Here is a 72,089-nt window from a genome sequence, read left to right as displayed (position 1 = left end):
TCCACTGGTGAGATTTTCTACAGAGTTTTTTATTTCATTAACTGTGTTCTTCTTTGGTAGTAATTCTGACTGATTTTTCTTTATTATTTCTATTTCCTTATTTATGTCTAGTATTGACCTCTTTATTTCATTAAATTGTTGTCCTATGTCTTATTTGATTCCTTTGATTTTTCTCTTTGATAAGTACACTTCCACCCCAATGGGCACTCTCAAACTTAAACTCTCTTGTGTTCCTACTCTTCCCCTGATCCCCAAATATCTCTACCTCCTCTTGCCCTAAGTTCTCTATCTCTTGCCTCTGAATGCTCATCATCCCTGGCATTTTAATACTATAGCGGTTGACAAGAATAACAAGCTCCTTTAATCTCCCTTCTGTCTTCTCATGGGGTAGACATAGCCCATCTCCCTCACTTTCTCTATTAAAGGTGTCTGCCAGTGACTGCCCTGAAGCCAGCTCAATACAGGGATGGTTTAAGAGAAGTCTGTTTCATTCAGGACCAAGTCATAACAACATGCTACACTGGTACTGTTGATCTCACCACTCTGCCAACCCTAGCAACCATGAAACTGACTCCTCATCACCTGCCCTGAAGACAGACCCATCGATTACATTACCTAGCCTCTTCCATAAGAACTAATTGCTCTTATGGTCAACATAAAAAAAAAAATAACCCTTATCTCTTATCATTAACAAAAGGCCAGAATGCTAGGTCAGGAAAAAATGGAGTCACCTAGGACAGCAGAAGGGTGACAGATACATAAGGAAGTGGGTCATACACAGTCTAGAAGGAACCACCCAGACATTATGTCTTTCTTGCTAAACAATGACCCAGGTCTAGGTTCCCTGCCCCCTTATCAATCAGGTCACCTGGTTACTGTTCTGGCGTCACACCCAAGCTACCTTGGATCTCCCCAAAACAAATGTGTTTTTATTTTTTAACTCCCCTCCTTCCTCACCTTCCCCCAACTGAAGAGCTTTATGTAGCCCACTCTCTGTAATCTCAAGTTGACTACTGTGCTTTTGAAAGTCAGTCCTGACAGCTCATGTTTTTCCTGAATAAAAACTTCCATCTTTGCCTCAGAGTGGTCTCCATGGTCTTGGTCACTCCTGAATATTACACACTCCAGCATTCCAAGTTCTCTGAGCCTTTTAATCCCTTCATCAACATTAAGCCAAGGGATATCAGGCAGCTCAAATTCATTCACTGTAGGCTATCTTTGGATCCATAGACTTAAAACTAACCCACCACAGCTCAGGGAATTGTGTGAAAGAGGGAGTGAAAAGAATTTAAGAGACACAGGTTGAGACATTATACCCAGAAGAATTCCCTCCCCCCCCCAAAAAAAATGACTGCTGCTGCCATAATGCATTAACCACAACCCAATAGGAAATACATGCAACCCTACTGAGGAGGTTCCCAATGGAATGGGGGTAGGGTCAAGGGAAAAGAGGGTACCAACACATGATGTATCCATATGAATTGTGTTGTCAATGATAATAAGTTAAAAAAGACAAAAAGGCATTCAGCCACCTGTCACTGTCTGTCATCCAGGTGGAAAATAACATGCATGTGGAGAGTGGGGGGCTGCATCATGGTGCTGGGTCCATGCCTGCTGTAGCTGTCCACAAGCACCTAGCTGGAAGGCTGGCTGGGACTCAGTATACATGAGGAGTTCTGAGGACAGGATAATTTATGGTATGTGCTTTGAGACTCTCTTAAATAGAAAAGACCAGCCAGTCCACTGTTGTCAGAAGTCTACTATCTTCTGTATTTCTTTCACAATACTTGGGCAACACAAAACTTCAAAAAACAGCTGGAAGAGATTTGGGCTCATATAATGCCCAGATCTTAGAGTCCTTTGTATGGTTGTCCACAGTACAGGATGACAGCCAAGCTTAAGTGAGATCAGGAGGCCAAATCATCTCCCTCCATGAGATGGTTAAGTTCTGCTCATATTAGGAATCATATTAGGAATATTAGGAATCAAGTAAAAGACATGCCTCCTCGGTGTTTGAGGGGCTTTTCCAGGAAGATTAATTAGGGGCAGTAGGCCTTTCCCCAGAGTGGGTGGCCCTTCCAGTGATGAGCTATAAATAAAGAAGTTCCAAGAGGACACAAATTCTGTTGCCTAGCTGGCTGTGCTACTAACTGATGTGTCATCTAGTCTGTTGCTGCTGTCCTTCGAGGACACTGGAACCCAGATGCATCAGCTTTCTGATGTGGACTGAAGACCCAGTAGCTCTCCAGGAATCTTCTAGTCCTTTAGTGCTAGATTGGGACTGCAGAGGTATGCAGCTTTGTGGACTGAGAAGCTACCAGTTTCTCAGATTCTCCGGCCTAAACAAGATATGATGGCTCTTGCTTCTAATCTCTGCAGTTGGGAAGCTGAAGAAGGAGGTAGGAGTGTTGCCATGAGTTTAAGTCCAGCCTGGGCTACAGAGTAAGTTCCAGGCCTGGTGGGTCACAATCAGACCCTGCCTCAAAAGCAAAAAAAAAAAAAAAGGAAAGAAGAGCAGCAGAGGAAGAACAAAGTACTAATTTTCTCAAGGTGGGCTTGGTCAAAATACTTCCAGAAGGCTGGGAGATGGCCCAGTCAGTAAAGTGATTGTTGCATAAGCATGAGGGTCAGAGGCCAAATCTCTAGTATTCATGTTAAAATCAAGCATAGTGGTCCATGCTAGTAAACTCCACAGTGGGGAAAGGGTATGAAGTCAGCTGTATCTCCAGGGCTTTTTGAAAATTGGTGTGCTCCAGATTCAGTGAGAGACTGTATATCAAAATACAAAATGAAATGGTAAAAAGCAACAAGGAAAACACTTGACATTGACCTCTACACATTTGCAGGAATGCTCAGAGCAGATATATACCATGTGCTTGACATGCTTTGTAGTGGGTACAGCAGTACCCACTGCATGAGTTAGGTGGACTCAGCTTACTCCAGGCATAGGGAGCAACAGCCCAGTGTTGCCTCAAGGCAAATGGCCAGGTAGGGAGTAGGGGCTACAACAGGTTGGAGTGGAGCACTTTTTGCATGAGTGATGGGAGGAGAAGATGCATTCTATACAAGGGCGTGACCCCCAGAGAGATGCAATAAATGGCCTATGTGGCTGGAATCAGAGATCAATATTCCTAGCATATATAGTAGAAGGAAATCAAGGATTGGGTGCACAGGAAGCCAGGTGGATGAGATTAAATTAGACATATTGGCAGCAACAACAAACAATTGTTCCACAATATCTGGACCAGACAATGGTGTTGGTGGTTTGAGGTAAATATAGGGAGTGTCCCTTGCAACCAGTGGGTAAGGCTGTAAGTGATATCAACCTCACATTTGCCACACAGTGCTGAAGAAACAATCTTGAGAGTAGTTGTGATCATCAAACTTGGAGTGTTTTAACTTTTTTTTTATTGTTGCTAGTATTGTTTGTTTTTTAGTGGTTGTCTGATAGTTTTAAATATTACAAACTCTTGGGAACGGACATGTTAATAGTTTCAGGATGTTCATTTAAGGTAGCCAGCAGAAGGGGTACTTAGCTATCTGAACTCCATGCTGGGGCAGAGACACCAGGATGAGGATGAGAGGAAGGCTTTTTAGGAAGTTGCAAATGTATATACAGAGGAATATTAACCAGGAAGAGAGAAAGTATGCTAAAATGATGCAAGTCCATCCAGTGGAGCTGTTTCCTAAGCAGCCAATGACATGGTCCAGAGCATGAGTGATGGCTAAGAATGGCCATGCTGAACTTTTGAACTCTCATAGCTATCCTTCACCTAAGCCAGAATTGGTAAAACTAGAACTGTTTTATAACTTAACTTGGGATGATTAAAACAAAACAAAGCCCCTCCTTTTCATTTTTGGTTTTTGCATTTGTTATTTAAAATTGTCATTGGGGTTGAAGAAAGTTGGTCAGAGCAATTGCCTCACCAGGGCCTGAGTGAGCCTCAGGCTGTATGAGCTCCATTCCCCAGGACCCAAGGAAACAGCTGGGTGTGGCTGTGCAGCTTGTCATCCGGTTTTGTGGAGATCAATGGAGCTCACATAAAACATAGCTTCATTACACATCTTATAGAACCTCCTGCTTAGAAGAGTGGGTATAAACATCAATAATTCTCTCAAATACCCGTGCTATATCCTTTTATCCAAGCTGCTCTCACTTTTGGTTGGCGAATCTATTTTCATCTTACATGTGGTAGAGGAAACTGGGGAGACCCAGGATACATCAATACAAAAAGAAAAGAGAGCCAACCAACTACATGCCATGAGATGGGTCACCTCCACCACATCTGCCCATACCCAGAAATTAGTACAGAGGAAGAAGATACATGAATATTGCTCTAACTGCTGGCTTGAAAACCAGTCCCAGGGGAATGTGGCGGATACTGTGCTCACTCGATCTCATCACAACAGAGGTTACAGAGAATTCAACACTAAATCTAACACTCCTCCCAAGGCTCAGGGAACATTGCAAAAGAAGTGCCAGAAAGATTTTTGAACCTCAGTGTGGATGGGATTCACCTGAAGCACCATTTCTCCCCTTCTCCACCCACAGAGACTGACTGTGTTTTTCAGGACCCCCCAACGAATATCAATAACTCCACCGAGGAGATTCCTCAGTATAATGGGTGTGGGGGAAAAGTGGATATAAGAATACAACCTTGTTATAAAAAAATGTAATTAAAAAAACACAACTCCAGGTTCAGAAAGATACCATGCCTCCCCTAAACCATACCATACCACACCACATTAAACATGCTACACCTACCAAACAAAGAAACAAAAAACAAAGAAAATCTTGTACAAATGCACTGTCTGATATCTCTAGGAACTGTTAATAAGAATGAGAAGGGTCAAAGAAGAAAGAGTGGAATTGCTTTGGAAAAAATGGAGACATGTATTTCTTACAAACAAACATGAGGGCTGGAGAGATGGCTTAGTGGTTAAGCGCTTGCCTGTGAAGCCTAAGGACCCCGTCCAAGGCTTAAGTCTCCAGGACCCACGTTAGCCAGATGCACAAGGGGGCGCACGCGTAAGGAGTTCGTTTGCAGTGGCTAGAAGCCCTGGCGTGCCCACTCTCTTCTCTCTCTCTCTGCCTCTTTCTCTCTCTGTCTGTCGCTCTCAAATAAATAAAAATAAACAAAAAATTTTTAAAAAAATGACATTTTTCATTATCATTAGAATAGGAATCTGAGCTGAAATTCATGCATTTTCCAAGTGTATGTGCTTTTCTCAAATTAACTCATCAAATGAAAAAATCCTTAGGCTCATAGATTTCCAAAGCACTCACTTAGGAGGAGGTTAGGGGATAAAGAGACACAGAGACAATGGCTGGTTCTGAGCACCCAATATGACCATATGGTAAACAAAGGAACAGTTTTCTTCATGACAAACACTGGACCTTAGCTAGTTTTTTTTATTTCTACTGTTTATTCAATGTGACTCTTACTGTGTGTTCCTCACAGCTCCTCAAGGTCCACATGGATCAGATCAATGATTGGATTGGCCCAGGATTCTGCATTTCTAAAAGGCTCTCATGCTGCTGACTGAGCTGGTCCCACACTGAATAGCAGGTTCTTATTTAATCCTCTCAGATTATTATCATCCTTACTATAGAGGGGGTGAGAGAAATTGAGGGACAAGCAGGCCAAGTGACTTGCCTAAGATTACACTGCAAGTAAGTGACAGCAGAGATTTGAACCAGGCAGTCTGCCTGCAAGTTCCACCTCCTGCTCACCATCTGGATTGTCTGTTCATCACACCTAAACAACTATGTATCCTCTCTCTCTCTCTTTCTCTCTCTCTGTCTTTCTAGTTCAGCCTAGTTTGCCTCCCCCACCCCTCAGTGCTCTTACCTGATAAACCGGCTAAGGAACTACCTATCTCCTAGAGTCACTGTGAGGACCAAACAGGACAATCTATGAAACCTCCTCTTACCTCCTACTCTTACCTTTTCATTCCCTTTTTCTTCTTTATTATATCTTTATGTGTGTCTTATATACATATGAATGTTGTACACATGTGTGTATTTGTGTGCTCACAAATGTGCACTTAAATGGGTGGAGGCCAACAGACAGCATTTGGTGTTTTTCCTCAGGTACACCATGCACCTCTTTTTTGAGACTGAGTTCTCATTGGTTTTGAAACTGTCAAGTAGACTAGACTGGTTAACCAGTGAGTCCAAGGGTTAGTTCTGTCTCTGCCTTCTCAGCACTCAGAGTAAAAGCACATGCCATCCTACCTGAGTTTGTACAAGAATTCTGTGCAAGGCAAGCACTTTAGCAAGTGAGCTATCTCTTGAGACTCTCATTATTCTCTCTCTCTGTCTCTCTTTGTGTGTGTGTGTGTGTGCATGCTTGTGAAAGACCGATCTCTCAGTGAACCTGAAGTTCAGTGATTCAGCTAGACTATCTGGCCACAAAACCTTGGAAATTCTTTTGTCTCTGCCTCCCGAGTGCTGGGATTACAGGCACATGCTGCTATACCAGCTTTTGATATGGGTCCCGGGGATACAAATCCAGGTCCTCATGCTTGTATGGCAAGTACTTTACTAAGTGACCATCTCATTATTTCTTTAATGTTACTGGTGATGACGTGGAGTTCCGATCCCTGCACAGTGCTTGAGCTGCCTCTGGTGTTCCTTAGCTCTGTGATATTTGGACTTTTCCTGTGAGTTGTTTCATCATCTCTACTATTAAACCAGGGATACTAAAACTTTCTTCTCCATAGAGTTATCTGATGAAGGATAAAATAAACAATTGCATGAAAAGCTCTTAATTTAAACCAAACACACAAGAGTTTCAAATCTTTCTCATTGTCCAATTACTATTTTCATTCAATTAAAAGACTGCACCCACCATTCAATTAATTCTCCACGCACTTCCACACAATTCTATTCCATCATTATAAGCCTGCTGTGAAAAAGTTACTATTCTTACTTAGAGGCCAGATGAAAGAATAAAGTCACAGCACTGGTGTGACTTGTCAGTGTGGTACAGCTGGTTACTGGTGGAGCAGACCTGAAATCCACCTGTGTGCTCTGCTCCTCAATCCACAGTGCAAAAGCCAGCATGACCTTCACCTGAAACCATTTGCCAAGTGCAGAGAGGGAAGATGACATCTGGGTGTGAACTCCATAGAGATTCCCACAACTTACCTCTGAATGTCTTTGTGGTTTCTTTCTAAGTCCCTTCACCTTTCTTGTTTGCTTTTCACACTCCAGTGTCTTCATTTGCTCTCCATTGGTGTCCTTTGCATGTGATGATATGGGCTGAGCAGGTCATGACTAACATTGGTTACTAATCTCTTCTCAGCCTGTAGTTTTGTCCCTATTAGCCAAGTCCCCAGAGGCAAGATGTTAGGGTCAGAGCAGGGGTGGATTGGCCACCAAATCTCTCCCTCATCATCTGTGGAAACACAGGTAGGAATAGTAGACATAACATTGAAAATGAGTACCAGTTTCCTTTGGGCCTCACATCATCTTCTTTGTGGTGCTATGAAGTGTGGCCACTATTTATGACAGTGATGCTTTCCTTCAGGTTTTCAAACCAGAGCCTTCCTGAGGAGAGCACTCCCTACTCAGATAGCTCTTCATTATATAGATAGTACATGAGCTCTTCCCAGACATTATGGGGCCTGTAGAGACATTGTGCATGAAATTTAAGTGAGTTTAAATTAAATTACTTTTACTTCAAGGATTACTATACATATTCACACAGTCATTCACTCGTATACATATATATATCACTATGGCCCCTGAACTCAAAATGTATTGCTTCTGTCTTGAAGACCTTACAATACAAATATTTAGAAAATATTCCATGACATTTTATAATTATGACCCCAAATGAGAGCCTAGAGAGACAGTTCAATTGGCAAAGTGCTTTCATTGCAAGCACAAGGACCTGAGATTATTCCCCCCAAAATATTTCCAAAGCCTGTAAACACAGTTCTGGGAAGATGAAGTTCAAGGTAGATCCCTTGAACTTGGTGGCTAGCCAGCTTGGCCTATTTGGCAAGTTCTAGGCCGATGCAAGACCCTGTCTTACAAAGAACGGTTGAGTGGGCTGGAGAGATGGCTTAGCAGTTAAAGCATTTGCCTTCAAAGCCAAAGGACCCTAGTTTGATTCCCCAGGACCCACTTTAGCCAGATGCACAAGGGGGCACATATGTCTGGAGTTTGTTTGCAATGGCTGGAGGCCCATGCATGCCCATTGTCTCTCTCTCCTCTCTTTCTCTGTCAAATAAATAAATAAAAATATTTTTAAAAAATAAAGTTGATTTTGCTTGAGGACCTGAGGTTGTCCTTCAGCCTTCACATGTGCACATGTGTGCATGCACTCCCCTCATGCATATATATGCTCACATAAAAGCCAAATAAATGCATAATCAAGAGTCTCATGTTTTATTATCAGACAACAGGAGGGACAGTGCTGTCTGTGAATATTTTGGATCCTTGCTTCAGCCCTTCTGACTGAAAGAGACCAAATCTTCACAGGATTGGAGTGAAACTGGGACAGAAATATGGAGTTGCTATTGGAGAGACAACACTGGCCTTGAAGACCAAAGAGTTGAATTAAGCTTTGGGGGTATGTTTCTTCATGATTGGATCTTAAGCAAATTAACCTCTCTGAACAAAATTTTCTCACCCATGAGATAGAGTTAGTAATATTCACTCGAATGTAAGTAATGCAATGAGAATATGAACAGATTGTAGAGCACACTATCTTCACCAAAGTGCTGTGAGTAGAGCAACATTTAACAACTGGACAACACTGAAGGTCTGAGTGTTCAGGGTACTATGGAGCAAGGGGAGATTGGAAATCGTTTGCCTAGCTTTTCTGAGACTGTCCCTGTGGGATGGACCAGGCCTGTCCTGGATGGACACTCAGTGAAGCCAACATGTGTAAGGAAGGTCTGATTTGAGATGACACTGAGGTGAATGGTTCCTTGAGGCCAAAAGGTTTATTAATGAGGATTGCTAATATCAACACCATCACAGCATGTCAGGGTTGTATAGACAGCATACTGAACAAAGTGGAGCTCTACTTCTTAAAGGGGTCTGAGGGGATGGGGAAGGGTAGAAATCTCACAAGAAGGTAGGCTTTAATTAATATGTAGCCCATAGTAAATGCTTGTAGCTAGGCTGCTCTGGTTCAAGTAGCAGGAGGAATAAGGCTAGGGGTGCTTTCACATTCTATTATAGTCACAGAAGGTTCTTATTGTCTCTGAATAGAGAGATGGGTGCTACAGGTGGACATGGCCTGAAACCTTAACAACTAGGAGGTGCTGGACCTAGAATGGTGTAGTTGAGCTGCCTGCTTGATTTGTGAGTGGTCAGATCTGAAGGATGCTTATGTGAGAAGCTTGCACATGTCTCAGGCAGGAACTAAGGTCCATCCATTTGTGTTTGAGAAGCTGAGAGAATCAATGTTAGACCTGAAATTTCAAATTGTAACCTGATGTTGTTGAGCCTCCTAATTCCTGAGGACAAGTAAAGTCTCCTCACCCAGATATACCCACTTCTGTTCTGCCTTATTGCCTTGAGACATACTTGGAACTTGTGCCATTATTTGGTTAGACTGGCTGATCAGTGAGCTCCAGTGATCCTACTGACTCTGGCACTACTCAGTACTGTGATTATAGGCATATACATGGCCATGCCTTGCTTTACATGGATGCTAAGGATGGACCTCAGGTCCTCATGCTTGCATAGCAGTGCTCTTACCTACTGAGCCATTTCCCTTGCTACTGCAGTAAGATGTCTTTATATGGCATGCACATGTTTATTGTTAATGCAAAGTATGTGTGGTCTGGTGTGTGTGTGTGTGTGTGTGTGTGTGTGTGAAGATGTGCATGCCCCATATATGCACATGTATGGAGTCCAGAAGGGAACATCAGGTATTCTCTATCACTCTGCATGGTTTCCTTGAGACAGAGACGTTTATGTAACCTGAAGCTGCTATTTTATGTCAGGTAGGCTGACCAGTGAGGCCCAGGAGTTTTCTGGTAACCCTCCCCACAGGACTAAGGTATAGGTGTATGTAGCAAGACCTTTATTTTCACTTGGATGTTGGGGAATTGATCAGGCCCTCTTGCTTGCAAATGCTCTTACCTGTTGAACCATCTCTCCAATCATGGTCACACATGTTTGAAAGATTTTGAAAAGGTTTGTACCTTCAAAAATCAGGACATTTCATATAAACATCTTTGTTTTGGCTTCTCATATCTGGAGGTAGTGGGAAACTGTGGCGGAGTAACAAGGCCTTTTCCATGGGAAGGCAGTATTCCCTTTGCCATGCTCCCATTCATCACCTTGAAGTCTGTACATGCCCATGTGGTTTGGGCCCCCAGCAGGAAACTTACTTTTCTTTTGTTTGTGATGTCTAGATCCTGTACCAGGTCCTCTGCAGGTCTTTGTGCATCTCTAAGATGGAAACATAATTTAAAGAAGAGCTTGTCTGCTGGTTGTCTCATGCTGCATCTATCCAATAGGTCAGACCTCCCCTAGGTCCACCCTACACTACACTACAGTGTACTGTATTATTGGCTCATGTTAAAAAAATATGTTTTATTTATTTATTTGCAAGTAGAGAAAGATAGAAGAAAATAAGATAGAGAGAACAGGCCCTCCAGGGCCTTCAGACAGTGCAAACTTACTCCAGATGCACGTATCATTTTGTGTATCTGGCTTTCATGTGGTTACTGGGGATTTGAACTCAGGTTGTTAGGTTTTGCAGTCAACCTCCCCAACTACTGAGTCATCTCTCCAGCCCATGGCTCTTTTTGTAAAGTATTTTTTAGTATTTTTATTAAATATTTTTATTAAAGGATTGCATGCCTGACCTCATTTTTATAATTGTGTTAAAAAAAAATTCACAAACCAGAGCCAGGTGTAGTGGCATACACCTCTAATCCCAGCACTGGGGAGGCATAGGTAGGAGGATTGCCATGAGTTTGAGGCCCCCCTGAGAATACATAATGAATTCCAGGTCAGCCTAAGCTAGAGTGAGACCCTACCTTGAAAAACAAAACAAATCACAAACCAGAGCTAGGGGATGGTTCAGTGCCTACAACACTCAATGGTCCCACAAAAATGAGTACCTGAGTTTGGGTCCACAGAACCCACCTAAAAACCAGACCAGGTGGTTGGCAATGGTAATCTCAGTGTACCATGAAGAGGGAGACAGAGACAGCTAGCACGCAATCACAGTGGTAAACAGCAATGAGTGATCTTGCCTCAAACAAGATGGAAGATGATAGTTGTCCTCCGAAGCCTACAAGTGGGCACACACACACACACACACACACACACACACACACACACACACCTACACAATAAGATAAGAAATTATAAGCCATAAATGTACCATGCTAGCCATTTTAAAACATGTCTGTGTTTAAAACAGGTCTGTGGTACATCTACCATAACCACAATGTTCTACAATTTTCACCTGATCATCTCATCCCACGCACAGGGATTGCAGCAGGAATACTCACTTGGACTGTGGTCAGACTATTCCATGGGCTAAAATCTTAGATGAATCAAAAGGATAAAGCCAGCTGAACATTAACATTGATCTCTCTCTGCTTCCTGACCATGGAAATGATGTGACCAGTTTGTTCCATGCTCCTACTCCTTTCTCTCACCACCATGATGAATTATATCCCCTTGAACAATAAGCAGAAGCAAATCCTTCCTCCTTTAACTTGGTTCTCTTAAGCATTTTGAACCATAAGCAGAAACAAATTCTTCTTCCCTTAACTTGCTTCTCTTAAGCAATTTGTTCTAGCAATATATAAAGTAACTAGTACATTTTTTTTCTTTTTTTCTTTTAGAGAGAGAGAGGGGGGGGGGAATTGGTGCACCAGGGCCTCAGCCACTGCAATCAAACTCCAGATGTTTGCACCATGCACCACATAGTGGGCATGTGTGACCTTGGCTTGCCTCATCTTTTATGCATCTGGCTTATGTGGGATCTGGAGAGTTGAACATGGATCCTTAGACATTTCAGGCAAGCACCTGAACTACTAAGCCATCTTTCCAGCCACCTCTAGTACAATTTTCAAGGTAACCTGCTTTATAGTGAGAGTTATAACTGTATTTATTCTCATGCAGGAATATTTAAACATGATGTACCATCTTTAGTCATCATATACATGTTTTGAAGGAGAAATAGGAGAACACTAGCTTCTTTTAGGCAGTTTCAATTAGAACCAGAAGATGCCACTCCACATTCCAATCCTTCTTGGCATGAAGGGAGCTCTTGGCAAGAATGGAACTTGTGTCTAATCAAGACTCATCCATAAGACTCACCTACAACCAGCTGCGGTGCTCCCTGCTGCCCCCAGTCTAGCATACTACCTATGGGCTAGATCTGGAGTCCATCCTCCAAATCTGTGAACCAACCAAGTCTTCACCTTACATACCTGAATCTGAGGAAAAAAACCTATTTTTTAATACTATAAAGGCTGTGACTTTCTTCCTGTCATTCTCTCTGCCTGCCTGTCCTGGATCTGGCCACAGGGATACATGTAAGTCAGACCTCTCCTCCTTCCAGTTTGGCTTGATGAAAGGAAGAACATATTACTGTTTCTTGGTCTGGGGTAACTTCTCTGCTTGCCTCTGCTTTATGGTTTGGAGTAACATCTCACTTTAAATAAGTGTATGATTTTCCTGTGGTCTCTACATCTACCACTTGTGCAATTTCCCTTAAATACTGGAACTGCCATGTGGATGTTTTCACTAACTCTAGGCCTAGTTACCTGTGTAACTTCTCTAAACTCAGGATAGTCATGAGTACAACTCTCTTTATTCCTCACTTCTCATCTGAATTTCTTGTTCTCTGTTTTGATATTTTCCCTCTGTTATTCTTCCTTAAGATCCCACTGTTTTCTCTCTTACCTTCCTTCCATAGGGAAGCACAAGGCAGTTGCTACGTGTGTTTCTTCTAATCTCCCTACTCTAGTCTTTCTTTGAAATCCTCAATTTCTCTTAAATGAGCTTCATGAAACATCCTGCATGTTTTTGTGACTCTACTGCAGTGTTTACTTAAAAACCTCCATTTCTCTTAAATAATAATCCTTATGAAATTTGTGGTGTTTCCCAACTGAGTGTGTGTTTCCCACTTCCCATGGGCTCACAGCTCTGCTCTAGTCTTCTTCCTAGATCCCAATTTCCCTTAAATAAACCCTATGATATGTGTTCTTTCCCTAAATAAACTTAATAATTCATAATTTATCTTTATTGGGCTTATTTTGAATCAATTCTTTGTTAAAAACAGAACAGGACCCAAACTGTGGTTCATAAACTTTGGGGGGCCCTCCTAAACCCCAAAAACCTGCATCATTCTTTAGTCACCTATATTCATATCAATGGGTTCTGGGTTCTCTCCATGTTTTAGCTGCTGTAAATGGGGCTACTGTGAACATGGTACATAGGCTGGCCTTAATCCTGTCTCCTGTTGCTTCCTATGACTTCATTTTCCATGGGTAAAATATTTTAGAAAATGAACCTGGTCATCTCACAGTCTTACTTGAACTCACTGCAGTGCCTGGTAGGGAAATATCAAAACCCCTTACCATGATGTATCAGGTCCATATGTTTTTGCTTTGTAAACTCAATCATCCAGTTTCATGTCCTATCTCTGCAATATAGCATGTTTCCATAAAAATTTTGAACTATTCCTCAGCTTTTTCAACTCAGCCTAGAAAGCTCTTCTGGATTCTTCTTTACCAAGGTCCCTAGTAATTGTGCTTCATATTTTAAGTATGGTTTTATTATCTTAGAAAGCTTTGATTGTTTTCCTAGATTAAGTCAGCACTATGTCCTGTGCTTTCTTTTCCCTGCCCATTTCTATAGCAATGTCACCAATATAATTAGAGTGACCTGCTGTGCATTCCTGAAGAAACTAAGACCCTTGAGAACCAACATGGTGTTGGGTGGAGTTGGGTTTCTTCGTATTTACAATTTACAATTTACTTTTCTGGATATACATATAATTCCTTCTCCAGCAACCCTGACACATCCTTGTTGCATTCTCTGTTTGGAATGTGAGGTTTGGGGCAGCACCAGGAGGCCGTTTGTGCTATGAAGAATTTGAGGAATGTGCGTCATTTCCTATGTGAACCATGCAGGTGACAAGGTTCTTGAGTTCTCTGATAGCTGCAAGTTGAGAGGCACAATCTTGTATTCAGAGGCTGGAAAATAAAATGAAGGTGCCTTGTGGTAAAATGTTTTCATCTGGTCTAAGACTGTTTTGTGTTAAGCAGAAGAACTATGACCCAAGCACAAGAGGAGAATGTGTATGATGTCTGAAATGCATTAAGCGCTGGACCAATGCTCATACATTTGAGATGATGTCAGAGCCCCGTGGACAGAGCTACTTAATCTCCTACCGAGGTCTGCGTCAAGCTGGTACCCTGGGCAAGATCATTTACATCATTTTCCCCCTGGGACAAATGGGGGTCAATTATCCTGTTGTCTCTATTGCAACCACGGTGATAGTAATCAGGCACGACAGGACCCTATATATGGCATAGCTGTGACTCCAAGTGGGGCCATACTTTCCTGCTGGAGGAATGAACCTCCTCAGATGAATGGTCACAGTCTAGAAAAGCTGGGGACACTTTGCCTTAGGGTGGTGGCATGTGTCTGGGATATCACCAAGCTATCAGTGGGATAAGCCAGACAAATATAGCTGGATAGATATAGCTAGGACAACTTTTAGATGATTTGGACTCTTGATGTCTCCTCTTAATGAGGAAACTTCTGTGTTTTTGTTTCTTTTTCCAGTTAGGTGTGTTGATATGAAAGATTAATAGAAAGTTGCATATGATCTAAGAAAATCATAGGCATGCATGAAAATGTCACAATGGGACATCATGAGGAGAAGGCTTAGAGGATAAAGTGCCTTAGTTCAGATTTCCAGCAGTCATATAAAAGTCAGGTATGGTAAATATAATCCCCTTGTGGGGAATGTGGAAACAGGAGAATCCCCAGGGCTTCTTGGTTAGCTCCTCTGGCTTAATCAGAGAGCTCTAGGTTCAGGGACAGAACTCTTTTCAAAAAAAAAATAAAGTGGAGAGTGACTGAAGAAGACATCTAACATCAACCTCTGGCCTCCACATGCAGACACATATGCAACCCACACACATAAATTTGTACACACATGCACATAACACACATACACATGCAAAGAAAAACATAAATGCTATAATAAAACTATTTTATGTAGTTAATATACACTCAAAAAATTACAATTAAAATGGTTTTGGAGAGGAAATATTGAAGAAAATACTTAATTATCTGTCAAAAAAAAATGACAAATGACCATCAAGCACAATCCTGTGGCAGGTTTGCTTCTTTCTTCTAGGTCACCTTGGTGTCCCTCCTCGGAAAGTGGCTTGTTAGGCCTATTGCATAGATGAAACTGAAACTTAGAAACATTAAATGACTTCTTCAAGATATGTACCTAACAAGTAACAAAGGTCAGATCTGGACCCAATTTTCTTAGCCACATAGCAAATTCAATATTCTTTTGGAGGTATAAGGAAAGAGCAGGAGCCTCTTAGCATCCAGTCATTGGCAGCAGGAAGCAGGTGTGGACATCAAAATACAAAGACCTATCACTGCATCTTCAAAGAATCAGAAGTGAATCAGAAGCAAATTCCTCAACAAATATATACATAAACACACACACACACACACACACACACACACACACACACACACACACACAGATGCCTCTAGCAGTAGTGCCTTGTTCAACATGTAGATCCCAGAGAACTGGATAGTGTTGATGTTCTGGTTGGTAACATGTGACCAAATTAACTACTTGGCTCTGTTTCCTGAAATGGAATTTCTGGCTCAATGCTGCATCCGTCTTGTAACTTTCATTTGGCAATATCAGAAAGACACAGTTCATTTTCAACTGTTCTTCATTACACAGCCTTTTGGCAAAATCTTGAAAAGCAAGCTGTAATTCATGGAAAGGTGGTATAGCTTGAAGTTTAAGGGCACAAACTCTCTAAGGAAAACTCCCCCTTTCAAATCCAACTAGTATTACCTATTACCTTGGGACTTGAGAACCATTTTTAAGTAATAATCTCTATCTTGCTCTCCTGAAGGTAGAGAAGGAATTTTCCTGTAATGGACAATTTAATGCATCAACTTTGCTACGTGGTGGAGCCTAGTGAGGAGATTGCTAAGGTGCTTTGAGATGAGATAACATTTACATCAGTGGACTTTGACTAAATTAGATGACCTTCAACAGGATGGTTGAGACTCATCCAATTAGTGAAGAGAAAAAGACAGTTTCCCAAGAAAGAAGGGATTCTACCTCCAGATGTCTTCAGACTCAAGCTGTTACTTCAACTTTTCACTAGGTCCCCAGTGTGTGGGCCTGCGCTGTAGACCACAGATTTACAACACCCACAGTGACATGAGCCAATTCCTTAAAGTAAGTTTCCTTCTTCCTCTTTCATTTCTTTTCCTTCTCCCAATACTCTGTTGTGGAGAAGTCTGGTTGTATAATTTACTTCCCCATTATGTCATTTGAGGATGAAATAACCTATGGAATCCCTCAAGTATGTTCAACAAGTCAGGAATAACCTTAAATTTTACAGTTGCTGTGTATATATGACATTTGCAGTCATAAGGGCTTCAGAAGGGAAACAGTTAAGGAAAGCATACCTATTTCCCTTAGGGAGAGGGTAGTCCCATGGCAAGGGTAGGCATCCAGGAGAGATGGAGAAGAGGCAGAGTTCTACCAGGGCCTTGGATTTCCCATGCATCTCACATACATCTGTCACACACTGACATGCTGCTTATGGCCAGTGCTGCTCTCAGATCACAAGGGGTGGATTTAAGGTGATGGCAGTGTCCCAAACATGACAGTGGCATTGACACAGATTATTTTCCATCCAGTGATGGGACTACACAAGGCCAAGCAAGTAATGAATTGGTAACACTTTGCCTCTGGGCACGTGAAGAGCAGAAACTTTCCCAGCAGGTGTTCTTGCCTCAAGCCCTAGGCAGGGGCAGGTGTGGGCTTATTAAGAGAGCAGCATTGATCTGGAAAAACTCAGAGCCCAGCAAATAAAATTTATAGCAGAAGGACCACTGTAATGGAATGGCTTACTGGAAAGGACATCCAGGCCAGGCTATGTACACAAAGGAGGAAATACTCAGCAATATTGGAAGTCAGGGAGGGCAGTCCTGATTCTGTCAACAATGATCTGGGACTCAGCAGATGAATGGTAGCTCTTGGGATAAGGGGAGGAAAAGAAACTCTGAGGCTGTAGTCATAGCCCTTTGTTGGAATGACAGGGCAGGGTTCCCATAGCAAACATGTAGCTTCTTCAATGTGGGCTGGGTATATGGTGCCAAGGCTACACCAAAAGAACCCAGACCACTCATAGTAGGACATATGGCAGCAGATATCCATGCCTGGCCACAGTGATTCTCATAGGAACACATAGTTTATTACAACCAAGTTTCCAAAAGAAACTTGACAAAATTAGATTTAAAGAAATCTAAAAATTACAGAATATAAATAATAAGTACCTCTACTAAAATTGAAGCCCTTTGCAGATTGGGCCCAGCCCAGAGACACTTTGCATCAGCTGAAATACTCCACCCAGATTCTGCATACCATAATGTACACTAAGGCTCTGTGCAATGAATCAAATAAAAGCTTGAGAACGGTTTAAAAAAAAAGACTTACAGTACATTAATTTAATATATTTATGCATGGTCATGGATAAGTAAGAAACTGATTAAATTTACAGATTTAGGAAATTATCACTCTTAAGTCTTTTCAATTCAGGTACATTGTCTTCATAACAAAGTCAATACTTTTGGGCCTGTTTTATATAAATTGGTGCTCACAGACATTAAGTGACTATTCTGTGTGATTGCTACAAATGAATGAATGAGATGGCTAGGGTGACCTGAGAAATATGTGATAAGAGAAACAAAATTTGAATTTAATAATTCTGAAGTACTTGGTTTAAGATAAATTCTGCTTTAAGAATAGGAGTACATTTCTGACAAGACCCATTCAAATTTGTCTCTCTGGGTGCTGAACATCATCTTGAAAGACATAGGAAGCAGATTTATTCATATTTCATTTATTTTCAGTCTATAGGCCATGTCTTGCTCCTGAGTACCTATCACAGAGACCCATGCTAGTATGTGTATTTTAGTAAAGTAAGTCTAAACTCCCCTTCTGTCCTCCATACTTCTCCCTAACTTTGAACTTGCCGCTCTAACCTGACTGGATTTTGTATGTGCAATCCCTGTTCTCTCTCATTATATTCAAAGATGGGTTCTGTGCCATCTTCAACTTCCTGCCCAAATTTTGTGTTCAATGGTGTCCAATATATAACATTATTTATTATAGAGTAACTATGACTAACATATCAAATAATATAAATAGGATAAGACTACCTAATTGTCACATGTATGATAAATTCCCATTAAATATCTTCTCATGGTGATAACAAATATCACCAGGACTTCTTAGGTTATTGTCATATTTTCAAACAAAAGATCATATAATTGTGAAGGAAGAGATATGCTTTCCTTGTATCATCAAATATCTCAGACCCTAGTGTGACTCAATCCTAGCGTAAAGAAATGACAATCTGAATAATGTTCCAGGTTCCGGCCAAGATGGCGACAGCCTAGCTGCACTCCAGATACCAGGGGGAAAAAAAAGGCAAGTATTCAAGGGCTATTAGGATCGTTTTGCAAGTGGGAGGGCAATGATTAGGGAAAAACAGGGAAGCACACACCCCCGGCGGCCCCGCGCGCCCCGAGCCCCGCACTCCAGGTGCCCTGTGCCCCCCATGCACACCATGCCCACCACCCGCGCACCCCGCACCCCCACCTCATGCCCCCCACCACGCACCCTGCGCCATCCACACGCCCCCCGCCCCCTGCGCTCCCCGCATCCCCCCCACAACCCCGCGCACCCCCCATGTGCCCCTTTGCCCCGTGCCCCCCCCCGCATGCCCCGCGCTCCCCCGCATGCCCCACGCCCCGCGAGGCTGTGCTCTGATCGGGCACCCACCAGCCACACCTGCCAGCCTGCTGCACTGAAGCTGCGAACTCCACCCTTGTTCTCTGATCCTGTGAGTTGACCAGCCATGTGGTGCTCGGTTCACAGGCCCATGGGGGCCACCTCTGCCATGAGTAGGTGGCTGCCAGATCCCCTGCTGCTGTGCTCCCATCACTTGCTGGCCAGTCAGCCTCTGCTGTGTCCTAACCCTGTACCAGCATCAGCTGCCTCTGCACTACAATTGCACATGCATCAGGCCCAGTCCCACAGCAAGGGCCACACAAGTCCACACTGAGTCACTAGCACCAGCACAGGTGCCATCCCCTACCTGTACATTGCCACCCATACCCCACTCCCCTGAGGCAGGAGAGCGCAGACTGTTTGCATGTCCCAGTGTTCCCAGCCAGAGTTTGGGCAGCTTCAGGGCTTGCTACCTCAGTCCCCTTTCAAGCTTGAAGGAAGGCAGTATAGATGCATTACTGGGTGAGAATTCAGGCAACTTTGGCACCCCTATCAGGCTATAGAGAGGCAGCTTTGGCAAGAGAGAGCAAAAACCCAGGCTGCTTGCAACTGCCTCAGGCTGCCTAGGATTCTCATTAAGCTATATCCCAGGCTGCTCCACCTACCTACCTGCCCATACACTGACATGGATAGACCACAGCGCAAAAGAAATAACATGAAAAATAAAATGCAAGAAAATCCAGACAGATCACCCAGTCCAACAAGGATTACATCTAACCAAAACATAGAAAAGTGTTTAGGATCAGAACGTCAAATGGAAGCAATGAACAATGCAACCCTGACCAACCTACTGCTAGAACTGGCAGGAAAGCTACAAAAGACAGATAATCATGCGGATGCTACCATCACTAAGCTAGAGCAATATAAGACACTGGAAGGAATTCAAAGAGAGCTAAGAGAGTTGAGGGAGAGTGAAAAAAAAGAAGACCTTAAAAATCAGCTGGCCACACTCAATTAAAACAAAGAAATGCAAGGATGATTTCCAATATTCATGAAGAAAATCAGAAAATGAGACAAAAAGGGAGCTGGACAAAGCGATGGAAGTGATACATAGGAAAGTAGTAGAAAATGCAAACTTAATTGAACAAGTCCAAAACTCACTAGAGGCTCTCAAGAATAGAGTCAGTGAAGTGGAAGATAGAAACTCTGATATGGAAGACAGGATGGAAGAAACAGTTCGAGAGTCCAAAAATTTCAGTAAGTTCAAAAGTTCCTGTAAACAGAACATGAGAGAATTGTGGATACACTTAAACGTCCTAATATCAGAATCATTGGAATACCCGAAGGAGAAGAATTTTAGTCCAAAGGCATGGAGAATTTATTTAACACAATAATTGAGGAAAACTTCCCCGTCTCTTAAAAGAAAGGCCCATCAAGATATAAGAAGCAAACAGAACTCCTAACCGACTAGACCAAAGGAGAAACTCCCCAAGACATATTATCATTAAGACTCTAAACATTGACACCAAAGAAAAAATCCTAAAAGCAGCTAGGGAAAAACAGCACACGACTTTCAAAGGAAACCCCATCAAAATTACTTAAGACATCTCAATGGAAACCCTGAAAGCTAGAAGGGCCTGGAATGAAACTCTCAAAATTCTAAGAAACTATGGCTTCCAACCCAAACTACTCTACCCGGCAAAAGTCTCCCTTATAATAGATGGTGAAAGGAAAACTTTCCATGACAAAACTCAGCTTTACATCTATATTAACACAAAACCAAACCTACAGACAGTACTACAGGAAATTCTCCACAGAGAAGAAACAAATAACCAAACACAAATGCCTACAAGAAGCAGATCACAGCAACCAAACCCAGAGTAGAAAGAAAAAAAAATTTAAATTCCATGGGAATGCCAACACACCTCTACCACCACAACATGACAGGGATCAAATCAAATCTCACAGTCATCACCCTAAATATTAATGGCCTTAATTCACACATCAAGAGACACAAGCTCACAGGGTGGATCAAAAAATTAGACCTCTCAATCTGCTGCCTTCAAGAAACCCACCTTACCACTAAAGACAGAAACCTCCTCAGGGTGAAAACAATATTCCAAGTAAATGGGAATAAGAAACAAGCAGGTGTTGCTATATTAATATCAGATAAAATTGACTTCAAACCAAAAACAATCAAAAAAGACAAAGAAGGCTACTTCCTACTTATAAAGGGAACAATCCATCAAGAGGATATTACAATCATAAATCTGTATGCACAAAACACAGGGGCACCACAGTTCATAAAACAAAACCTACTTGACAATAAAACAGAAATAACTACCAACACCATCATAGCTGGGGACTTTAACACACCATTATCAGTAATAGACAGATCATCCAAAGAAAAACTCAACAGGGAAGTAAGAGAGCTCCACAAAACCATAGAGCACTTAGACCTAAGAGACATCTACAGAACTTTCCATCCCAAATCCACAGACTACACATTCTTCTCAGTAGCCCATGGAACATTCTCTAAGATAGACCATAGACTGGGTCAAAAAGACAGCCTCCACATATTTAGGAACATCGACATAATTCCCTGCATGATATCAGATCATAATGCTATATTCCTAGAAATCAACAACAAAAAAGCCAACAAGAACCCCAACGGCAACTGGAAACTGAATAGCACACTCTTAAACAATAAATGGATAGTGGGTGAAAAAAAAAATGAAATTGCAAAATTCCTGGAAATGAATGACAATGAGAACACATCATACCAAAACTTATGGGACACAATGAAGGTAGTCTTCAAGGGAAAATTCATAGCATTCAATGCCTTCATAAAAAAGACACAAAGATTCCAAATCAATAGCCTAACCATCCACCTAAAGGCATTGGAAAAACAAGAAAAATCCAACCCAAAGAGCTCCAGAAGGAAAGAAATAATTAAAATCAGAGCAGAAATTAATGAATTGGAAACCAAGGAAACAATTAAGGCAATTGACAAAACAAAGAGCTGGTTCTTTTAAAAAATAAACCAGATTGACAAACCTCTGGCCAATTTGATCAAGCAAAAAAAGGAGAGACTCCAAATTAACAAAATTCAAAATGAAAAAAGAGAGATCACTACAGACATAAGTGAAATTGGCAGAATCATCAGGACTTATTTCAAAAAGCTCTACTCCACAAAACTGGAAAGTGTGGAGGAGATGGATAAATTCCTGGATGCATATCTTCTACCAAAGCTAAACTCAGAGCAGATTAATCACCTCAATGAACCCATCACACTCACGGAGATTGAAAAAGTAATAAAAAAGCTCCCAAAAAAGAAGAGTCCATGACCAGATGGATTCCCAGCCGAATTTTATTAAACCTTCATGGAAGAACTCAAACCAATCTGTCTAAAACTGTGCCACACAATTGAAGAACAGGGAAAGCTACCGAACTCCTTCTATGAAGCTGGTATCACCCTAATCCCAAAACCAGGCAGAGATGCCACAGCAAAAGAAAACTACTGGCCTATTTCCCTAATGAACATAGATGCAAAGATCCTCAACAAAATACTCACAAATGGAATTCAGCAACACATCAAAAGCATTATCCACCTTGACCAAGTGGGATTTATCCCAGGAACACAAGGGTGTTTCAACATACGAAAATCTGACAATGTTATACACCACGTAAACAAGCTTAAACATAAAAAAACACGTGATCATTTCGATAGATGCAGAAAAGCCTTTGACAAGATACAACATCACTTCATGATCAAAACATTGGAGAGAATCGGCATGGCCGGTTCACATCTTAACATAATAAAGGCAATATACAAAGCTCCAAAGGCCCAAATAATACTTAATGGAGAGAGACTCGAGGAATTCCCATTGAGATCAGGAACAAGACAGGGATGTCCTCTCTCACCTCTGCTTTTCAGTATATTTCTGGAAGTCCTAGCCCAAGCAATAAGGCAGGAGAAGGAAATAAAAGGGATACAATTTGGAAAGGAAGAAGTTAAGTTAGCTCTATTTGCTGATGACATGATTGTATATGTAAGAGACCCAAGAGACTCCATCCCAAAACTCCTGAAGGTGATTAACTCCTATAGCAAAGTAGCAGGATACAAAATCAATGCACAAAAATCGGTAGCATTTCTGTATGCAAATGACAAAGACACGAAAAAGAAATAAAGTACATAGTCCCATTTTCAATAGCAACAACAACAACAAAAAATAAAATACCTTGGAATAACATTAATCAAGGAAGTAAAAGATCTATACAACGAAAGTATAAAAACTCTCAAAAAAGAAATTGAGGAGGACTTGAAAAGATGGAAAGACCTCCCATGCTTCTGGATAGGCAGAATTAACATTGTGAAGTTGACAATCCTACCAAAGGCAATATATAGATTTAACACAATTCCAATTAAAATCCCTACAGTGTTCTTCACAGAGATAGAAAAAATGATCTCAAATTTCATATGGAAAGGCAGAAGGCCTCGTATATCCAAACATATCCTCAGCAAAAGAAATACCTCTGGTGGCATCAACATACCTGATCTCAAGCTATATTACAAAGCCATTGTGATAAAAACAGCATGGTACTGGCATAAAAACAGGAGTATAAACCAATGGAATAGACTTGAGGACCTGGATTTTGGGTCAAGCAACTATAGCTACTTGATATTCGACAAAGGCCCAAACAATATAGACTGGAAAAAAGATAGCATCTTCAACAAATTGTGCTGGACAAACTGGATAACCACATGCAGGAAACTAAGACTTGATGCCCACATTTCACCATGCACTACACTCAAATCCAAATGGATCAAAGACCTCAACATACGACCAGAAAATTGAATACTACTGGAAGAAAATTTAGGAAGTACTTTCCATGATATAGGAATGGAAAAAGATTTCCTGAACAAAACCCCAGTGGCTCAAGTTCTTAAACAGTCACTCAAACATTGGGATCATATGAAGCTGAAGAGTTTCTTTACAGACAAGCATATAAAAACAAAGCCAATAGAATACCCACCGAATGGAAGAAAATATTTGCAGGTTATCCTCCTGATAGAGGCCTTATCTCTAGAATTTACAAAGAACTCAAAAGTCTAAACAATAAGAAGACAAATACCCCACTCACAAAATGGGGCACAGAGTTGAACAGGCAATTTACAGAGGAAGAGATACAAATGGCAAACACACACTTAAGAAAATGTTCATCATTCCTAATCATCAGAGAAATGCAAATTAAAACAACTATGAGATTCCACCTTACCCCAATAAGGATAGCCAACATCAAAAAGTCAAATGAAAATAAATGCTGGCAAGGATGTGGAGAAGCAGAGACTCTCATTCACTGTTGGTGGGAATGCAGGATGGTACAACCACTTTGGAAAGCAATATGGAGACTCCTGAAAAAGCTGACTATAGAGATACCAACAGACCCAGTTATACCATTACTGGGCATCTACCCTAAAACCTTCAAACCAAAGGCCAGAGAGATTTGCTCAACCATATTTGTAGTGGCTCAACTCATAATAGCTAAAAGCTGTAATCAACCCAGATGTCCATCATTAGAAGAATGGATAACAAAGATGTGGTATATCTACACAATGGAATTCTATACAGCAGTTAAGAAAAAAACGACATAAAGAAATTTGAGGAAAAATGGTTGAACCTGGAACAGATCATTCTCAGCGAACTTACCCAATCACAGAAAAAAAATTGGCACATAGTCTCACTCATCTACAACACCTAACCTGAATCTACCCAGGATACCTTACATACCCATCAAGCACCTCATGGACTAGACAATAGGATGGATGGGGATGGCGGGGAGGCCATCGAAGGGTGGAAAACAGTAATCTGGACCCAAACGGCAATGGTACCATAAAATTCTACTTCCTAAAGGACAGACCAAATGGCTGAAACTTCACTAGACCCTTACAGGAAACACATGAACCACAAGACACTGGAGAGGATAGGATCAAGACTAACCTAAATCTCCTACATCTTCCCTCCCTCCCTCTCCCCCTATCCCCTCTATCTCTCTTCTCTCTAACTCTTGTCTATTAGTTATGTTCTTCCTCAATTTCTTAGTGGACACTGACCTGTAACCCCCACTTCCAGCTTGGGCCTACCATCCACAATGAGCTTTTGATCAGAGAAACCTACAAGGTTTCCCAAAACAATGACAGACTTCTGTCAGATTACTTGATGACCCACCAAAGGCCAGTGGTAAGACCCTATTGCTGAAGACTCCATACGCAGCTGACATGTAAAATGGAATGACATAGCTGGAAGCCAGGAGAGAGTCTGTCCCCCGACAGGCAGCGTGTCTAGTGCCAGAAGGTGCTACATAGGCGAATGGGGGAAACGACCAAGATCTGTCCAAGCAACTCATTTTTTAACCTTATTAGCAACAAATAACCTGATGTGATGCCTTCACAAGTGGAATAGTGGTACACAGCCATGGTGAGGAACCAATTGCTCTTGATTTGGCTAACTGATCCACTCAGTGGTACTAGACCCGTAGCTGGAGCTGGGAAACAAGGCAGAACCATACCCAAGCACAAGCCCACTATACAATATCAAGCTACTATCAATCATGGGGTATAAGAGGGCCTACACCTATCAAACTGTCAATCAAAAAAGTAAGTGTTATCTCAATTGTCCAGGTGCTAACTTACTTTCTGTTGGAGAATCTGCTTCTGTTTTTCAGATAGATGCAATTCCTAAGGAGAGAGCTGCCCCAACATACTTGAAAAGAGGCCCAACTGAAACTAAGGACAACTGGCGAAACAAGCAAGGGTGATGTTTTCCTGTGAACTGGATACCAGCACAAAGGGGAAGGAGACCAACATAGAGAAAAATCTACTCCTACCAAGTCAGAGAGCCAGAGCCTCAGAGGCTCCCAACACCTCAGCACTGAAGCAGACCAAAAATGAACCCAACATGGCTCAGGGAAATTTTGTGGAAGAGGGGGCAGAAAGAATGTCAGAGTCACATGTTGGGTCAAGATTTGCAGAGACATTTATCATACCAATAAATGGGGGCTAACTCCACAGTGCACGACCCATTTACATCAACAGGGAGGGTCCAATGGGAGGAGGTAGATCACAGTTGAGCCTAAAGAATGGTACCAAACTGCCTGTATTTACTGAAAAGAAAACTAATAAATTAAATTTATTAAAAAAAAAAACATATACTCCACTAAATTTGAAAATCTGAAAAAAAAAAGGAAGAAATGACAATCTGTGGACGAAAGAAGGGGCTGATATATCATATACCCCAGCCCACTTATTCAGACACAACTCTCTTAGGCTCACCAGTTTGGAGCATAGGCCACTGTAAGGCAGAATCCCAAATTTCAGTTGCTATGTACCACTGGACCATGTGTGACTGGCAGGATTTCATGGATAACTGTGAAGTTCACCACTGCAGACAAACTACAGATATATGCTTGCAACTTGTGAATTTGGCTTTATGTGGGTACTGGGGAAGCAAACCTGAGTTGTTAGGGACCTTAAGTGCCTTAACTGCTAAGCAATCTCTGTAGCCACAACTCCACCCAGTTTTAAAGCATTTCTAATACAATAGTGGTTAGTCTTCTTTCAAATACATCTAATATGAAAACTGGAATTTATCAAGAGAATGATTAATCCAGGAATTTTGGAGTCTACAGTTTTTCACAAATCCTTCTTAGAAATTTGTGAAGACACTGGCTGGGTATGGTGATTCATGCCTGTAATCCCCAGTCCTGGGGAGGGAGGGGAAGACAAGAGAAGCAACAGGGATAGAAAACAGAAGTCTAGGTCCCAATGATTAGAAAGCATATGTTGTAGGCTAAACATTAGAGATGTTCTCATTAAAGATTCCACCAAAGAAAAATGCTTGAATCAGAGGTAGAAACCAACTCAATGCAAGGCAGAGTTTATCCTAAGGTGTTTCTCAACCAGATGATGGGGAAGATCAGGCAGTCAGGCAAATATGAAGACAGCAAAAGCAGCATTAGCACATGAGATGAGAAGTGAACCAGAAACAGAAATTAATTTTGTGAGTCCAAAGATGAGCTAGCTTGTCATCTCAGAAAAGTGAATGATGGTAACACACACGAAAAAGTGTGTTAAGTCCCAGGGAATTCAACTTTTGGAAAAAAATTTAGAAGTGGATCAGAAAATAACTTCAAAACTGTTTGGCCAGTCCTTCATTCCTCCTTGTTTTCTGAAAAGAAAGAAAGAAAGAAAAAAAAGAATTTCCTCTGAACTGAGTTGAATGTTCCTGGTGGAATTTGTCTTAGGTTCTATAAATTGGTAACATTCCATCTTGCCACAGCTTGTAAACATATAAAAGACTATTGTTTTTAATATGTTTCTACTCCTTTACCTCCTGAGTCCACTTCCAGCCAGCCCTGCTGGGGAGCCATTCTTGAGCATCTAAGCTTTGCAAAGAACAAAGGGACATCTTTCTTGTACAAAATCATCCTGCATTGGCAGAGAGCTCTGCTGGATGACCTAATAGGTCCTTTCTATCTCTAATTTCTATGATTCTATGAAAATCATCACTCACTATAAGAAACAGATGTTAGCTGAAGAGACAATGGCTGAGAGGATCTGTTTTCCCCCACCAGCCCCCTTCCCTTCAGAGGCATAGCTGCCACCTCTTCTACTCCCCCACTTCTCTACTTGGTGGCAGCTGATGAGATATTTATAGCCCCTTTCCTTAGCCTGCCAATTATAATTATCAATATCTCCACTGATAAATAAAATTCATTATTGGAGTTGTGCTCAGTATGTGATAAATCAAGCCTGAGTTGGAAATGAAGAGTTTCTTTCAATTATGGACAAGACAGGTGCCTTTGGTGGTGAGGTTGTCACCCAAACCATGCTAATGTAGCCACAAGGGAAATCTTTTCCTGTCCCTTATTCACCTTCCTGAACAAATAGTGAGGTAGAGACACACTCAGAAGCAGGTCTTGCCTAAATTCGCAATATTGTCTGTACTGTACAGAGTTAGAACCTTGCTTTAAATATAATAAATAAAAGTGAAATCTTACACAAGGCAGTGCAGCTTAGTAATTGCTGTTTTGGAGCTCACGTCTCTGCAGTTATCTAGCTCAGCGTTTCATCTCCAGCTGCAGCACAATTTTTGCCAAATATAGATAAATGAAGTTAAAGTTATTGGCAACCACTAGTTCTGTGTCCCTGTTTTGAGTTTATAGATTTCATAGGAATGGTGTCACTTTATTTCTAATGCAGACAATTGTTCTTCTCAAGTGAAAACTTTTTCCATGCTACACTTTGTATGGCATCTTGACTGAGGCTGGAATGATTACAAGTGAATTCTATGGATGACAGGAGGGAGATTTCTGCTTGGGCTGTGGGTCAGTGAAAATGTAGAAATGGAGGCAGGACAGGCTCTCAGCACAAGGAATTTTAAGTGTTTCCAAACCTTCAAAGAATTTTCATGAAGTGTCTACCAACACTTGACTCTCTGGAAAAATGTCATGACCTGAAAACTGTTTGGTTCTTGTCTTTTCTTTCTCCCTTTCTTTCTTTCTTTCTTTCTTTCTTTCTTTCTTTCTTTCTTTCTTTCTTTCTTTCTTTCTTTCTTTCTTTCTTCTTCCTCCCTCCCTCCCTCCCTCCCTCCCTCCCTCCCTCCCTCTTTCTTTCTTTCTTTCTTTCTTTCTTTCTTTCTTTCTTTCTTTCTTTCTTCTTTCGATTTTTCACATACATTATAGGCTTATATCCCCTCTCCCCATTTTTCTGAGGGCCTGCCTTAGTAGGGTTGGGTTATTGGTGTTCACTGTGGGGGTAATTAATGATCCCAGTCAGTATGGGAAGGATATGCCTCAGGGTATTTTATAATCTTCTGGTCAGGGCTTCTGCAACAATCCCTGAGCCTTAGTGGATCTATTAGCAGGTTTTTTTTTTGTTGTTGTTGTTGTTTTTTTTTTTTACTCCCAGCATTTTCTTTTCATCTTAAATACAGGAATCTTCTCATTGCCCTTGCTGTGGACAAACTTTTAGATTCTCTGTCACCTGGATGGCTTGTTGCTTTGGTAAGAATACATGATTGCAAAGTGGGTCAAAGTATGACATACAGCCATGGAACTACTGAGATTCTCGAAGTTAATGTGCCTATACTGTTGACCTTATTGACCCTTACAGCAAGGTCATTCCCTTCTGTCTCTTCTTGGTGAATACTGTGCTTATGAGATTATAACAAAGTCACAAATACTTTCTTCCCATTTTCTCTGTCCCTCCATCCTCCCACTCTTTCATACTTATTTTTCTTTCTACTTAAATAGTGAATACAATTCAACAATGAGACAATAATTTAAATATCCTAGATGCATCATTTCAATTATAACATTTTGGTGCTTGCCTCTTGGAAGTGTCTTTGGGAAATCCTTTTCTTATCTCCTGTCTTTCTGTCAAATTTCCAGACTCTGAGGAGGCTAGGATGGCCAACCTCCATGGACTCAGCTTTAGTGTAGCACACATCACCTTGAAGTACAAATATCCTTTCCTACATATCTTTTACCCCTCCCACAGTGGAAAATGACCACTTTCAATTAGTCTCACATTTTAAGTCCCACCATGCTACTGATGAATGCATAAAAAGTCCATGGTAAATATTTGTTGAGTTAGTGGATGTAATAATAACAAAATTTCAGTTGGAAAATCACACCAACATAAAGAAAGAGGCTTTGGACAAAGTTTACTAAAGGATAGAGGCTACTTCACTGACTGCCCAAGCTCTGGAGACATCTGTCTTCCATATATGCCTGGTTCTGCAGCCTGGATGAATCCTGCCCCGCTCAGCCACCTCCAGGGCTGGAGTGCTTGAATCATGCCAAGGGTGGGCGATTCTGCTAAGTCAGCTCAAGGGCCCATGCTGTTTGAGAGTAGTTTGAAGGGCTCAATTATGGCTCAGAGCTGGAAAACGCATTTGCACACTGGCAGTGGTTGGCCTGTTGTATCCCTGCTACACTATTTAGATCTGTGGGCTTTTCTATTGCCTCCAAATGCAGGCATGTCTGTAGCCGCCATGGATGTTTGAGAAAAAGGATTGTGGTGGCCTAGGGTGGAGCACAGGGTGTACCTCTGCTGCTTCCCAGAGCCATAGCTCTTCTTCCTGTCTTCTGCAGATGGAAGGAACACAGCTCACCTTCTCTTAGATTAATTAATTAGAATATGAAGAAAGCCTCCACAGAGGAAAGAATCCATGAGAGTTTTGTCCTATTTTTTTTTTTTTATGGGTATTGAACAGCCACTTTTTCTGGACCACGTGGCCTCCCCTGTGTCAGGGCTGGGTCTGGAAATCTCTTCTACCTAGCTGAATATTTGTAACCTATAAGGATCCAGAAGTGTTGCTCCATAAGATCCTGGTCAGCTAGGGATGTCAGAAGGTAGAGATCCTTAGTGATGGCTAGGTTGCTGACCACTTAGGGTCATCATTGAGTGTTGGGATTGCCCTCAAAAGCCACACTTTCCTAAGATCCATTTAGGCCTAAAAGTACCAGTGTTTCCTTCCTCCCTTCCTTTCTTCTTTCTGAAAAAAATGAAGTAAAATTCACTTTTTAAATTGCTATTAACCATTTTAGAGTCTACAGTCCTGTGACATTTAGTGTATCCACAATGAGTCAACATCTGTTCTATATTTGACACATTTTCATCACCCCAAAGGTAAATTTTATATCCATTAAGTAATAACTTTCCATACCCCTCGCCAGCCACTTATAACCACTCTAAGACTACCAACAGCTTTTACATCTTCACATTGCAAGTGTCATAAACAATTCCTTTCAGCCTGTTCATTTCATTTGCAAAAAGTATTAAAAATACCTTATGACAAACACTGTTCAACTTAGCATTGAGTATACATCAAACCATTTGGTTCCTTCTGCATAGGGGAGGAGACAGGTGGAAGTGAATATTTTGTTTTACAACACTGTTGGAGTAATCTATGTCATGTAGCCTACCCAAAGGGACATTCCCATATTTCCCTCAGCTACTGCTGGGACCTATTTCTCTTCCTCCCCACCTTTCCTCTGTCTGGGTGGGGCCACAGCATCTCCTCTTTCTTCATGGACCATAAGAACCCTTTTATTTTCTGCCTTCTGGTTTTGCTCTCTTGCTTTGTGGAACATTGGGTAACAGAAGAAAAATACAAGATTGACATCCATGTTGCAATTTCCCGTGGTCATTTCATAGTGACTAAAGACATGACTGCTCTTTCCTGGATCAAGAAATCTTCCAGAGTTGATGCTAAACACTTTAGACAAACACAGTTGAGGTATGAGGCTTAAAGTTTTTTTTGGACTTGAAGCAAAACTGGAAATGTTGTCACTGAGAAACCACCAAAGTTCATTGCCAAATTGCACTGTGTTTGCTAGACTTGAGGGAGAAATATTTTTCTATTTACTTCTTTATTCTTCAACAATCTATTTATATCTATCTGAGTGTGGGCATTCCCATGCTACCATACATGTGTGGAGGTCTGAAGGCAACCTCAAGGGTTCTATCCTCTCCTTCCCTCTTCTTTGTGACAGGATCTATCACTTACTACTGCATGTGACAGTCTAGCTGTCCCACTAGCTTCCAGATTCTTCTGGGTCTGCTTCTTATTGCCATAAATGCATTGGGATCACAGACCCATATGTACTTGTGTGTCTGGCTTTCTGTGAGTACTGGGAATCAAACTTGGGCTGGCAAGCTTGAAACTAAATGCCTATAGCTACTGAGCCATCTCCCCAGACCAATTTTTTAATGTTAAAAAGTTTGAAGTAACTGTATCTCGTCATTCAGAGAAAAAGACAGTAGAAAACATGCTAGAAGACCTGAAAATGAGAAAACATTGTGTGTCTGTGCATGCACACACATGCATGTTGTAGAATGCAAAATGACATCACTTAGCTAAAGATCTGAATTGGTTTCTATTTACAGTGATGGAATTGGGCAATACTTCATCCTAAAATCTAGATAGACCATTATGATAGCAGAGCAGAAAAGTTTGTTTTCATAAATTGTAAAGGATTCAGAAAGTGGAAACAGTATTGGCAGTTAGTGGTTGCTAGCTATAGTCATTTGAATTAGATGTCCCACATAAACTCATGTGCTCTGAATGCCTGATCCCCAGATGGGGGAAAGTTCTGGGGAAGGTGTGTAGTTGGGAGTGGACTTAAGGGTGCTGTATCCAGCTTCCCCCTTGTCACTGTTACTTCTGCTTATTCAGATGCTGTGGTTTTCCACCTGCTGTGGCAGAGGTGAAGCCTAGCTTCTGCTCATGCCACATTTCCCCTACCATCATGGAGCTTCCCCTGTTGATTATGAGGCAAGAAAAAAAAAACAAACCAAAACTGTTCTAAGAGCCATTTTTGGTCAGATGCTTTGTGTCAGCAATGCAGTGGTGTGTCCCGACCCGCGGGACCTCGTTATTCGTGGGGGCGAGGAGGACCCCAACCCGAAATAAGATGGGCGAGAGAGAGGAAGGGACTCAAGCAAATGTACACTTGTCGAGAGTCCAATTTTATTGAGCCACAGCGGCCTTTTTAAGGGTTAGGGTTAGGGTCTTGGGTGAGGGGGGGGCTGGAGGAGGCAGGTGGTGGAAAGTTACAGAATCTTCTTGGCCTTTGGCCTAGGACAGTTTGCAGTTATTCCAAGAATTCACGGTATAGTTCTCAGGTCTCTGCAGTCACCAGGCAGGATGTTAATTAGTTAGGTGTGGTGGGGTGAGGGGATGGAATCAGTTAGGTATGGCAGGGTGGGGGGATGAGGAAAGGTCGGAAGTTGCTCAGGGCAGAAGTTATCTCAGGGCAGAGGTTATTTCAGGGCAAAAATCTGTTCAGGGCTCATCTCCTCGTCTCCAACAGTGGTGCAGCCTGGTAAGTTGCATGAGCTGTGCTAAATAAGACCCCACCCATGGTTTTGCAGGCAACCTAATTAAACTCAGTGGGCCACACAAACAGTGGAAAAACAGGTCATTGAAGAAGTGGGACTAGTTGGGAAGAAGAGGACTCAGAGAGAGGGACAAGAGAGTAAATAGGAGGTGATTATGATCAAAATATATGGTATACATTATAAAAATTGTCAATCAAAAAGGTTTTTAAAAAGAAATGGAAGGCTGATCCATCATTGTAAAATCACTTTCTGTGGTGGTTTAATTCAGGTACCCTCCATAAAGTCATGAGTTCTGAATGCTAAGTCCCAAGCTGGTTTGGGAATTTGGGAATTGTCACCTCTAGGAGTGGCATATTGTTGAGGGCGGGCTTATGGGCATTATAGCCAGCTTCCCCTTACCAGTGTTTGACACACTATGCTATTGCTGTTGTCCACCTTATGTTGGCCAGGAGGTGATGTTGATACTCTGCTAATGCCATCATTTTCCCTGCCATCATGGAGCTTCCCCTCAAGTCAATAAGCCAAAATGAACCCTTTATTTCCACAAGCTGCTCTTGGCCGGGTGTTTTCTGCCAGCAATGTGAAGCTGACTTCAACTTTATTATTATTGGGCTAAAAAGGATCCATTTGTACATTTGGCTGTCTTTTTCTCTTTCATCCAAATACTAACATGGCTTGACCCTTTCAGCTTCCAAGATCAGACCAAACAGGATGATATTGCCATAGAAAAATATCTCTTCCTCACTGATTTTATAGAAGGCCAGAACAATGGCTTGGTGGCCAGAACTTCAGTGCTAAGGCCCATACCACACTGGCTAGGTCTTTTGGGCCCAGAGAAAGAACTCAGTCTAAATCAATGGTTTTCTGTAATTTGTTTGTGATGGTATGTAAAAATAAATATTTTAATCTTACTAAAATATGTACATATACTTTTAGGAGTATATAAGCATAGTTATTATGTTTCAGAATTCTAAGAATTATTGTTTTTGCCTGTTTAACCAAATGAACCATTTTTGTTCTAATAAAAAAGTTAGTTTTTCAGGCTGGAGATATGGCTTAGCAGTTAAGGCATTTGCCTGCAAAGCTTAAGGAACCTGGTTCAATTCCCTAGGACCCATATAAGCCAGATGCACAAGGGGGACATGCATCTGGAGTTCATTTGCAGTGGCTGGAGGCCCTTGTGCACACATTCTCTCTCTCCCCTTCTCTCTCCCTTTCTCTCTCAAATAAATAAATTTTTTAAAGTTAGTTTTTCAAATGATGAATAGAATTATTAAAAATTATTGCAGTTATGGGTAGAGTTTTAGCATCTGAAGTGAGCAGGTGAGCTCTTGGCAGGCTTATGGCCATGGGAGTGGCCCTCAGGTCACACGCTAGCTCCTAAGTCTGCCTTTCTCCAGGTGGCCATAGCTTGCTGATCACAATGTAATTTCACAGTTTTGAGTCATCCTTAAAGGGAAGACATTGTTTTAAATGCCTCCATGCTTTGTCTTCTTCGTTAATCCACTCAAGCCCATTAAGTCAGGCCTCCATTATCCTAGATCCTGTCACACAGGGGAGGAAGCTGAGGCATGCTGTACTTGACCAGACAGCTCTGGTATGTGGTCTGCCTTCATCCATCCCGGGCACAGGGATGAAGTATTTTCTCATATACACTCTCTCTTTTGATGCTGGGCCTGTTTATATAGCCCAGGATGACCCTGAATTTACAATTCTACTAAGTTCTGAGATCACAGGTGTGTTCCACCACACCTGGCTCATACTCCCTCCTTACTGTTTGTTCATTCCCCTTCTATTTAAACAAAAGGAACTTTAAACTCAGGAAATCCACTGTCTCTGTTTGACTTTCTATAGGATTTTATTTAGTCCCATAAAGAGTCTGTTGGAAAGGTTAGGATGCAGTCCTGTGGGGATATTTGGGGCCCAACTCTCTCGAGCCAGTGTTGGCTCTTGTACTTACAGAGTGCAGATACAGGGGCCCAGTTCCAGAATGACCTGGACTACCATGAACCCTGTGGAGCTACAGGCATCTTTGGGCTATGGATTTACATTACAGAGAAGAGCAAATGTGAAAAGGCAGTCATATTTTATGATTCACACTTTTTCTTTTCACTTTGTAATGTAAGCACAGATAACAGATTACTACATGCTACCTCAAAGGAATGCACTCACCTGTTTTTAGCTAAAGCTTTTTTTTTTTTTTTTTTTTAGTTAAATGTTGTATGTGACCTTAAAATAGCAATTCCTGCAATTCAACATTGCACAAATAGTGTGGCTTGGTTTCTTCAGTTGATAAAATGCAGACTGATCCTAGAAACTGCTGTCATCACCTCCAGTTCCCTGGAAGATCTTATGCTCAAGTGAAGACTGTGACATAGGCAGGTAAACACGAAGAGACTAGAAGAAAAAGGGACACTGGTGAAGAAACTCAGAGGTCCTAGTGCCCTCAGTCATTTCCAGAAGAAGGGCAATGCACCCTAGTCAGATGACAAGCACCTCCCATGGAAGAAGGCATGTAGAAAGTGTTTGATAGGATGCAGTGGCCCAGGCAAAGCCCAGAAACAGCATGGGTTTAGCTTAGGGTGATTAGTCTCCTCACTTGTTTGTGTATGTATGGAGAGCTCTGAAGAGGAGCCCTTGTTCAGTTGGACCATTCCATGGGTGAATTAGGGCAAATTCCTGAGGTAAGTAGGGGCTTACAGGAATTACTTACTTGACTAAGGGACTGTTGCAGTCAGGTTCTCATTGCTGGTAGAAATCACACAACCAAGAGCAGCTTGTTGGGAAAAGAGGTTATTTTGGCTTGCAGACTCAAGGGGAAGCTACACAATGGCAGGGGAAAATGATGGCATGATCAGAAAGTGGACATCATCCCCTGGCCCACATAAGGTAGACCACAGGAACAGGAGAGCATGCCAAACACTGGCATGGGGAAACTGGCTATAACACCTATAAGCCTGCAACCAGCAGGCTTTAATTTCCAAATGCCATCAGCTAGGGAACCTAACATCCAGAACACTTAAATTTATGGGGGACACCTGAATCAAACCACTATAGGGATGCAGGGCAGTGAAATTATCTGGTATATATTAAGTCCCTCTAGAAGACGTTATACAAACATGAACATTATACAAACATGAACCTGTTCTAATGCTCTATGGGAATCTTATTATCGGGTTCATTTTCAGATGAGGTCATTGACAAAAAGCTTACATCACTTGCCCATTGTAACAAAGCAGTAAATGACAGGCCCCAGAGTTGACTTCAGTCTGTCTCATTTCAAGGCCTTGTGCTTTCCATGGCTGCCTGGGGCTATATCCAGCTGTGTTCTGAGAACTCAAAAGCATGTTCCTGGCTGGCTTTGTGTCCAGAATGTTAATCAGGATGGTGGCGTTTCTGGGTCATCAGAGCTCATCTTCGTGTGGAAATAGAGAACATTTCCAGAAGGAAACATCTTAGGAGATAATCAATAAATGGCCTGGGCACTTGACCTTCTCACTCACAGCATGGATATGGGTTGCCCTCAGAGTGACAGCCAGCAAGGCATGGGGAACACCTTACTTTTACTCCATTCATCCAGATGTTGAGCTTACTGTTTCATTTTTTTCAATGGATCCTGAAGTAGTTGTCTTGGGATTCATAAGTTTGCTCTTCATCTTGAAGCATGGTCTCATAGTAAAAAAAAATTAAAAAATTATAGGTTCTCTCTGAGTCCTGTTGTCTCTTTTCCTATTAGCTGAAAAAAAGAAAAGAAAAGAAAAGAAAAGAAAAGAAAAGAAAAGAAAAGAAAAGAAAAGAAAAGAAAAGAGCTGATTTCAGCCCTGGTTGTAACTAGTGTCCAACTCTGCAGTGAATTTGGCTATCAGTGGTTCCAGCTTTTTTTGTGAACAATCAACTGGTCATATCTGGATTCACATACTTACCTAAATGTAGACCAAAATTATCTTGGATTGGCCTGATGTACTTCTATCTTCTGCTGTATTCTTTCCATAAATATCTCACTCTGCCATCTCACACCTTCACATTCCTTTTCTCTCCAAAGACTTAATATCAACAATATGTGCTTTCTACCCTTATCCTTTTTTAAGAAAGAGTTTAAAGGTTCAAGAAATATGCCCTTCTTTTCTTTAATGTGAGCCAACACAAATTTTTGAATAAACATGGCATGCAAAATAATAGAACATCTTCAAACAATGGTACAGACCATAACTGCATGTTTTAACCTCTGCCTTAAAAGAAGTCTAAACAGGCTCAGTCTCCACACCAAATAAGGATTACGCATTAAGGGACACTCATACACAGTCCTCCTTCCACTGTGCCCACCCTCCTTTTTTCTTTATTAGAAAACACTCAAAACTTATCATGTTCAGCAGATGGGAGTAGAAAATGCAACTTGAAGACAGTTATATAAATATATCCCTGATCTCTGTTTGCTTTTCAATTTGCAAGGAAAAGTACAAAGGTAGCTTGGCATGCCAGCCAGGCCTCCTGTGTCTCCTGATATCCATTCCAGATGTTGGCTAGACTTCATGGAGCCAGGCTTATGGCACTGGGACTAGAGCCACGCCTCCTCCTCCAGGTGGGATTCCTCAAGCTGCTTCCCCTACACACTCCCCACCTTGTCCAAACACACTAACCTCTACCACCTCTGCTGACCCTAATTTACCTTCCTCCAAACCCTCTCACTCCTGGGGAGGGGGGGTGCTTCTCAGTCAGGACACTTCCTGTGCGTTCTTGCTTATCATGTTGTCTACATACAATGAGAAACTTAAATGGTGGGGGAGTAAATAAAAAGAAATTTAAAAAGTGAGAAAAGGTAAGGGAAAAAAGAACCCAATGTTTGTTAATGCTGTTTCCCAGCTCTGTGTAGGTTCTTCTGCTATTCTATTTGGAGTTCTAGAAAGACTGGGGTGCCTTTTGACCCCTGAGTCTGCCAGAGGACTAATGGAAAATCTCTTTTTGTACATGCTTGTAAAGGATTTTACGCCATAATCTGCTAACTTCCTGATTAAACATTACTAAACACAGAAATGCATCATAAATCTCGCAGGCGCCAACTTCATTTAATGAATGTTCGTCACTGTCTAGTGACAGTAAACAAATGGGAGGGCATTTTTAACAATCTAGGAGAGCCCCAGTGGGGTGCTGTTAATACTCCATGACTAGGGTGCCCCATTAGAGAGGTAGCTGTGTCTCTGAGAACTTGAGGCTTGTCCATCTCAGCCCAGGCAAAGTCCTTCTGGGTGGGCTCTTACATTTATCCAGAGAAACTGGGGTAAAGATTATTGGAAAGACTAAGTTCATCCCAAGGCCAAATCAGGACAAGAAATGACAGGAATCAGTGGACACTTAGGATGTTGCAGATCGATAAGGTGTTTTGCAATTGGAAAACTGTAGAGACACAGAAATCCCAGAAAATTTGCTAAGAATGTCAGGCTTATTGAGGATCCATGTCTCCCCAGTACCTTTCAAAGCAGGACATGACTTTCACTAGGCTTTTCTAGCAGGAAATATCTATTCCTCTGTAATAATGACTGAAGATTCACACCTTTGCTTCCTTCTGCTTCCTCAATACAAATAGCACCCATCTTCAGACATGCCTTAGGTTTAATAAATAAATGCATGTGTTGGGAGATATAAAGTGTTTAGCAGAATGTTAAAACCAAGGATATTCTTGTGTGTGTGTTTCTGTGTGTGTGTGTGTGGGTGGGTGTGTGTGCATGTGTGTTCACATGTGTCTGTGCAAGTGTGTACATGTGTGCTTGCCCATGTGTCCATAAGGAAGCCAAAGGCTGACATTGAGTGTCTTTCTTAATCATTCTCCACCTTATATACTGAGGCAGTGCCTCTCACTTGAACACAGAGCTCACCTTCTGTCTAGTCTTAGTAGCCAGCTTGAATAGGAATCCCCCTTGAGTGCTTGGATTACAAGCAGACCACCACAGTTGCCCAGCATTTGCACAGCTGCTGGGGAACTGTATTACATTCCTCATGGTTACATAGTAAGTGCTTTATCTACTGAACAATCTCCCATCCCAGTTATGGTCTGTTTGTTTGTTTGTTTTGTTTTGTTTTTTGAGGTAGGGTCTCACTCTAGCCCAGGCTGTCCTGGAATTCACTATGGAGTCTCAAGGTGGCCTTGAACTCATGGCAATCCTCCTATCTCTGCCTCCTGAGTGCTGGGATTAAAGGCGTGTGCCACTATACCCAGCGGTAAGAATATTATTAATGCATTTTGGAAATTCAGAATTCAACAGATGGAGGCACTAAGATGCCATTGATTGAAGTACTCTGTCATAAGCCAGTGGTAGCTGTAATTAGATTAATTTCCAACTAGGTTTGAAGGCTAGGAAAAGCGGGTGTACAGTTGAATATTTTAGACATTAGGGGGAAAGTGCGCAAATAAGAGACAAGTGATGGATACAAAAGTGGTATTTTCTACCAAAATGAGCTGTATTCTATGGTGTCACTGCCAGGGTGGGGAGGAGGCTTGTGAGCATTGAAGAGAGCAAGGAGAAGCCTTGGGGGTCCTCAGGGGATCCTGAGGGCTTGGCAACAGCCCTGTGTTCACAAGGAGGAAGATGAGAAAAAATGCTGAGTCCTCACATGAACTTCAGAAACAAGCCTCACTATTGCCTAAGGAGCAGTGCCAGTGTTGAACCTCATGTATGGGCTGCTTTCCCACTCTATCACCCTCCATGCTCCAGGCATGACACTAACACACAGCTTTGCTCTCAGCCTCTGTACATTTGCTCCTTCTACTCCCTGCCCAAGTATTCTACAGCTGGCCACATGTTCTAGCTTCTAAGTTTCTTGCTACATGTCACTTTGAAATCACCGTACCGCTTGGCTAGATGTGTCACCTCTACCCTGTAGTCCTCCAGCTGCATACCTGCATATTTGTTTTAATTTTCATTTTTTTTTTAAACATAGCTTTCTAAAAGTTGGAAGGGTGGGCCAGGACTTTCGTAGGTCTGCATCCTTGACAGCAAAGAGCTTCCTGGTAAAGGAGGACAAGAAAAATTAGTTGTTTGGTTGTTGTTGTTTGTTTGTTTTTTAGGTAGTCATCCCAGGACAGAGTCCCAAGGAGATGCCACCTTATGTGTACTGGCAGGACTAGAGTCCATATCTGGTTGAGTCTCATCCAAGTTGCTGCAATCAACCTTATCTGGCAGGAGCTTCCTGCTTCTTTCTTAGTTTAGCACATCTGGAAGGACTGGTCCTACTGAGTCATCCTCTTGAGTCTACTAACCAATCAGGTCTCTACCTCTCTCACATGAGTCTCATGATGAGGCCTATCCTAATTGTATGTTTAATCCATAAATGGGCCTGTCAAATATGTATAACTCTTTTGACCCACTCATTCTTCTGACACCTGACTTTCCTGGTCCTTGCTTTGATAAAAACATTTTTTTTCCCCCTGCGGGAGAATTTTTCGTTTGCTTTCCATGTGTACCTTGTTCTTGGTGCTTTCTTGCCTAATCATGTGTGTAAATCTCTTCTCGTGATCCCCTCCAGACTCTAGTTCCATCTGAACACACTATGTAAGTGTCTCTGCCTTGTCTCTGTCTGACTGGGAAGGGGGAGGATTTGTTTTTAGTCTGAGTATTTTCCTGCTTGATTTCCCCATATGTTTTGCCTCTGGATGCTTTCTTGTTTTAGTATAGGTGAGATATCTCTTTTAAGCTCTAAGTCCATTACTTTCTCCTGCTCTTTTCTGACCCCCCTATGTGAATGTGAAGGCAAAATCTTTTGTCACAGGCTCTTCTGTTTTGCCTACCTTGTGTGTATGTGTGTGTTGGCAGGGGGTGCATATGCCTTCTCCAGAGATTTCTCTGTGAAGGAGATTCTTTCCATCTCCTCTCCCTTTCTCAGTTGGGCAAGGGGTATACTTTCTTTCTGCCTTGGTCCTTTCAGCTAGTCTTCCCCTGGATCTACCTTAAATAAGCCTCAAAATTCAGACCCTTCTTACAGTCCATGTTTTCATTTTTTGCTAACTTGGATAAAAATCCAAAAGTTGGGATCCACGGGCTTGATATCTCCTTCATTTTTATGGAATTTAATCTCTCCCTGGACCCAAAATCCTGCATCACTGGGAGGCTTAGTGAGGAACAGTAGCTGAGGGTACTTTATGCCCCTTCTGGACATATTCCTACCTGGTTCTACTTCACCACACAGCATGGTATATGGTAGTACCATTTGGTGTTAAGAAACTGAAGTTTAACGAAGTTTATTAACCTGAGTAAGATCACATAAATAATGATATAAGGGAAACAAGACAGACAAAAATGGCTTTGATATTTTAGACTTTGATTGGACACATCTTTGTGGGAAAAATACACAAGGAGACATGGGATCAACTCCAAAAGCCCAGGATGGCACTTAAAGCCTATGGACATCATAAGTGTACCATAACTGCTAGAAAGCCTCTGAGAGCTAGTCATGACTCCAGTCAGTGCTCTTCACAGGACTGACGGATGGTCTATGGTTGAAGAGTTTGGATTTGAATGTCACTATTGTGAATGTTTACATAGAAAATAGCACCCACAGGCTCATGCATTTAAACACATTGAGTTCTCAACTAGCAATCCTGTTTCAGGAAGCTGTGGAACATTTATGGTTAGCTAGAGGGAGCCAGCAGGAAATTTAATAGGTTGTAGGCCAGCTTCAGTTCCAGATGAGCTCTGATCTAGATCTGCACCATGCAGTAAACACCTGATGCATGTTCCTGCTGCCAAGAAGCCACCTTCTGCTATGCCTCCCCTCCATGGTGGACCATATCCAATAAAATTGTGAGCCAAAATAAACTCTTCCTTCAGTAAGTTGTTTCTGTCAGGTATTTGTTCACAGTGATGAGAAAAGTAACTCATAAGTCATCTTCTAGGCCTAGAGGCATCATCATCACAATGTTGTCATCTACAAGGTTCACACTAGAGAACTGTGCAATTGATTTTCAAAAAAAAAAATGTCTATATGATTTTGTTGTAGATTGAGCGCATTCAAAGCTGTCCTTGGCTGCATGTGGCTGAAGGTCAGACACATCTGTGTGATGTCTACTTTAGGGCTGTTGTGGTGATGCATATGTCACACTTTTCATAGGGTGGGTACACAGTGAGTGACTAAAACACATGACACATTGCAGTAATGCTTGCCATTTAGCATTTGTCCTGGGATTACCAAGGAAATGCTTTTAGGAGAATGAATAATCACTGTGGATTTACAAAGGGAAATAGAGAAAGACTATCAAGAGCAATTCAAGATGCTACAAGTGAAAGATTTTCAGTCTCAGTTCAGCCTGGAAACTGGTTGCCAGGGAAGGATGTTGCAGAACAGAGATGGACAAACTGTATGGCCAGACTCAGCCCTTGGCTGCTTCTGTACAAACAATGAACTGAGTTTGGCTTTTGTACTTTTTTAAGTGTTGTGAGTGAAACAACAATACAACCCCACAAGGTAAAGAACATGGAGGCCACAGAATCTCAAGTGGCCTAAAAGGCCTACTATTTCTCGTCTTAGGGTGCTTTTCACTTTTGTTCTTCAAATCATGTTCCACAGGCACTAGTGTGTCTTCTGTGGATAGTGTAGAGACTCTGGAGTGAGGAAAGCACACAAAGAGGCCTTTAAATCCCCAAGTTCATTTCAACCAGAACCCTTTCTCCATTGACTCAGAAGTGCTGGCATAAGAATCTCTTAGAGAGGATTGAACAGTCTCACTAGAGACATGGAAGGTGGAAGGAGAAGGACCCAGATATTTAGAAAGCAGGACATAAGTATGATCTTTTCTGGTAGGTTCTATAGAATAGGAGAGCACCTATATTCTCAAGCAAGTAATGATGCATTTCAAAGTAACCTAAAAGAAGTGCTTGAAACTTCCTAACATATAAAAATGATGAATTTTAAGGGGATAGTTGCCTGATTTGATCATTACACATTTGACAGTGCATTGGATTATTATATTTATGTTTATATTTATTATTATATAAATTATTATATAAATATGCATAAAACCATGTATCAATTAAAACAATTATTTTGTGTGGGCATAGTGTGTGTGGTGGTGGTATGTGCATGTGTCTGCCCACATGTGGTGTGGTGTGTTGTGTGGGGTGTATGCACATGTATGTGCTGATGCAACCCACTGTATACTTGCCTGTGATGTACAATGTGCTCCCCTGTGGTGGCTGGTGGAGAATATTGACTGTATTCTAACATTCACCTGTATTTTCTTGTGAAAACAGAGTCTCTTATTGATTCTGAAACTTGCTATTCATGGGCTCTGGTTATTCTCTGATCTCTGCTCCCCACAGGAATGGGGTTACAAACATGCATGGCCATACACAACTGTTCATAGGGGTTCTGGAGTTTTGAATTCAGGCAGTCTCAGGCTATCTCTGGCCCTCATACTTATGCAGGAAGTGAATTTAATAACTTAGCCCTCTCTTTAGTCCCTAAAACATTTGTTTTTAAAGTTTATCTGGCCATGGTGCTTCATGCCTATAATCACAGAACTTGGGAGGCTGAGGAAAGAGGATTGTTAAGAGTTCAAAGCCAGCCTGAGCTACACGGAGTACCTGGAGAGTCTGGGCTAGAAAAGAAAACCCTTTCAAAAAAACCCAAGGAATTTTGTTTATTTCAATAGAAATGCATCCCCACTAGTTAAATTCTACAATAAAAGTGAAGGCAGATGTCAAAACATAAAGATATCACAACACACAGATATCATTTCTTTAGTACAGGGCAAGAAGGGGTCCTGAGATGTTTCATCTGAGCATTCCCCAGGTTAGCTTTGAGTAGTGGTGAAGGCATCTCAGTGAGAGACCTGTATCATCTCTGGTAGGTACCTTGCAAGTGTCAGCCATGGTGGTTGGCTTCAGTCCTGCCTGTCAGTCCCCAAGTTTATCATGGGATGTCTACTATTTGGGAGAAATTCCTAAAAGACTAGAGCATAAACCAAGCAAGCCCAATTGTTTGTTGCACTCCGAGGCTTCCAATAAACTTTCATTAATTATCTAGTGAGGAACCTTTAAAAGGTCATGTCTTGTGGAGAGCTGCGATGTGCCGCGCCCTAAAGACGGCGTTGGCTTCCGCCTTCCGCTAGCCCGATAGTGAGCGCTCTCTGGGATAAACAAGTACTTATTTGGCTGAGGCTGCATAACTAATTCTGTTTCCTTAATCGTGGACCTATCTGCATGGGCCACGTGGCTCACTAGGGTTGGCTAGCGCAGGACTACTTAGCTTGTGGGTCAGCTCTCCCCGAGGTCAGAAGATTGTTCAAGGTTCCTGAATAAACTGCTTAAAGAAGAGCTCTCGGGTCGCATCATTCTTGCTGGTCGAGGTGGTCGTGACAAGTGGTGGCCCATACGGGGAACCTCTCTCTCGAAGGAGGCTCAGAACTTTTTGCAGTCAGGGCAGCGCTGGTAAGTTCCCTAAGGTAAGGTGGGATAATAAAGATCGCGGGGAAGTGACAACTTGTGCTCTACTCTGTAGATAAAAAGAGAGCGAAGAAGAGTTCGCAGTGATAGCAAACCAAAAGTAAAGTCACTGCGGACCAGTGAACAGAGTTAAAGGTAAAAGTAACTATGGGCGCTTCTCATTCACACCCAATTTTTTTGGCTCTTCAGGAGCTGCTTTTGTCAAACAATTTAAAAGTTAAGAAAAGTACCCGAGAGAGATTTTTGAATGAGTGCGATACTGTCGCCCCCTGGTTTGCGATGTCGGGTAACCTAACGGTCGCGTGCTGGGATAAGTTAGGGAGGGATCTGGACTTCGCTTGGGATCAGGGAACTTTAAAGGCAGGAGTTAGACCAATCTGGAAGCTGATTAGACGCTGTCTCGAGGACCAGAGGTACTGCAGAGCAGTGGAGGAAGGACAAACAGCTTTAGAAATGTTAAAGGAAGAAGGAAAAAGAAAAGTCAGGGCCCGATAGTACAGCGGGACAGCTGAACAAGATCCCTTCTGCTCCGCCATTGTACGATGAGTCGGGCAACCCAGCTCCCTCGAGAGGTTCAGGAGTTCCTTTTGCCCGGAAGTGTGGCGAGCTGTAAGATCAGAGCTACAACTTGCTTGTCCAGTTTTTTGAGATGCTCAGGGTAACCGCTATGAGGAGCCTCTTGACTTTAAGGTCATCAAGTCCCTAGCTGAGTCAGTCAGAACATATGGCATAACTGCTGCATTTACCATAGCCCAAGTAGAGTCATTGAACAAGCACTGCATGACCCCAAATGATTGGGGTGGACTAGCCCGAGCCTGCTTGAATCCAGGACAATATTTAGATTGGAGAGCCTTTACAATTGAATTTGCTACAGAGCAGGCTGCTGTCAATACTAGGGATGGAAATCCCATCTGGGACAGAGATATGTTGCTAGGACAAGGAATTGTAAATCCACAGAACATTATCCCACTGCGGTTGCTGCTCTAGCTTTAAATGGTATACAACAATGTGTGCAGTTTTTTGGAGTTGTTCCTGCCATGATTATAGTGCCCTATTCTAGTCATCAAATTAAGATCTTATGTGGCACTGTAGATGATTGGGCAATTTTACAGTGTAGTTTTGATGGAGTGATAGATAATCATTATCCAAAACATCCTTTATTATCATTTTTCTAGGAACATCCTGTAATCTTTCCTAAAATCACCTCCATATCTCCCCTTAAGGGAGCACCAAATGTATTTACTGATGGTTCAAAGACAGGTTGTGGGGCTTATATGGTAGAGAAGCAGGAACCTGTGTTATGCCAGTTTCAACCAAGCTCTCCTCAAATTGTAGAATTGAAAATCATGTTAGAAGTGTTTAAAAATTGTCAATTTGCATTTAATTTGATTTCAGATTCAGCATATGTAGTTAATGCAGTAAAAATTTTAGAAATAGCAGGCCCTATAAAGAATAACAGTACTGTATATGCCTTATTACAAGAGTTACAAAATTTGATTTGGAATAGAAAACATTGCTTTTTATATTCAACATATTAGAGTGCATACAGGATTGCCTGGACCATTAAGTAAAGGAAATGATGTTGTTGACCAATGGACCAGGATGGAATGTATTTTTTTGAGTTCGTCTTTAGATCAAGCCAAACAATTTCATCAGACTTTCCATGTCAACGCTAAGACCTTACAAATGAAATTTCATCTGTCTCGAGTGGATGCCAGACAGGTAGTTCTAGATTGCCCTCAATGTGTGATTCACCATCATCCTCCCAGTGTAGGGGTAAATCCTAGAGGGTTGGTGCTGCTTAAGATCTGGCAGATGGATGTAACACATATTTCATAATTTGGAACTTTAAGATATGTTCATGTTTCTGTGGACACCTGTTCAGGTGTCATTTATGCTACCCCCTTGAGTGGAGAAAAAGCTCGCAATGCCATAGAACATTGCTTGGGAGCCTGGGCGGCATGGGGGAAGCTGCAACAACTAAAAACAGATAATGGACCAGCCTACATGGCTCAGACTTTTACCTCCTTCTGTAAACAGATGGAGGTATAGCTTAATCATGGATTACCCTATAATCCTCAAGGACAAGGAATTGTGGAATGTGCTCATCGCACCTTAAAAGAATGCTTACAAAAACAAAAAGGGGGAATAGGCCAAGGCTGCACCCCCAAGGAAAGAATATCTCTAGCTCTTTTTACTCTTAATTTTTTAAATTTGGACGTGGATGGCCTTTCCATGGCAGATCGTCATCAACATCAAGGTGGATCCCTGAAAGGATATGTTAAATGGAAAGATGGGCTCACGGGAACATAGCATGGCCCTGATCCTGTATTGACATGGATGAGAGGGTCTGTTTGTGTTTTTCTGCAGGATCGTCAGGATCCAGTGTGGGTGCCCAAGAGACTGACCAGAAAAGTCCAACATGAAGATCCTTCTGCTATGGATGCTGATAGGCCTGAGGTGGAGTCTAACTCAGGCGGAACCTTGATGGGGGATCTTGTCGGTGTTTCCAAAGCCTCTTCCGGTTCAATATAATGCCCAAGTTTTCCCTCGCTTTTTTGCTAGCAATAAAAGTTTAGGTCTCTCCTATTTGCCCTTGGATGGGGAAATTAGTCCCGTTGAAGGCAATGTTAGTGTGCCACTAGTGGGAAGTTTGTGCTTTTTGCTGGTAAGTAATATTAGTCAAATAAGCCCATGTGTGATGCTTTATAATCAGTCTGCTGCCTGGATGGAAGCCCCTTAGAGCCCAGGCAAATTTTCAGTTAATGCCTCCTGGATTAGTGGTCGATGGCCTCGGAGTTATGGAGATGGCATGGATGTTCCCCCTCAGCCTAGGTGGGCTCCCTTTTGTCATGGTGCTATTGGGAGCGATGGCTGGTCTCCTGGTGCTGGCCTTCTTGGTGGGCCTGTGGTGTCTATGCAAGATGAGGGTCACACAGCAAAGGAATGCACCTATGATTATTCAGGCCTTTACAGCAATTGAGGCAGGACAGTCCCCGTATGCATGGCTTGCTGTCATGAAGAGCTAGAATACTCAGCACGTTCAGGTTGCGAGGCAAAGCACTGCACTCAAAGTATGCCGCCTGCAGTTAGCAGCCTAGAGGAGAGCATGTCTGAGAGAAAGCGGGTTAGTACCGTCCTTTCCCCATAATATTCACCCTTACTCCCGCCTCTGGAAAAATCAGTACTGGATTTCACTACAGAGCTCAGACCTCTACTCTCACCTGTTTCATTTAAAACAAAAAGGGGAACTGTGGAGAGCTGCGATGTGCCACGCCCTAAAGATGGCGTCAGCTTCCGCCTTTCACTAGCCTGATAGCGAGCGCTCTCTGGGATAAACAAGTCCTTATTTGGCTGAGGCTGCTTAACTAATTCTGCTTCCTTAATCGTGGACCTATCTGCATGGGCCACATGGCTCACTAGGGTTGGCTAGCACAGGACTATTTAGCTTATGGGTTGGCTCTCCCCAGGGTCAGAAGATTGTTCAAGGTTCCTGAATAAACTGCTTAAAGAAGAGCTCTCAGGTCGCATCATTCTTGCTGGTCGAGGTGGTCGCGACAATGTCTGGTCAAGACAGATAAAGTCCAGCTAGGATTCAACCAGGCTCATGACAAGGATCAAATTTGTGTTAATTGAGAGATTCCTGCATCCTGCTATGGGATGGACTCTGTATTAAGTGCTCTGGGATGTGCATAGCCATTGAGACATTTTTTTTCCCCTCTAGAATCTCACAGTTGATGTAGAGTTGATAATTTATTAGCTTCTGAATATGTGCTGTGCAGGAAAATATTATCTCTTTGGCCTGGTCTTGATGGAACTGAGAGTTGGGCAGTGACCTCAAACAAGTAATTGAAAGTACATAGATAGCTGGGTCCTGGGCCAAAGTGTAGAACAAAGAAGTGGTCCTTGACCTCTTGGAGACCACAGCTTCATATACAAGACAGACATGTGACTTTGAAGTCTGGCATATGTAAGAAGTCATGAAGACTTCTATAAGTTCTCAGAATCCAGCAATGCCCATGTTTCAGGTTAGTGTGAAGAAATGTATGCTGGGGGAGAAGCTGGAAAGGTGGAGCTAAGGGCTCCCAGGATAGAGACAATGGAAGGGCATTACATGCAGAGGGAATAATGTCTTCAAAAGTAGAATATAAGGGTTTTAAGACATGAAAAGGTTTGGGCTGTAAAGTTGTTCGGGGAACCCTAGAGGCCATACCTAAGAGTTCATTCTTTACACTGTATGTGTTAGGAAAACTTCAAAGATTTCAAATACTTAAACAGTGGCCAGCTCTGATGAAGGAAAACTAACAGTACACATAGGAAGCTACCTATGAAGGTTTCAAAATGTTTGGCATCTCCGGGTCAGTGAATGCTTGTTTGGACAGTTTCCCAAGCATGGCTTGGTAGTTACTCAAAGCAAGCCCTTTCACAATGGGCTTTGGGAAAAAGAGATGAGGCTTGCTTTGAGCATTGGTCCTTAATCTCAACACAGTCTTTAGGACAGAAGGAGAGAAGTTCCAAGTTTCCTTGTTCAGTCTTGCCTGCATCATAAGGATCATATCAACTGCTTCCTTGAAAGTGAAGAATGTGTCTTTGCAGAGCACAAGACCATCATAAGAGGAGGAAAAGATCATGACATCAAAATAAAAGAGAGAGTGATTGAGATGGGGAGGAGATATGATGGAGAATGAAATTTCAAAGGGGAAAGTTGGGGGGGGAGAGAGGGCATTACCATGGGATATTTTTTATAGTCATGGAAAATGTTAATAAAAATTGAGAAAAACAATTATTAATTAATTTATTTACTTGAGACAGCAAGAGGGAAAGAGAAAGAAACAGAACGAGAGAGAATGGACATGTCTGGACCTCCAGCCACATGTTTCACCATGTGTATCTGGCTTACCTGGGTTCTGGGGAGTTGAACCTGAGTCCTTTGGCTTTACAGGCACATGTCTTAACCACTAAGCCATCACTACAGAATTATTTAACTTTTTAAAAAATCTGACTATAACCTACCAAATTGCTTTCCTGAGATTGATGGGCTAGTGGGAGTCTTTTATAATGATTCAAAGATGGAAGATATGGTCATTATAAGCCTCAAATAGTAGGAAATTTAAAAGTAAGCAAATCAGAAGAAGTTGGAGGACTGAAATGTAGTACTTGGAACATTCTTTTGGAGAGTTAGCTTTCTCTTATATGAAGATGACAGACTGTTGGGAGTTCCAATTCTCTGCTGAAGGATTTTTTTTTTTTTTTTTTTGCAACCATTGCTGAGGGTGTTCCATCTGGAAGAGATGTCCTGAGTCTTCTCCTGTCTCCCTCCAGACCTGGGCTTCCCTGGGTGCCACAGGATCAGAAATATATAATGATAGAGAATATTTCTATGCTTTATTTTCAAATGCCTATAAAATGGCAAACAATTTTAACAGAAAAGTACAACTGTAAAACTAACCAGAAAAAGCCATGAACAGGAGGCCTCCACCATGAAGGCAGGAGAGAATTTCACAGCTTTATCACAGCCCTAGGTCTGAAGCACACTCACCATGGGCACTGCATTTATGGGGCTTTGTTCATGCTTTCATAGATTCCAGTGTAAACGCAGCCATATGTAATCACGGGCTGAGGGACATTTTTTTGGAGTTCTGTAGGCCTGAGATTAAGTCTAGATTCTACTGCTTGCTAAGGCAGTGAAGTAATTACTTTTCTTATTGTGACCAAACAGCTGACAATAAGCAACTTAAAGAAGAAAGAATTCATCTTGTCTTATGGTTTGAAGAGATATATGCATTATAGAGGGAAAACATGGCCACAGATGACTCCATGGTGACAAGAGAGTGCAGTGGAGAATCTTCGTCTCCTTGCATTTTGGTGAAACGGGAAAGAGAAGGGGCAGACAGTGTGGTCAGGTTATAAAACCCCAGGGCCCAATCCAAGTGGCTCACTTCCTCCAGCAAGAGTACCTCTTAAAGGTTCCACAACCTTCTAAAACCGTGTCAGAGACTAAAACTAAGTGTTCAAGCACATGAGCCTACTGAGCATATTTCCAGTTTGAACCACAACAGGGATGTCAGCTGGGTTACTTAGTGCCTCTAATGTTCATTTTTCTCATTTTATTTGAGAGAGAGAGAAATGGGTACACCAAGGCCTTCAGCTGCTGCAAATGAACTCCAGGTGTGTGGGCCCCCTGTGTGCATGTATGACAATGCATGTTTGTGTACACTTGTGTCACTGTGTGTCTAGCTTATGTGGGACCTGGAGACTGAAACATGAGTTCTTAATTAAGTTTCACAGGCAAGTGCCTTAACTGCTGAGCCATGTCTTCAGCCTTCATTTTTCTCATTTTGGGAATACGAGTGGTGATGTTTTCCCCTAGGCTGTCTTGAGACATGTAACTGGTGTGAGCATTGAAAGAAATTAGAAGCATGTATAATATATATGGTCCGGGCCTTAGAACATCCATTACTGTTAGTAGTCGACACTGATACTATACATGCTTCACCTCCAGTTTTGCCTTGCCTCTTGGTGGAGAGTGAGCTTCCAAGAGTCACATTTTGCACTGGGTGCTCAATGCAATTAACCAAGAAACAGTAGTTGCTAAGAACAGATGATGGGCATGTGGGTAGTGATAGGCTTAAGGCATTCCAGAATGAATCTCAGAAAGAAGAAATGTAGTGAGCCCCTGTGTCACCTAGCAGCATTCTGGGTGAGAACACTACGGGAGGGCTGGGAAGGTGTGCTCATTTAGTTGCTTTTCTGCCTAAGGGGCATGCGAAGGGTTCCCTGCCATGTTTAATGGGTTAGTAGTTTAAGACAAGTGATAATATCTGTCACTCTGAACTTGCATCCTCTTCATTTGGGCTTTTAAGGAAGCTTGCAGAAAACACTGACATGAAAGGAAATAGGCATTACCCTGGATAAAGTTCAACCAAGGCCACATAATTTTTTCTTTTTTCTGACCATTGCTGAGGGTGTTCCATCTGGAATAAATGTCCTGAGTCTTCTGTCTCCTTCCAGACCTGGATTTCACCAGGTGCCAGAGGATCAGAAATATATAATGATAGAGAATATTTCAGAGTGGCAGAGTGGCAGCTGACCATTGACCACTGTATGCATGACTTGCTCAGAGATGTATTTTCTGTACTGTCAAAGATGGACACTGGCCAGCTGGAACAGTGCCCAGCCAGCCTGTTACTGATGATAATTAGCAATAAGAAAATTTTAAAATCCATTCCAGCAAGTTTTCCCTTTCCTGTTTTTTTTTTTTTTTTTTTTTTAACCATGCTGGGTGAAGATTTTGGAGGAGGAACGGTAGGCATGATTGGTACTTCCTTCTGTGAGATGGAAATTAAATGAGATAATATGTAATATCTCTGACTATTTCTTGATCTGAGGGGTAAAAATGACTGCGAAAAATACATGAGAGGGCTGGAGAGATTGCTCAGTGGTTAAGATGCTTGCCTGCAAAACTCTAGGACCTGAGCTCAATTCCCTAGAACCCATGTAAAGTCAGATGCACAAAGTGGTGCACATGTGTCTATGTTTATCCCATTTGATTTATGCTGCTCTAACTCAGCTAGAAAATCTATTTTCTATTTTTACAGGTAGAAGAAAATACTAGGGAGACCCAACACCCTTTAGTACAACAAGAAAAGAAAGCTGACTGCCTAGCATGATGCCAGTCATCTCTATCACAGCTGCCAGGGCCCAGGAAACATTACATAAAAAGTGGAGGATTAAATGAGTGATGTCTTTACTGCTAGCCTGAGAACATCCTCAAGAAGACTCAAAATTTGTTAAAGGTGCTGGAGAGATTACTTAGTGGTTTAGGTGCTTGCAAAACCTAATGACTTTAGTTCAATTCCCCAGTACCCACATGAAGTCAATCATACGAAGTGGCACATGTATGTAGAGTTTTATGGAGGCTAGAGTCCCTGATGTGCCCATTTGCTCTCTCTTTCTTTTTCATACTCTGTGTTTCTCTTTGCTTGAAAATAAATAAGATATTTAAGAAAAAACTCATCAAAACAGAAAATTAGAGGCTGCTGAAAGCTCAATGCTAAAGGAAACTTATAATATGTCCTCCAAGACTCAAGGAACATTGTGAAGGAGGGCACAAAAAGAATGTAAGATCCAAAGGATGGGAAGATGTATTCTGAGGTACTGCCCTCATATAAAATGACTGGTGCATTCATAATCCCACAATGAATACTGATAACCCTACTGATGAGGACCCTTGGTGGAATGTGGCTAGGGAGAGAGGACATAAGAGTATAACCAGATAAGAGTATGACCAATATGCAATATGTTAATACAATGATGTCCTCAATAATGAAAAATGTAACACGAGCAGGATATAGATGGTCAGGCAGTGGGTTCCATACTATGTCCTCTCTGCAGCCTACCACAGAGGCCCCAACCCCTACATCAACCTTCCCTTTAACTTAGGACACTTCATGAACAGACTTGGAGTTGGGTGAGGGTTCTAAGGTTCCTCTTCGTATGATATCCCAGCATCTGCATGTATCCACCCTCCTAGTAAGATTGTACAGCCTACAGATACAATTTGTAGAACTTAAGTTTTAGGGAAACTGGAGATCAACAAAAGTCCCCATAGAATTCCAAGTATGTGTATTTCAACACACTTTTTTTAAAAGTAGCTATTTGCAAGCAGAGAGAGAGAGAGATGAGAGAGAGATAAGAGAGAGAGAGAGAGAGGGGATGGGCACTTCAGGGTCTCCAGCCACTGCAAACTCCAGCTGCCTCTGTGTGCATCAGGCTTTATGAGGGTACTTGGAGAATTGAACCCAGGTCGTTAAGCCTTGCAGGCAGGTGCCTTAACTTCTGAGCCATCTCTCTAAAGCCCTCAACATGCATAGCTTTTTCTTTTCTTTTTTTGAGAATCCAGTCTCTTGCCCATGCATGAAAAATCCAAGATATACTCCCAGGTAAATTTCAATCAACAGGAATCAAAGTTACCTATAAAATTCATTGTCCTTCCCATTCTTTCATGTAAAAGCCATTGTCAGTTTTTTTTTTCTTTTGCTAATTATTTATTAGGAGAGAAAGAGAGATAGAGAAAGCAGATATAAAGAATGAGTGCACCAGGGCTTTCAGCCACTGAAAATAAACTCCAGATGCATGTGCTACCTTATGTGTCTTATGTGGTTACTGAGGAATCGAACCTGGGTCTTTAGACTTTGCAGTCAAGCGTCTTAATGGCTAAGCCATCTCTCCAGCCCCATTGTCAAGTCTGAATACCCCTAGCATTCTTTTCCCTCCTACATGCTCTCATGTCAAAAGGCAGTGCTCTTATTAGAATGCATTATTTGTGAGTTTGAATATGAGTGTATGCCCACAACACACACACACACACACACACACACACACACACACACACACACACTTTTAGCTCAGTGGCCATAAATTCTTGGACATCAAGAGCTTCAACTGCTTTCATTTCTTTTTTTTTTTTTTAATTTTTATTAACATTTTTCATGATTATAAAATATATCCCATGGTAATTCCCTCCCTCCCCACCCCCACACTTTCCCGTTTGAAATTCCATTCTCCATCATATTACCTCCCCATTGCAATCATTGTAATTACATATATACAATATCAACCTATTAAGTATCCTCCTCCCTTCCTTTCTCCACCCTTTATGTCTCCTTTTCAACTTACTGGCCTCTGTTACTAAGTATTTTTATTCTCACGCAGAAGCCCAGTCATCTGTAGCTAGGATCCACATATGAGAGAGAACATGTGGCGCTTTGCTTTCTGGGCCTGGGTTACCTGACTTAGTATAATACTTTCCAGGTCCATCCATTTTTCTGCAAATTTCATAACTTCATTTTTCTTTACCGCTGAGTAGAACTCCATTGTATAAATGTACCACATCTTCATTATCCACTCATCTGTTGAGGGACATCTAGGCTGGTTCCATTTCGCAGCTATTATAAATTGAGCAGCAATAAACATGGTTGAGCATGTACTTCTAAGGAAATGAGATGAGTCCTTTGGATATATGCCTAGGAGCGCTATAGCTGGGTCATATGGTAAATCAATCTCTAGCTGTTTTAGGAACCTCCACACTGTTTTCCACAATGGCTGGACCAGATTGCATTCCCACCAGCAGTGAAGAAGGGTTCCTTTTTTTCCACATCCCCGCCAACATTTATGATCATTTGTTTTCATGATGGTGGCCAATCTGACAGGAGTGAGATGGAATCTCAATGTAGTTTTAATCTGCATTTCCCTGATGACTAGTGACGTAGAACATTTTTTTAGATGCTTATATGCCATTCGTATTTCTTCCTTTGAGAACTCTCTATTTAGCTCCATAGCCCATTTTTTGATTGGCTTGTTTGATTCCTTATTATTTAACTTTTTGAGTTCTTTGTATATCCTAGATATTAATCCTCTATCAGATATATAGCTGGCGAAGATTTTTTCCCATTCTGTAGGTTGCCTCTTTGCTTTTTTCACTGTGTCCTTTGCGGTGCAAAATCTTTGTAATTTCATTAGGTCCCAGTGGTTAATCTGTGGTTTTATTGCCTGAGCAATTGGGGTTGTATTCAGAAAGTCTTTGCCAAGACCAATATGTTGAAGGGTTTCCCCTACTTTTTCCTGTAGCAGTTTCAGAGTTTCAGGTCTGATGTTAAGGTCTTTAATCCATTTGGACTTAATTCTTGTGCATGGCGAGAGAGAAGAATCTATTTTCATCCTTCTGCAGATATTTATCCAGTTTTCAAAACACCATTTGCTGAAGAGGCTGTCTCTTCTCCAATGAGTATTTTTGGCATTTTTATCGAATATCAGGTGGCTATAGCTACTTGGGCTTACATCTGGGTCCTCTATTCTGTTCCACTGATCTACATGTCTGTTTTTGTGCCAGTACCATGCTGTTTTTGTTACTATGGCTCAGTAGTATAGGATAAAATCAGGTATGGTGATACCACCAGCCTCTTTTTTGTTGCTCAGTATTATTTTAGATATTCGAGGTTTTTTGTGATTCCAAATGAATTTTTGGATTGTTTTTTCTATTTCCATGAAGAAAGCCTTTGGAATTTTGATAGGGATTGCATTAAATGTGTAGATTGCTTTAGGTAAGATTGCCATTTTCACAATATTGATTCTTCCAATCCAGGAACAAGGGATGTTTCTCCACTTTCTAGTGTCTTCTGCAATTTCTCGCTTGAGTGTTTTAAAGTTCTCATTGTATAGATTCTTTACTTCCTTGGTTAGGTTTATTCCAAGGTATTTTATTTTTTTTGATGCAATTTTGAATGGGAGTGATTCTCTGATTTCATCCTCTGTGTGTTTGTTGTTAGCATATATGAAGGCTACTGATTTCTGTGTATTTATTTTGTATCCTGCTACATTGCTGTAGGTTTTGATCAGCTCTAACAGCTTGCTAGTAGAGTCTCTAGGGTCCTTTATGTATAGAATCATGTCATCTGCAAATAATGATAACTTGATTTCTTCCTTTCCAATTTGTATCCCTTTTATGTGTGTCTCTTGCCTTATTGCTATGGCTAAGACTTCCAAAACTATATTAAATAAAAGTGGGGACAGTGGACACCCTTGTCTTCTTCCTGATTTTAGTGGAAAAGCTTCCAGTTTTTCCCCATTTAGTAATATGTTGGCTGTAGGCTTGTCATAAATAGCCTTTATTATATTGAGATATGTTCCTTCTATTCCCAGTCTCTGTAGGACTTTTATCATGAAGGGATGTTGGATTTTGTCAAATGCTTTCTCTGCATCTAATGAGATGATCATGGGATTTTTGTCCTTCAACCCGTTTATATAATGTATTACATTTATAGATTTGCGTATGTTGAAACATCCCTGCATCTCTGGGATAAAGCCTACTTGGTCAGGGTGAATGATCTTTTTGATATACTCTTGTATTCTGTTTGCCAATATTTTGTTGAGAACTTTTGCATCTATGTTCATGAGGGAGATTGGTCTGTAATTTTCTTTTTTTGTTCTATCTTTGCCTGGTTTTGGTATCAGGGTGATGCTGGCCACATAGAAGGAGTTTGGTAGAATTCCTTCTTTTTCTATTTCCTGGAAAAGCTTAAGAAGCAATGCTGTTAGCTCTTCCTTAAAAGTCTGGTAAAATTCAGCAGTGAATCCATCCGGGCCTGGGCTTTTTTTAGTTGGGAGATTATTGATAACTGTTCGGATCTCCATGTTTGTTATAGGTCTATTTAAATGATTAATCTCATTTTGATTTAATTTAGGTAGGTCATATAGATTAAGGAAATCATCCATTTCTTTCAGATTTTCATACTTTGTGGAGTATATGCTTTTGTAGTATGTCCCTATGATTTTTTGAATTTCTCTGGAATCTGTTGTGATGTTGACTTGTTCATCTCTGATTTTATTAATTTGTGTCTCTTCTCTCTTTCTTTTGGTCAGATTTCCTAAGGGTTTATCAATCTTGTTTATCCTTTCAAAGAACCAACTCTTTGTTTCATTAATTCTTTGGATTGTTCTTTTTGTTTCTATTTCATTAATTTCTGCCCTAATCTTTATTATTTCTTCCCGTCTACTAATTTTTGGTTTGCCTTGTTCTTCTCTTTCCAAGGCTTTAAGGCGAAGCATTAGGTCGTTTACTTGCGACCTTTCTAATATCTTAATATAGGCACTTAAGGCTATAAATTTACCTCTTAGAACTGCCTTCATTGTGTCCCAGAGATTTTGGTATGTTGTGTTCTCATTATCATTTGACTCTATAAATTTTTTGATTTCCTCATTGACCCACTCATCATTTAGTAGTGTATTGTTTAGTTTCCATGATTTTGTTTATGCTCTATAGCCTTTCTTGCTACTGATTTGTAGTTTAATTCCATTGTGGTCAGATAGAATGCAAGGAATTATTTCAATTTTCCTGAATTTGTTAAGATTTGCTTTATGTCCTAATATATGGTCTATTTTAGAGAATGTTCCATGTGCTGCTGAAAAGAATGTATAATCTGCAGCCTTTGGATGAAATGTCCTGTATATATCTGTTAAGTCCATTCCTTCTATGACCTCATTTAGTCCAGATGCCTCTCTGTTTATTCTTTCCCTGGATGACCTGTCAATTGATGAGAGTGGGGTGTTAAAGTCACCCACCACCACTGTGTTTGGTGTTATCTGTGACCTTAGTTCTAATAGTGTTTGTTTGACGAATTTGGGAGCCCCCATGTTAGGTGCATATATGTTTAGGATTGTAATGTCCTCCTGTTTGAGTGTGCCCTTAATCAATATAAAGTGACCTTCCTTATCTTTCTTGACTAACGTTGGACTAAAGTCTACCCTGTCTGATATTAGGATAGCAACCCCTGCTTGTTTTCTAGGCCCATTTGCTTGAAACACCGTCTTCCAACCTTTCACCCTAAGATAATGTCTATCCTTTGTAGAAAGGTGAGTTTCTTGGAGACAACAAATTGTAGGATCCTGCTTTTTAACTCAGTCTGCAAATCTATGTCTTTTCATTGGGGCATTGAGACCGTTGATATTAAGAGATATTATTGAAAGGTGTGTATTTATGTTTGCCATTTTTGTGTGTGTGTGTGTGTGTGTGTGTGTGTGTGTGTTACTGTTTCTACCTGTGCTCTCTTCTGTTAACTGGTATTTGAGTATAGCTTGTTTTTTCTAGGTTCCTTATATGTGTGCTTTTCCTTTTGTTCAGCATGGAGGATTCTATCAAGTATTTTCTGTAGAGCTGGTTTTGTCTTCAAATACTCCTTTAACCTGCTTTTGTCATGGAATGTCTTTATTTCTCCATCTATTTGAATGGATAACTTTGCAGGATAAAGTAACCTTGGTTGACAGTTGTTATCTTTCAGAACTTGGAATATATCACTCCAAGCCCTTCTGGCTTTAAAAGTTTGTGTTGAATAATCTGCTGTAATCCTGATGGGCTTGCTTTTGTAGGTAACTTGATTTTTCTCTAACTGCTTTCAATAATTTTTCTTTGGTTTGTGTGTTTGGAAGTTTGATTATAATATGGCGAGGGGAGGTTCTTTCTGGGTTTTGTCTGGCTGGGGTTCTAAAGGCTTCCTGTATCTGTATTGGCACCTCTTTCCCAATTTGGGGGAAATTTTCCTCTATGATTTTGTTGAAGATGTCTACTATGCCTCTGGAGTGGAGTTCTTCTCCTTCTACTATGCCCTGAATTCTTATATTGGATCTTTTCATAGTGTCCCGAGCATCTTGAAATTCCCACTCATACTTTTCTATAAGTTTGTGTTTCTCTTTGTTGGACTGCATTAGGTCTGCCACCTGGTCTTCTAGCTTAGATATTCTGTCCTCTCCCTCATCCATCCTACTGGTGAGATTTTCTACAGAGTTTTTTATTTCATTAACTGTGTTCTTTATTGCTAGTAATTCTGACTGGTTTTTCTTTATTATTTCTATTTCCCTATTTATGTCTTGTATTGCCTTCTTTATTTCATTAAATTGGTGTCCTGCCTCTTCTTTGATTCCTTTGATTTCCTCTTTGATTTCCTCTTTGATATCTTCCTTGATTGTTTTCATGTGGTCTTTGACCTCTTTGAACATATTTATAATTATTCTTTTGAACTCTTTCTCAGGCATTTCCTCTAACTCTTTCTCTCTGGAAGACATTTCTGATGCATTAATACTTTTAGGTGGATTTATATCATCTTGCTTTTTAGTTTTTCTTGTGTTATAATGTATATATTTTTGCATCTTGGATTAAGTTTATGCTTGGATTTTCTAGCTAGCTGTGTATTCTTAGCTGTATCAATTGATTTGATGTAATATATTTTCAGGGTAGGACCTTAAGGTATTAGGTGTGGCTCTTAAGACTCTCAGAGTATCTACAAAGATGTTCTTAGGGGTTGAGATTCCCTGCTATAGGAGTATTCAAGCAGGCTGAGTTGAATAAAATACAGGTAGATTCTAAAATTTAACTAAACACTGTACACATTCAATCAAAAACAGCCCCCAGTATATATGCAAGAGTAGTTATTATAATGACCAGATCTTCTATCAACAAAGAGGTTTAGACTTCTGGTCTGTTGAGGTATCCAAGTCAGCTTGTGACCAAGTGAGACCCTTCCCTGGTGCAATCCCAGTTACCTTGGGTGATTTTGGTCTCAGTCAAGTTGCTGCCTGGGTCATCGGGCTGCTGTTCTGATTTCTGGAGCTGGGCACTTGCTTTTCCTACGGGGCAAACCGAGCCGCTGCTGCTGCCTCTGATGCTTCTATAGCTGCCACCACCGGAGCCACCACCGCTGCTGAAGCTGCCGCTGCCGTGACCACCGCCGCTGCTCCCCCCGAAGACGCTGCTGCGGGATCTGCCGCCGCTGCCCCTCCTGGGTCCGCTGCCGCTCCTGGGTCCGCTGCTGCTGGGGCCGCTGGTACCGGTGCTGGAGCCGCTGAAGTTGCTGCCGAACTCTGCTCCTGCTTGGGTCCCGCTGTCAGCCCAAGTTGCCGTGGCCGGGTCCCGGGCCGCTGCCGTGTTCTCTGGAGCTGGGCTCAGGCGGTGGGGGAGGGGAGGGAGCCGCGGCTGCTCTGGTTGTCTCGCTGCTCCACATGTTCTACCTCGCGGTCTTCTCCTCTGCTGCTCGCTGCAGCTCTCCCCTCACGTTTCCCGAGTTGCGGAGTGCGCGGTGTGAGGGGAAAATCCCGCACCTGACTTTTCCTGTGGCTCGAGCTGGTCTGGCGGTTTTCTGCTGCACCGCGGCTGCGGCGTTTGGCCGAGCTGCCTGAGCCACTGGAGCCGCTTATCCCGCCTGTGCGGGCTCTGGATGCTCTATAACTCTTCTACTTCTCCGCTGCCGCCTCAATTTCCTATACACCTCCCTTTTCAGTAAAAGCGTGTATTTTGCTGAGTTTTTTTGGTCTTTTTCCCCCCTAGGCTGCTTTGGCATGGTACCTACGCCGCCATCTTAACCGGAAGTCCTGCTTTCATTTCTTGACCAAAGCCAAGTTTTTCTGCAGCCCTCCCAAAAGTTCTTACAGGGTTGGAGACTCTCAGCAATGGACTGAACTTCTATTAAAACATATTCTTAGGTGTAGCTTTGGAGATCAAGTGCTCTTTTCCTTGGTCACAGTAGGAGAATATGACTGGAACGGGCGGGGGGGAGTTGAATTCCATGTGGTACTAGCGTCTGCCTTCCCCATGAGCCTTTCCCAATTGGACAGGTTCCAAGGCTTGGGAGAGAGGTGTTTGTACCTGAATGCAAGCTCACACTTCTATTGCAATCCACATGCCTTTTAAAGTGTAAAACTGTAATGCTTGAAAGATTGGCTCACTTTAATTCCCCCAGGAAGGAGCAGAAGTCTAAAATTTGGCTTTAATGGCCTCGGATGTTTTTGAGCAGTGCAGTTACTTTCTTAGATTCATTTTGTAGTTGGATTGATGTGTTATATTCATTCCGCAAAGTAGATTACCTGGTTGGCTCATGTTTCCCCAGTGTATACATTTACTTCCAGCCTAGACCACCACAGGAAGTCCTAATCCTAGAAGAAATGGCTCCCACTGAGCTTTGGGAGCTTTCTAAGCAAGGCACCTTCTCTCCTGGGAGCCCTGGAACCAAATGGAAGGGGTCTTGTATTGGAAGTGCGCTGCTGTGACCTCACAAGTGTATACACGCTGAGAACGTCTGCCATGTGCAGCGATATCAGTTTCTCTTTTTTCTTTTGTTTTTGTTTTTTCAAGGTAAGGTCTCACTCTAGCCCAGGCTGACCTGGATTTCACTGTGTAATCTCAGGGTGGCCTCAAACTCACAGCAATCCTCCTACCTCAGCCTCCCAAGTGCTGGGTTTAAAGGCATGTGCCACCACTCGGCATCAGTTTCTGAGAATCTTGTAAGGAATCTTGACAATAATTGAGAACTGAAAACAATCAGTCACAGTCGTGGGTCTCTTCAAGTGCATGGTCTGTGCAGCTGCCTAGGCAGAGCAATGTCTGAAAGCAAGGACAGCAGTGACCTAATACAGTTATAACTAGACAATTGCACTGCAGGTTGTTGCTTAGGAAACGCCCTGATATTTTGTTTTTGTTTTTTTTTTTTTTTTTTTCTCCTGATGCTTCTTTTCTTTCTAGAATCAAAGTTCTTTCCAGCTCCCAACTGCCAACTGATTTGAATAAGTACCTTTGTAGTTCTCATCCCTGATAATGCAGTTGGTGTTGAAATCTATATAGCTAATCTGGGCATTCTTATCTTCAGTAAGTTTCTGAATTTTGCAGAATCAAGGGAGGACTGTTTTCATTCATTTTGTTCTACTCACCAAGTGACTTTGCATAGAGTTGAGAAACAGGAACTAAGGAAAAGGAACTAAACCCTCACTTCTGGAAGAAGTGTTGGGAAAAGAAAAATCTGGAAACAGATCTCAGAACTGAAAACTCAGGTCACCCGCTTTTTAAGTTCTCAATGTGTTCTGTTTTACACTTTGTGTCATAAGCTTCTGTTTAAATATATATTGCTTATTTCTTGACAATTTCATGCATGTGAATAATGTACTTAGATCACATTCATCCTCATAATGCTATCTGATCCCCTCTACCCACCCACTGAGCCCCTTTTCTTTCCTAACTATTCCCCTTCCTACAAAATTTCATGTCTTCTTTGTTTTGTGACCCATTGAGTTTAATTATGGCTTCTGGAATTGAGACAATTTAGAGGTGACAGGCATCTGAAAGTAAAGGCCAAGAATGTCCTTGGGCCTATAAAGGAGAATGCTTTTTTCTTTCCTTATTTATTTCCTGTAAAATCTCTCCAGAGAAGATGAAACAAATGAAAAGGGTTTACTTCTTCCTGAGACCCTGGTGCCACCTAGACACCTGGCTTTAGCATTGAACTGACTAGTTCAGTCCACCATCCAGTAGAGTCAGGTAAAAGACCCCCATCTTGGTATCTAGGTGTACTTTCCCATTTTCTGGGAACCCTGTTTCTGCCCAGTTAGGCAGCACTGCATGCCTTCCTTTTCTTTTCTTTTTTTTTCATTTCTGTTTGTTTATTTATTTATTTGAGAGTGACAGAGAGAGAAAGAGACAGATAGAGAGAATGGGAGTGCCAGGGCCTCCAGCCACTGCAACTGAACTCTAAATGCATGTGCCACCTTGTGCACCTGGCTTACATGGGCACTGGGGAATTGAGCCTCAAACCAGGGTCCTTAGGCTTCACAGGCAAGGGCCTAACCACTATGCCATCTCTCCAGCCCTTCCTTCCTTATCTTAAGCTTTCTCTTGAGCTCTAGAAGCCTATCTATTTTCTGTAATTAAATCTCTAAACCTTATGCACCTGAATGTGGGTTTCATTAATCAAATTCCTAAGACAAAAACCAGGAAGCTCTGTATTATCATGACCATCCTGTACCTCAGCTCTTGAGCTATTGCCCACCCAAGAACTGAGAAGGGCTCAGACACTGTCAAAAACACCCAAAATTCCCATGTTAGCATGAGCATTGGTAAGGGTTATTTACCAGAACATGGGCAACCTATCAGTGCCTACACCACTGATAAATGTTTCTCCCTCCCTTAGCAATTGTTAAGTGCCTATATTTCCACTATGTGCAGTACGGCCTCATGGGTCCCTACTCAACTCATGATGGAATGTTGATGGGCTCAGTCTTAGGTAGACCTTGTGCAGAGAACATTGCTGCTGTGAGCTTATGACTGCATCAGCCACCATGTTATGTCCCAAAGATGGCATTCCACAGCACTTCTCCCATTTTCTGCCTTTTATATCCATTGTGCACCAGGCATTCTTTCCATCTTTTTCTCATCAGTCTTGTTCTACATCACAGGGTACATTCAGGAACGTCTTTACAGGGAGTTCATCTTGTGTGAGGTCTAAGTACAAACATACTAATGGTCTACAGCTAGACTTAACTGTCAGCAAGAAATGAGCAGGTAGACCCAAGTTCTGGAAGGGCTTAAGGGCTAGTATAGAAGTTTGCTCTAAGGTAGGTATGTGCACACTTTCTCAAGAGATGGTGGGTAGTTGGACTTGGAGGAATCTAGAGATGCTTTGGGCAGGAGTCTTAAAAGACAGGCAGGAATTTGCAAGGGAGAGAAAGATCTTCTTTCCACTGTGACTGGGTGGATAAAAGCATGAAGGCATGGAGAACATGGTCCTAAGGCACATGGGCAACACTGCAGCCCATGCTCTTAATGGTGACTCTACAACTTTGGACAAGCTGTGTAACTTTTGGAGCTTCTGTTCCTTATTTGTGAGTTGAAGATAATCCTCACCTTGCAGACTTACTGGAAAAGAGCTAAACAAGATTACCACACAAATTTTGTTCCATATATGTATGAGTCAGAGGGTTGAGACAAAGTGTAGGCCCCCCTTCTTGGTGGGCTCTTTGGTGGGTGATTCTGTCTCAGAGGCAGAGAGTAAGGCTGCCACTATGTGTTGGTTTGGTTTCTTTGTTTCATTGGCTTTGTCTTTCCTCTGTTGCCCTGGTCCCTCCCTCTACTTTTCCAAGCTTATGGTGAGCTCCCTGGAGCTGACCCATGCATGAAGCTGCCTGTCTGTGACCACCCAAGCAAAGCTCATTTTCTTAGTGCCCATTTATTACTTTTCCTTGTTGTTCCCACCCAGACCAATGTGGCTGGTGTCATGTGGTGGAGACTATCAAAGGTGTGGTCAGCTTCCTAAGAAAGAGGTTTCAAGGCTGGAGAGATGGCTCAGCACCTAAGGCACTTGCCTGCCTAATGACCCAGGTTAAATTCCCTAGTGCCATGTAAAACCAGATGCACAGTGGCACATGTATCTGGAGTTTGCAGTAGCTGGAGGCCCTGGCATACCCATTCTCTCTCTCTCTCTCTCTCTCTTCCTCTGCTTGCAAATAAATCAATAAAAAGAGAAAGAAAAAGATAAGGAAAGAGGTTTTATGTTATTTCCTCTTCTCCATTCACTAGTATGCCCGCGGAGGAGAAGCAGACTAGGGCACTGTGATATTTTCAGTGAAGCAGCAGGAGGTTGGGTTTGGGCTAGAGACATTTCTAGGAGAGTTGGCCTTGAAGGAAGCCCTAAGAAGTCTGGCTCTGTAGGCAGGGGTGATGGCTTATAAACCATTTGTTGCACAAATGTGAGGATCTGAGTTGCAATTCCCAGTACTCACATAAATGCCAAGTGTGTACAGTGCACTGCTATAATCCTAGTGCTTCAGAGGCAGAGACAGGGGGATCATTGAGGCAAGCTGGCTAGCTAGTCTAGCTGAATTGGTGATCAGTGAAAGGTCTCAATGAATTTTGTGAAGAGTGATTGAGGAAAACATCTGACATTGACTTCTGAACAGCATGTGTGCATTGATGCATATTTGCCCACACACATTTATCCACACATATACATGCACACCCTCCCCAGGACTGTAGTTCTGAATGGAAAGTTATGAAATCTGTATCACAATGGGCTCAGGGAGACTCCTGTAGTTCACCTTCAGTGCACAGGGATTACATAAATCACATACATGAACATACGCCTGACTTTGCCTGAATCTTGTACAACATATTTAGAGTAGAGGATGCCTGAGGGAGACGTGTTCTATGTATCTCAGTCAAGGTAACAAAGGGAAGGGTTAAAGGATGGGGCCCAAGTAAGCAGGGAGTGGTGACTTTATCCCTCCTCCCATGCAGATTTCTCCTTGTCATAATTTGTAACAAAAACACTGTTTCTGTTTGCAGAAAGCACTGGGGCCTGGAACAAAGTCTGAGGACTTCTGTGGGCAGGTTTCAAGGACGAGCTGAAACCTCAGGGGGTTTATGGTGTAAAGTGATGGGTGTTTTTTCTTTTGCTTAACTTAACTCTGGCCCTATGCCCTGGCCTTCACTTTGACCACAGCTGCTGCACATTGATTTAGCCTCTGAGGACAGTGAAGCTGCTGCCTCTGACATTAGAGGCACATATTGGTGCTTACATATTCATTTTGTTCTTTAGTTTCTTTATATTCTTCTTTCTACTGGCTAGTAGTTCGGGTGTAATGTGTGGTTATTGAGAATTTTTTTCTCCCAGAGAAACTATGTTTATGGGAGTTTTGAGCCAGACAATCATGTTTTGACATGATTGTCCAAACAAACAGCTGCTTGACTGGATCATGCTGTGGCTTACCTCATTGATTCCTTTCTTCTTGAGCTCCCTTGTCCTCTTAAGACAGGGCAAGTTGAAGGTGATGCAGCTTATTCCTCTTTTTATAAACCAGGCTGCAGTTCTGTGAGATGGGCTGGGGAAACAACTCCTGGCAGTGGTTAGCTGTGAGGAGGTGGCCCTCTGCTGCTTAGCCGAGCACACGGCCTACAGAGGAATAGCTGGCCACAGTGAAAGAGAGGGCTATGTAGTGGGCAGGATCACAGTATGTAAGCCATACCCCAGGAGGAGTAGTGCAGGCTTTGCAGCCAAGGGACCTACTGATTTTAGCCTGTGAATGAGTTTCAAGCTTTTGAATGATGGTTCTTTTTTATTTGACATTTCTTAATGACAACTTCCCTAATTATAGACAAAAATCATGATAAGTTCCTCCCTTCCCCCACTTTCCCCTTCACAAATCCACTCTCCATCATGTCCCTTCTCTCTCTCCATTAGTCTCTCTTTTATTTTGATGTCATTATATTTTCTTCCATTATGAGGGTCTTATGAAGGTACAGCTAGGCACTGAGGGGTCATGGATATGAAGACAAATTTGTGTCTGAATTATTGCACTGTAAACAGTTTTACCCTTCCTTTAGCTCTTATTTTCTTTCTTCCACCTTTTCCACAACGGATGGTGTGATCGGGATATTTCAGTGCTGAATGCACCTCTGTCACTTCTTCTCAGCATTATCGTGCCTTTTGGAGCTTTCCAGTGGTCAGTGGCATCTGAAAAGAGCAGCTTCTCTAGCCAAAAATAAGAGTAGCATTAATATATGGGTATGAACATTAAGAAAAGTGCTTACAGGGCAGTTTGGTGAGCATAAAATATATACATTTAGCAAGACAAAAGTGGGAGATACACTCCTGGGGCTTATGAGCTCCCCTGCCATAGACTTTTGATTAGGTTTTCAGTACCAGGCATGTTTTTACTCCCATAGAGTGGGCCTCCAGCCCAATTAGAGAATGGCTGGTTTCTCCCATAACAGACATGTCACTATTGTAGCCGTTCAGTCATTTGACCTGGCTGACCAAACTTAAGGCTTGCAGTGTCCACTGTTTTCACCACTGATGACTTTTCTCTCCCATAGGGCTGCATTAAGCATAACTATTTCTACCTTTCTGTCAGTTGGTCTACAGGGAGGAGTTTTTCAGCTCAGTGCCAGTTTGATTTCTCAGTGACCTTGCATCCCAAGCATTTGGATTCTTCAGCAACAGGTTCTTATCATCTATTCATGGTGGGAAACCAGAGCCTCGGCAATGGTCTATAATGTTTTGGGGGCATCAAGAAACTCTCTGGCCAACAACTCACTGGAAGATTTCTTATCTCTGGAACTGACATTTTTCTAGTAATAGTCTGTGGCTTCTGTGTGTGCTGTTATCCAAAAAAGTAGGTTTCCATATGGCTTATTAATGAAATCTTGAATTTTGTTTAATCCTCCTCCTCTGCTTTTTTTTTACTCTCTCCTCATGACCTCACTTAGGCCATTCCACCCTTAGTAATCTGTTCGTCTATTTACATATATACAATACAATCCCTTTAAATCCTCTCCTTTCCTCCCTCCTTTATAATCTACCTTCCTGGCCTCTGCTACCAGTTTTTACATCTCACATACAAGTCTAAACATTTGTAGCTAGGATCTACAAATGAGAGAGAACATGTGACATTTGGCTTTCTGGGCCTGGGTTACTTCATTTAGTATAATCTTTTCCAGATCCATCCATTTCCCTGAAAAATTTATAATTTCATTTTTCTTTACCACTGAATAGAACTCCATTGTATAAATGTACCACATCTTCATTACCCATTCATCAGTTGAGAGACATCTAGACTGGTTCTATTTCCTAGCTATTGTGAATAGAGAAGCAATAGATATGGTTGAGCGAGTATCTCTAAGGTAGTGAGAACTGTCCTTAGGATATATGCCTAGAAGTGGTATAGCTGGGTCATATGGTAGATCTAGTTTTAGCTGTCTCAGGAACCTCCACACTCATTTCCATAATGGCTTCACCAGATTACATTCCCACTAACAGTGTAGAAGGGTTCCTCCTTTTCCACATCCTCACTAACATTTATTGTCATTTGTCTTCTTGATGATATCCATCTGACAGGAGTAAGATGGAATCCCAATGTACTTTTAATTTGAATTTCACTAATGCTTAAGGAGGTAGAACATTTTTATATGTTTATATCCCATCTGTATTTCTTCTTTTAACTCTCTACTTAGTTTCATATCCCATTTTAATTGGATTATTTGATTTCTTATTATTTAGTTTTATGAGTTCATTGTATATCCTAGATATTAATCATATATTAGATAAAAAATATTTTCTCCCATTCTGTAGGATGATGTTTTGCTGTACTCAGTGTTCTTTGCTGTACAAAAGCTTTGTAATTTCATGAGGTCCTAGTGGCTAATTAGTGGTTTTATTTACTGAGAAACTGGGATTATTTTCAGAAAGCCATTGCCTATTCCAATATGTTGAGGTGCTTCCCCTATACTTTCCTCTAGAGGTTTTAGAATTTCAGGTTGGATATTAAGGTCTTTGAGCCATTTGCACTTGATTCTTGTGCATGGAGAAGGATAAGGATCTATTTTCATCATTTTACATATAGGTATTCAGTTTCCTTAGCACCCTTTGTTAAAAAGGCTGTCTTTTTTTCCAGTGAATATTCTTGTTGAAAATCAGATGGCTGTAGCTGTCTGGATGTACACCTGGATCTGTCTTCATGCCAGTACCATGATGTTTTTGTAACCATGGCTCTGTAATAAAACTTAAAATCGTGTATGGTGGTACTGCCAGCATTACTTTGTTGGTCACTTTTTTTTTTTTTTTTCTGCTTGAGGTTGTTTGTGCTACCAAATGAGGTTTAGGACTCTTTTTCTATTTGATGGGGATTGCATTAAATGTGTAGATTACTTTGGTAAGATTGACATTTTCTCAATATTGATTTTTCCAATCCAAGAACATGGGATTTCTATCCATTTCCTAGTGTCTTCTGCAATTTCTCTCTTGAACACTTTAAAGCTTTCATTGTAGAGTTCCTTCACTTCCTTGGTTAGGTTTATGCCAAGGTGCTTTATTGATTGATTGATTGAGGCAATTGTGCTTGGGAGAGATGACCTGATTTCATCCTTAGCATGTTTGTTGTTAGTATACAGGAAGGCTACTGATGTCTATGAGCTAATTTTGTATCCTGCTGCACTGCTAAAAGTGCTTATTAGCTCTAAGACTTTGTTGGTGGAATCTTTAGCATCCTTTATGTATAGAATCATATAATCTGCAAATAATGATAATTTGATATCTTTGCTTCAAATTTCTATCCCTTTTATGTGTTTCTTGACTTATTGCTATAGCTAAGATTTCTAGTACTATATTAAATAAAAGTGGGGACAGTGGTCACCCTACTCTTGTTCCTGACTCTAGTGGAAAAGCTTCAAGCTTTTCCCCATTTAGGGTTATGCTGGCTGTAGGTTTGTTATAAATAGCTTTTATTATGTTGAGATATGTTCCTTCTATTCTCAATTTCTTTAGGACTTTTATCATGAAGGGATGTTGGGTATTGTCAAATGCCTTTTCTGCATCTATGGAGATCATCATGTGATTCTTTTGTCCTTCAGTCCATTTACATAGTGTATTACATTCACCAATTTATGTATGTTGAACCATCTCCTCACCTGTGAGACAAAGCTTATTTTGTTTGGAGTGGGTAATATTTTTGATATATTATTGTATACTGTTTGACAATATTTTGTTAAGAGTTTTTGAATTTATGTTCATGAGGGAGATTGCTCTCTAATTTCCTTTTTTCATTCTGTTTTTGATTTTGTTATCCAGCCGGGTGATGCTGACTTTGTAGGGGTTTGGTAATATTCCTTCCTTTTTCTATTTTATAGAAAAGTTTGACGAGCATTGGTGTTAGTTCTTCCATGAAGGTCTGGTAAAATTCCCCAGTAGGTTGACTGGATTATTTTGTTGGGAGATTTTTTTAACTGCTTGGATATCTGTACATGTTATGGGTCTATTTAAATGATTTATATTATCTTGATTTAATTTATCAGGTCATATAAATCTTGAACATCATCCATTTCTTTCAGATTTTAAAATGTAGTGGAGTATGTTTTTAAAGTATATCCTTATGAGTTTTTGGTGTCCGTTGTATTGGCGATTTTTTCATCTCTAATTTTATTAATTAGTGTAATTTCTCTCTTTCTTTTGGTCGGATTTTCTAAGGGTTTATCAATCTTGTTTATCTTTTCAAAGAACCAACTATTTGTTTTATTTATCTTTTGTATAGTTTTCCTGGTTCCTAGTTCATTAATTTCTGATCTAATCTTTATTATTTCTTCCCATCTACTGAGTTTTGGTTTGCCTTTTTCTTCTTTATCCAAGGCCTTAAGGTAAAGCATTAAGTTGTTTACTTTCCACCTTTCTAATTTATTAATATAGACACTTAAAGCTATAAATTTCACTCTTAGGCTGTCTTCATTTTGTTCAAAAGGTTTTGGTACATTGTGTTATCATTACCGTTTGATTCTATGAATTTTTTAATTTCCTTTTAAACTTCTTAAATGGCCTATTCATCATTCAGTACTGTACTGTTCAGTTTCTATTATTTTGTGTATACTCTGTAGTGTTTCTTGTTGCTGATTTGTAGTTTTGATCTTACTGTGATCAGGCAGAGTACAAGTAATTATTTCAATTTTCATGTATTTGTTAAGGTGTGCTTTGTGTCCTAGTATATGGCCTGTTTTAGGGAATGCTCCATATGCTTATGATAAGAATGTGTATTCTCCAGCATTTAGATGGAATGTTCTGTAGATATCTAATAGTTCCACTTGTTCTATAATGTACTTTTCTCCAGGTGGCTCTCTGCTATTTATTTATTTATTTATTTTTGTCAGGATGACCTGTCAATTGATGAGAGTGGGGTACTGAAGTTATCAACTACAATTATGTTTGGTGTTATCTGTGTCCTTAAGTCTAATAGTATTTGTTTAATGAAATTTGGAGCACCCATGTTAGGTACATGTATGTTTAGAATTATAATGTCGTCCTGATGAATTTTTCCTTTAATGAATATAAAGTGATCTTTACCTTTCCTCACTAATGTTGCTTTGAAATCTATCCTGTCAGATATTAGAATAGCAACACCTGCTTGTTTCCTAGGCCCATTTTCATGAAATGCCATTATCCATCCTTTGACACTAAGATGGCATCTGTCTTTTATGGAGAAGTGAATTTCTTGGAGGCAACAAACATAAGGATCCTCCCTTTTGAATCCAGTCTGTAAACCTGTGTCTTTTGGTTGGGGCATTGAGGCCATTGGTATTAAAAGTTATTAGTTTAAAACTAAAATTATAAATAAAACCCTTAAATAGCTCATGACTTGCTCATCTTCTCTTACTGTTTTTAAACCCAAAGATGGAGGTAAGTCTCAGGGTGGTCTCATAAGAGCAGTTCCATCCCTACCTGTCTTTTTTTTTTTTTCTGTTGAACTCCAAGCAGTTACATATCAGTAATGGTGAGAGCACCTAGCGGCAAATATTTGTTTACTAGATGCTTCACTGGGTAAAGTACTTGCCACCCTTAGATGATTTAAAAGATAGTGTTTTATTAATTTTAAAATATTTTATTTATTTATAGGAGAGATAGACAAAGTAAGTACAGGAGTGCCAAGGCCTCCGTATACTACAAATGAACTCCAGATGCATGCACCACTTTGTGCATCTGGATTTATGTGGGCACTGGGAAATTCAATTTGGGTTATCAGGCTATTTGCAAGCAAGCACGTTTAACTACTAAACCATCTCCCTAGCCCTACAGAGAAAAAGTAGATTTAGGGCTGCTTAGTGGTTAAAGTGCTTGAGTACAAATTGTAAGGACACAGGATAAATTCCACAGTACCCACATAAGCCAGATGCACAAGTTGGTACACGTATCTGGAGTTTGTTTGCTGTGACTAAAGCCCCAGCACAACCATTTTCCTTCTCTCTCTCTCCCTCACAAATAAATAAATAATTTTTTTTTAATTTGATTTATTAGTTTTCTTTTCATCAAATACAGGCAGTTTGGTACCATTGTTTAGGCTCATCTATGATCTACCCCCTCCCATTAGACCCTCCTTGTTGATGTAAATGGGTCGTGCATTGTGGAGTTAGTCCCCAGTTATTGGTATGCTAAATGTCTCTGCAAATCATGACCCAACATGTGACTCTGACATTCTTTCCACCCCCTTTTCCGCAAAATTTCACTGAGCCATGTTAGGTTCATTTTTGGTCTGCTTCAGTGCTGAGGTGTTGGGGGCATCTGAGGCTCTGGCTCTCTGATTTGGTAGGAGTTGATTTTTCTCTGTGTTGGTCTCCTTCCCCTTTGTGCTGGTATCTGGTTCACAGGAAAGCATCACCCTTGCTTGTTTCACCAATTGTCCTTAGTTTCAGTTGGGCCCCTTTTGAGGTATTGCTACAATGTGCTAAGAAAAGCAAGCTGTGATTGGTCCATGATAACACAAGACAAAAAGCAGATTCTTTTTCCCACATAGACTCAGAACTCTAAAAGATATTTTTTACATGTATACTGAATCAGAATTTTAGAGTTGCTAGAAATTGTAGAAACAACTCTGAAATTTCTC

This window comes from Jaculus jaculus, chromosome 2 (assembly GCF_020740685.1).
Source record: "Jaculus jaculus isolate mJacJac1 chromosome 2, mJacJac1.mat.Y.cur, whole genome shotgun sequence".
In the NCBI taxonomy this organism is placed as follows: Eukaryota; Metazoa; Chordata; class Mammalia; order Rodentia; family Dipodidae; genus Jaculus; species Jaculus jaculus.
The sequence above is the reverse complement of the archived record's forward strand: the minus strand, read 5'-3'. Positions refer to the sequence as shown.